We start from the raw sequence: 71,648 nt of genomic DNA, 5'->3' as shown, positions 1-71,648 counted from the left end.
CCGAGGTCGCGGAATTCGATCCACTCAAGTAAGGCAAGACGAGGTCAGGGAGGTTCCTGATATTCCATGCGGCAACAATAAAAAGAATCTTCGAAGATGGCCGAGTAGCCTAATAAGGCATCAGTAAACGAAGCTTCTCTGTTGCGCCCGCCGCCACTGGCTCGATTCCCACTCAAGGTTAGAGTATTTTAGTCGGTTTCTTTACTGCGTTAGCAGTTTAGTCTCCTTTCTCAAAAATTTCCGTGGTGCGCGCGCACGTGTGTGTGTGTGTGTGTGTGTGTGTGTGTGTGTGTGTGTGTGTGTGTGTGTGTGTGTGTGTGTGTGTGTGTGTGTGTGTGTGTGTGTGTGTGTGCGCGCGCGTGTGTGTGTGTGTGTGTGTGTGCGTGTGCGTGTGCGTGTGTGTGTGTGTGTGTGCGCGCGCGCGCGTGTGTGTGTGTGTGTGTGCGTGTGTGTGTGCGTGTGCGTGTGTGTGTGCGTGTGTGTGCGCGTGTGCGTGTGCGTGTGCGTGTGCGCGCGTGCGCTTAAGCATGTGTATGCACAGGTGTGCACAATTCGGTCGGCGCACATCCGGGCACTCACTGGCAATAAAATGACAGAGGGTTGCAATTGTCGGTACTGCGAACTTTAAGCGCAACTCATCACACGCTACCTGGCATGTGGCGTATTATGCTGCTAGCCAATCTTGGGGTCTTCCCGTGACATCCACCTTCTAGGTGGCGTTTAATTCGCTCTGCTACTTGGACAACCGGTCACGCCGGCTACGCCGACTACGACGCGGAGCGCGGGTACGGGCGCATAAGAGCTGCGGTCTAAAATGGCCCATCTACCTGCAGCCGATCTACCTGAGGTGGAATGCTGTGAATGCTGCACGTGTGCCGTCGCAAAGCGTTCCACAAAAGAACGCGAAAACGCTAGCGAATCTTGACACCGCGATGCAAAAAATGCAAAAACTTGTTTTTGAGTCTTCGCGGTGGTGAGCAGCGAGGTTGCAAGTTGGAAATTTTCGCTGTGACGGGCCGCTCAGTCGCCCATTCGCTTGCATGTGAACCAACCTTAAGCCTCTCGCCTCAGACACAAACAGCCCGAAGCGAAGGTTCTTGCACAGCTTCCGTCCTCACCGTTCGGCTAAGTTTTTTATGTGGCACTCTCGGTAAAAGAAGACGCATTACGTTCGCTACTATTGACGAGGGTGGAGCTGGGGAACACTCTCATGGTTCGGTTGCACTACACATAAGTGCCCCCGAAAGCTAAAAAGATTAGACAGTCGTCGCCGCAGCGCGGAAGTAGCGGACACCTTAAATTTCCTCACTGTGCGCTTTTCTTTAGACTACCTGTATAGCCTCTCCAGAAGGCAGACGACTCATGTACTTACAGGGTATTTGGTTCCTGTACTGTTGTATCGGCAGCCTTTTCTGGAGTTCCTTAACAGCGAATGTACATTTATTTCTTCTGCTGCAAAAACGTTCTTCTCTGAACTTCACACACTGACGTTGCCTGTCAATGCATTATTACTTCATGCTGAGGAGATGTTTGTGTCATGGATGGTAAATTTCCGCCTGCGCAATGCGCGAAAGACCATTGACCATTGTTTTATTCTGTGCAATGATGCTACGCTCTTCTGGGACATAATTACGGCGAACGTACACTTGAGAAGGACATTCAAATCACACGGATTAGTACCCATTTTTTGCCAGTGGAGAAAAACTGTGTTGTGTCGTGTGATCTATTTATGTTTCTGTGACTGTTTAGTCTCCAGAGCCGTATGATGGACCCTAGAAGAGCCGCCTTGCTGGCTCCCCTATCTAGATGCATGGGTGTGCCTCTCAAACTTCTGATGTTTAGGGAGGTGGGGAATTGCAGGGGTATGGTGGGCTCGTATTACACAGCCTGGTGTTTTGTGGCATGGACTTACTGCGATTTTCCTTTTCGGAACTGTTTCCATGCAGCAAAGAAAAAATCGTCGCCGTAGCTCAGTTGGTAGAGCACAGACGCAAAATTCGGAGGTCAAGGTTTCGGATCTTATTGGCGGCATGTTTTTTTTTCAGTTTCATCAATTATCGTTAAAAATAATTGCTCTTTAAGCTCCTATTGATGGACACCACAAATTACTTTTAAAAAATTACATCCCCTATGCTCCTTGGTTTCGGTTATTGTTGGCTTCCCTCATGAGCGGCAGAGAGAGGCAGATATAAGCCGCTCGTCAGAGAATTCAAGATACAGCAGTCTGAGAACAGCGTGACGAAGCTGCCTGCTAGCGATTGACATTTTTTTTTTATATGAGCAGAACAATTTCAATGCATCGACATAACAGAAAATCACTTCATCGCAGTAACATTTCATTTAAGTAGCACCTTTCTAGGCGTTTTTCACATCTCAGCGAGCGCATGTATTTCCGCATTGCCTCTTTGTGTAATCACTTTTTTTTTCTAAGTATCGTACCGCTGCTACATTCCCACCTTTCATTGCTTATATCCGTCGCGTGCAACAAAGAATGTTCGGATTCTTTAAAAAGAAAACTCATATGTATATTTCTTTGCTTTGTAATAGTAGTATGTGTGTTCTAACGCGTCAAAGCGGCGCGGAGACTATCGGGAACGCTGTAGGGGAGGACTCCAGATTAGCGTAGACCAGCTGGGGTTACTCAGAGTGCACTCACATCGCACAGCTCACAGGCATTTTTCCATTTCGTCGCTATCAAAATGCGACCTCGCCACCGGTATCAAACCCGCGACCTTGGCATTAGCAGCCGAGCACCACAGCCACTCAGCCATCGTGAGGGGTCTTATTCATTATCTGCTATGTGAGACAAGGAATGCCTCAGAAAGTAAATGTTGCACAACGTGATTGGGTCATTGCGCCTATGCTTCACATATTTATGGTACCTCACACAAAGAAAAGGAAACCATTCTCACTCAGTGCTTTACGAGTTAAAGCAGTGCTAACAATTCGATTAAAGCTGTACGTAAGCATGTGAAAGGGGAATACTATAAAATCAAACATTTCACGTTCATCTGGCCTAAAATACTTCAGAATTACCAAAAGCACATTGCGGAAACGCCAATTAGCTTTCTTCCTAGCTACGAGAGTTCTTTCAGTTTTGTTGTTGACATGGATGCCATTTCGACTGGATGCCATTTTCGCACTCCATAGAGTCGACAGCTTTCCCTGGGTAAATCTACGCGCTGGCATATGCCATTTGGTCTGAAAAAAAGAAAAAAAAAGTATGCCGTGTTGCACAAAATGTGCGGCTGAACCGAGTCCCGAACCGGTTCGGAACGGTTCCTTTGAATCGTTCCGGTTCGGGTTCAGTTCCAAGATGGCGAAAAAAATTTGGGTTCGGTTCGGTTCCAGTTCCGGGCAAAAATTCGGGTTCGGTTCCGGTTTCGGGTTCAGGTTCGGTTCCGGTTCGACACCCTGGTTTCACCCATCATTTTCCTTTCCGTAGCCCGCTGCGTTGTCCTTATGACCTATTGCATGTGGTTTTTGTTGGCCGCGCCTATTGTACGTACCATGAGCCCTCGGTAAATAGGGGCTGGGGGGTCTTCCTTGGAAGAGGTAAGACGCATATCACACCTCTTGGCGCTGTCGAGTCGGCACAAAACCCGGGGACTTTCTTTCCCCACACAGCGCCATAGTCGAAGTGCGCGTTGACAAGCCAGGAACCACATGAACCATTTTCATCTGAAGAGGATCAGTCTCTGAGCAATGTTTTAGATTTTATAAAGAAACGAAATTTCCTGCGAATATGCTGCTTTAATGAACGTAAGAAAAATCTGTTCATAATAAACACGGATGAAAATGAAAAATGACCGAGCGCGTGCCGATCAAGTTAATCATGGCGTCCTCGCAGAGGCTGACTATGAAGACCGAATTCACAAAGGCGGCGAATCTCAGTCAGCGGCACTGGCGGCCGGGCACTGGCCACGGATGCTCGTCCTGTGCGCACCCCTGGACACCGTTGCTCGGCAGAGCGACATGAATCCCAGGTGGCTCCGGAGCAGAAGGGCTGTTGCGCACGCGTCGGCCGCACTCAACGGCGTCCTCCGGGTGGCCGCCCAAACGCCGACAGGTCGCTGGCCGAAGGCACCTCTGGACATGGCACGCTGGCGACGGGATCCCGGGCATCGGGACGGCCCGTCTGTATGCACGGTGGGAGCAGCAGCGTCCGAGGGCCCCTTCCAGAACTGTACGCCTCATGTGCTTCGGGAACTGCAGGACAAAACCAACCGGGCAGCGTCGACGCAGTCTGCCGCTGTGCGCTGAAGAGGCGGACCCGAACGACGCTTCTTCCTCGTCCTTCGACGTAGACGCAGGCCACCCGCCACAAGACCCCATGAAGTGGAAGCTCGCCGAAGCTGATAGCGGGGTGGGCATCTTCAGCGACTGCTGCCCAACGACTGCACGCACTGAAGCGGCTGAAGAGTCAGTGTTTCGGGAGGAAATGTGCGACTCTCGGAGGTCGCTGAGGCTGCGTCGGGGCCTACCGTCTTTTGGTGTGAAGCTATGGCGCCCGTGTTCGGGTGGTCACGATGATGATGATGATGATGTCCTCGGGCTGAATGGCACATACGAGCTACGCCAGTCTCTTCATTTTCTTTCACCTCTTTTTGTTCTAAATGTTGTTATTGTTCTCAAGAAGATAATCGCGCGTACCCACTGCGGGGGATTGGCTAAGACACAGGCGGCGACTGACAGGTGCTGAAAACGTGAAAAAAAAAATGAATAAAATAATAAAAAATTAAAATGTCAATAACAAAACAACAACAATAAGTAAATAAACAAAAATAAATTCTGATTTGTTAATTTAAATAAACAAATCAAACCCTGTGAGATCGGTGATTGAAAGTGGAGCTAAACGTGCCGTGTTTAGGAAGCTTTGGTTACTGATGAACTTTGAACATGGAAAAAAGTTTAGGATGGCAGCCGTGTCAGAAACAAATACACAGCGTCAATTTGAACGGTTAATGTGCACAAAGCAAGCCTTTGTTTTCCACAATAGAACGTAAAAATATGCGTTAGGGACAGTGGGTAAAATTGAAGTTGGCCTGTTTCGATAGACTACGGCCTTCTAATGACAAATAGGGCACTGTCACTCAAAACAGCTTTTATAAACCACGCAAGACCAAGAAACGAAATTCAGGTTTCGCCATCGTCGGCCGATTTGGCAACTAAATTGCATTCGTCACCGAAGTTTTTCACGGATCCCGGAGGCTACGCTACGCGGCTGTTCATTACAAAATGGCGGCAAACCGTCCTTCTCGGTGTAGAGAGTATCTGTCCTCGCTTCGGCGAGCGCGGCTTCGGCCGCTTATCTGTTTTTTGAGCAGCGTCCGCTCCGGTGGACGCAGTTGTTGCTGCGACGCGCGTCTTTCCTTTTATCTCTCTCTTTCCTCTGCTCTTTTAACTCTCCTCTATCTGCACGTGGCAGCGGTGGTGGCTTGGCTCGAGCCAGTAGCAGGCCCGTGCAATTTCCTTTTCATCCTTCTCTCAGTCACAACGACAACAACTTCTCGGTGTACATGCTGACGTGAGAGATTCGAACTATAATAGATAGAAAATTTTTAAAGGAAAGGAAAGGCGGATAACTGGCTCCCTGGGTCAGTGTCCACCCCAATCGCGCTTTGAAGTACGATGGCTTTTTTTTTGTGTGTGCGTTGCATGCGTAGGTGTTCACAACGCTGTGGCAGAAACGGGGCACTGGAGCAATAGAACGATGGCGTTCATTGGGTTCACTGGCGTTGGCGTTGACAATGAGGAGGTTCCGTTGATTTTGAGGGAAGGAAAGGCGAATAACTGACACCCTGTCAGTGGGCTCCTCAGTCGCGCTTTGAGGTACTTAGCGGTGTTGCCCACCTGCAAAAAAAAAAAAAAAAAAAACGTTATTTCGCACAATAGCAATTTTCTCAGCGTGTGGTCGAGCTCTAATTTATTCGTTTCAGCTGAATGTAGCATTGCTCACCTTGCAGTTAGGACGGTTTTCTGCGACAGCTAGCAAACGCAGCAATAAATTTCATGAAACACTGATAGTAGCACGTCCCTTAGCGAAAATTATTACATTCGAAGTATACGTCGGGATATTTATACAGTATTTCAAAAATATTTTTTTTATTTATGAATGTGCTGAAAATACCTACAGGAAATGGGTTCGTCAAATTTCTTGCTCGGTACTCGAAATATATTGCTAAATAGTCAAAAATATCTCACCTAAAAGCATGCTTCGAGCACCTTTCAAACACGTGGAAAAAAATGAAATTCTAACGTTTGAAACCGTGTTTTGGGTAACAATCAAAACACTTCATTTCCTGTCGTCATTTCGTCTATGATAAATTATAGCAGGTAAGCTCTTTTTTAAAGCGCGACTGAATACGCTCTAGAATTCATTGAGTTTAAACGAGCTGAATGTGTGAAACCAATATTTTTGCGCAAGAATTCGAAATGGTGCCGTAATAGCCGACTAAAGAGGTGTTGGCATTCAGGATGCTCTGCAGTGCACAGAAACGGGCAAATGACGCAATCATGACGTCACGTATGGCACTACTTAGGTTGAAATGAAATGAAATGAAAATCTTTATTTGCCATCAAATACAGATGGGGGATTTATTTATTTATTTATTTATTGATACTGCAGGCCAATAAACTGTAGCATTGTAGAAAAAAAGCTGTCCTTGGACAGCTTGACGAGTCCACAATCCCTTATTTTGGCAGAGTGGCGGCAGCACATAACATATTCTTGATATGCAAACATATACATACATATTTAATATGATACAGACTTAGTACTCGTAAACGAAAACAACAGAAAACAACAAAAAGAACAGAAAACAACAGCGAAGAAGCGGTTCTTTCAAGGAAGAAAACGAATGCCGTCGTGGGTGAAGCTCACGAAGCATTGTTTGGCGGCATCGGAAGACGCATGGCAGCATGTAGACGAAGGCGGCTAACATCTGAAATTTCGACAACAATGGCGTCACCACGAGTTTTCCCACACCCCTCCAACGCAGCAAGGAGAAGCCTCAACAACGTCGCGGTTTTAATCTGTGATTACGTCGCCATGCTAGCGCAAAACTACATTGCATGCTTTACCTAGAACTTCGTAGATTCGAATTCATGAATGACTTCGAATTCTCAAAGAAACCATTACACTTTTCCTTTAAGCCGAGCTGGATTTAGTATGTTTTTAATGAGTCCAAAATATAGCAAGTGAACGAAATCTGTATTTTTATATGTATTTGTAAGAATCATTCATAGTTTTACTCCTATTACCAGGATTTTCAGCGCAACGAAAACACACCCAAGAAAGAGGACAACACGGGTGTGGGTGCGATTCAGAATGCTTAGAAACCATTCATTCTTGTATACTATAAGTATAGGGACAAAAAACACTAAATTAATATGAAGTCAATACAATATGTTCTAAATACGTTTTTAGTACATCCTTTTTTTGCTAAGGGTCTTCTCCCGTTTTCTTACTAATGGATTTTGATGCCAGCACTAACGACTTTTTTTTTTCTGGATTCCTTGCGCCATGCGCATCTACGAAATGCAAAATACTTCTATATCTCTATTCATTTCTTAAATTCTGATGTTTTAATATTATAACTTCCAACTATTTGTTAGTTTGTACGAAATTGGTTACGGCGCTCAGCTGCTGACCCGAAGGCGCGGGTTCGATCCCGGCCGCAGCGGCCGAATTTCGATGGAGGCAAAATTCTAGAGGCCCGAGTACTGTGCGATGTCAGTGCACGTTAAAGAACCCCAGATGGACGAAATCTCCGGAGCCCTTCACTACGGTGTTTTGGGACGTTAAACCCCATAAACCCAACCAAGTTTGACGAAATTTTGTATATGCACGTAAAAAATTAACGGTTGGAGTTTTTCATGGTTCAACTGACGAACCATGGTCCTTAAGGCCTGCATATGCGATTTAGGCTGAAAAATACTTGTTTCCAAGCGAATTGAAGATCTTCAACAATTCAAGACTGCCATCGAAAATCATTTTTTTTTTGTCATAACTGCCGTACTCCCCGCCTACCCCTCATGTAATACCCCTTAAATGGGGCCTTTGAGGACTTAATGAATGAATGAATGAATGAATGAATGAATGAATGAATGAATGAATGAATGAATGAATGAATGAATGAATGAATGAATGAATGAATGAATGAATGAATGAATGAATGAATTGGTGCCTTAACGGGAGTTTTTTTTTTTCACTTTACCTTGAAGTTTGAGGTGGGGACAGTAAAATTTATTGAGGGCTGAAACTCAGCCAGCGGTGTTCTATACTTCTACCACCGTGACTCATCCTTCCAACGGCGTGCTATGTCGGGGCTACTTTACTTACAACTGATCAAGATTGCGCGATGTATGAAGGCACCCTCATCAAGGTGAAATTTTTGCCGCCCTCTCAACTTTGACTCCACGTTCTTCTGCTTCAAAGCTCCCACCCACAAGATCGCGCTAAACACATTTTTTTTCCCCACGTTCTCGATTTTATTTTCCCCAAAACAGCACCATGCGTACTTCAAGAAATCCGTTAGTTGCTCACGCAACTCTCTGGATGAAAACAGCAGCGGGCATCAACAACCTTTTCAGGGCCAGTGGCCGTCATCCGTGTCTTCTCCCTGACACCGGTTCCGATGAGGGGCTCTTTTAAGTGACCCAGCAAGCGGGACAGGAGGTATACGCGCGCATCCTGCAGCAACTGGTGTAGCGATTACGCCATCGTTGTATACATTTCCCCGAAACACGAAGCCAACACAGGCGGAGGGGTTCAGTGGCCGCTCGTTATATTACGGGGTCAGTTATATTAAAGACCCACTTCTCGGAATAGCTATTATAACATCCTGGCCATGCGCAGCGGTGTTGAGCTCGGAGTCGTGCTTGTGTGCGCGCCCGCTGGGCTGTGAAACCTAACGGTGGCGACAGGTTTCGGACACGTTGGAAAGTGATTAATGGAGCCCGTGTAATTTGCAGGGCTCCAACCGTTCGGCCGGATGCTCGCAGCTGAAACGACCGTTGCAACTGACTGGGGACCTTTTTTTTTTTTCGTTCTTACCTCTTTTTTTTTGCACTACTCTATAGTGAGGTTATTCCAATGAAGTGTATCGTCACTGCATGCAGTGCAACGACATTCGATCGTATACCCCCTTTGTGGTGAGAGAATTGATATTTAGGCAGGACAACGTCTTCGGAACTGTTAGAGCATCCGATGTTTTGAAGATGCAATTTGTTTCTGTTGCCAACCGAAAGCATTCCGTATTAAGGCGAAAGCCTTTGATGCCTCATCGTTGTCGACAGAAGGTTGTCAGCAGAGGTGCCACGCTTTTCTAGTCACACCAGAAAAAAAGAATCCTTTTGCACGATGGGATTGGAATCACCATCATTTCGTTCCGCAGCCGAGCGTGCTAATGGCTACGCTACTTCCTGCCAAAGCGTATGCAGTTCTCTTTGTCTAGGACGCTGGAGAGTGTTTGCAGAAAGGCGTCGAATCAGACGGATGCCTCCCACACGCCCCCCAGTGTCTCCAGTATTTACGATTCATTAACAATTGTGTACATAATTATAAAATCTTAACCACACATCAGTGACAGAAGCAGCAACACCGCGCTTAAGGCTTCCGACTCACCGCAATTTAGGTCAACAAAGTGCCTCCCTGATTTTTTTTTTTTTAGTGATGTAAATCTATCCCACAGGTTGGACACCATACTCTGGTCATAAAAGGGAGTGCCATAGAAGACAGCTTACTCCTTTCTAGTAGGGGTGTGCGAATGTTCGAAATTTTCGAATATAATTCGAATATTATATTTTTAGTATTCGTATTCGATTCGAAATCCAAGTATTCGTGTTGTTTCGAATATTCGACACGACGCGATTATTCGTATCTAGTCGAATACTCTATTGCGAGCACCGGCGTTCATTTCGGTCCGCAAGTCCTATCGAGAGAGACATAACATGGCGGCGCCCAGAGCAATGCGTAACGTTGGGCCATGCAGTAGCTGACTGCACTGGTGAGCTTCTTTGAGGCTATACCTGCGAAGCTGGTATAGTCAGAGCTGTGCACGAAATAACTCGCCATACGAGCCAGTTCAGTGCCAATTGAGAGGGCATTTTCTGTGGCTGGAGAAGTTGTTTCAGCTAGAAGGGAACTACTTCTGCCTGACCATGTGGAGCAGCCGGTTTTCCTTCACGACAACCTTTTATGTTCATCCCAGCAACGCGCTTTTGTGCTTATGGCAACCTAGCCTTGATCAATGCTGTGTACTAGCCATCTTCTCTGATATTTCCACTCTTCTAAGGACAATGTTCGAGACTTTGATACTTTTTGTGCAGCCACACACACCTTTTGTGCTCATTTCATCACTGATAGTTGAACTGTGATGTTCTTGGGTGCTCAAATAAATGTTTTGTAGTGGTTAAATGCGTCTGTTCTTAATTATTCGATTCGACCAAGTATTCGTATTCGATTCGTATTCGAAAATTTTGATATTCGCACACCCCTACTTTCTAGTCCAGTCGTATTCAGAGCCTAATCTTGGGACGGCGGAGAACCCAATCGCTCGGGGGAGAATTCTCGAGTGATTTGGAACAAGAGCGAGTTGACGGGCTAGTTGGTTCTCCATGATGGATGCACAGCGCAAGGCAAAGACAAGGGGCAGGTGTGTGTCTTTTACCGTCCCTGTTTCTTGTCCTTGCCTTGCGCTGTACATTCATCATGATTCGGAACGCTGAGAATGCACAACGAGCCACCCCAACAAACACAAAACCTCCTCAAAATTTCCCAAAAATAACCCATTGGGATATCTGGAATCTCCCCAGGAGGTGCTCATTTTTCCCGAACACATCCAAAAAACGTTCCCACAACTAGCAATGTCCAAAAAGTTGTGCGTCCCATGGAAAGCCCCAAAAGGTTAATGCTCGATTTCTCGGCTCTGGTTCAATAAAGTTATTCCTACTTTTTCATGCAGCCTGCAGGCACCCAAGCGCACATATGTGCCGAATTTCAAGCGCATACTTACATTACAGGTGGTGTAATACACCTTTCAACTCGTGTGAATGCGTGCTGGCTCGGCGGTTCTGCACTTATCCGTTTACGTGAAATGTCCTAGCATTTTACACACAAAGAAAATATGAATTCAGAAAGTCTCCCGATCTTGCCCATATAAGAGCAAATAGCAGCGCCATACAGAAGTCATTTCAGTTTAGTAGCTGTGCCCTTAGCACGAATTGCATCCTGTCGTCCATACCGGCGCCCGCACCATACACCACCACAATCAAAATGCAGTCATGTTTCAGTCAAAGAAAAACAATACAGACGGAATTCAAAGTCCTTGCCGAAAAAAACACGTTCAACGGCGCAAATCTGAATGAATACAAACAGCAGACGCAATCGTTTGCACCATTTAATACTACACTGCATGGCACTGCATGGCACTACAGTGCCATGCATATAATGGTGGGTGCACTTTTTTCTCCAGCTCTGAGAAATCTGAAAAATGAAGCAAGTAAAACAGAATACAGGCTGAAAGTTGATGCACCTTAAACGAGTATTCTAAGGGCTACAAAAGCATATATGCACACGCAAAAGCAAACGTATGCAAAGAGCAGCTTGGCTGACAAAAGAAAAGACGAGATGGGCGTACGCTGCAGACACGCAGTTTCAGGTCACGGATTTTGTTCAAGTTGAAACCCCCCTATCGCTTAGAGACTCAGAGCAAGCTTCAGCGACGTGTTATCAAAACAGAAAAAAAAAATTAGTTCTACTAGGCGACAATTAAAAAAATGCGAAAAGGGCCTGCAGTATGCTTAAATAAATAAATAAAATAAGCCAACATACCTTGACGACGTTGCCTACGGAACGAGTATGAATTGAATGACTGATCTATTTTCGTGCACGTATAAGGAGCTTCATGGTCTGTACGAACACATTGCAACATAACTAATATCTTGAGCATTGCTACCTACCTGTGAACTCCACGAGTGCTGTAACATATCCATGAATACATACAATTTTTTGGTTTTATTTCATTTGTGATACTTCAATGTTTTCCTGGTCAGCGTGTATGTCTGCGTTTATTTCCTTTTTTTTTCGTGTTTTGCTCTGTTTGTAATATTATTTAAATATGATTGTTCTCGCTTGAAGTTACCAATGATGATTAACATTATTGTATTGTATGCTGTGCTGGTAACGGATGCTGCCGCTGTGCCAAACTGGGTGCTGCGGGCCAGTCAAGCTGTCAATGGGCAGCTTTTTCTCGCAGCTCCCCTCCATCCGGAAATTTCTAGGTGGCAAAATAAACTGATTTGATTTGAAATACTGTAGAAGGCTGCAACAGCTGAAACCATGAATTAAGCGCAGCCTTCTGTCCTGCGCCTTCTCACAGCACAGCGAAAGCTGAAACATATGCGTTACACCCTCGTAACGATGCTGGGAGTTTTATTTTCTTGTGACTAAGTGTGGGGATAAGACTGCTTGGAGCCAGGCGGGAAGGTGAACTTGTCGAGGTACGTGCGGTGACGCGCTGCATCCATGGTGCGGCAGACCGCGCATGCGGCACAGTTCAGCGTGGTAGTCGAGGTCAAGGCACAATTAATCCGGTGGGGGAGACTCAATATAACCACGCGAACACTGCACAAACTATACCGCTGCGACAGGATGGCTGGGCGGTGGCGAAGTAGGTACAGCAGGCTAATCCATGGGCACTCACAGAGAGTGGTGGGTCACCGAAGGTCCTTCCAGCCTCAGACCGTAGTAGCCGGCCACGCTGCCACCACCAACGCACTGTAGTCGTCGGAGGCGCTGCGGAATGCAGGGTGCGTGCGAGGAGTCGCCTGTTGCCACGAACTCCGCTGCCGCGAACGCCGCTTCGAACAGCGGCATCAGTAGGGCCGTGAAGCTGCGCAAAGGACTTGCGATGCGCCGCCGCTGCATCAGTTCCAAAAGGATTGGTATGGGCACGCCGAGGTGCGCGGGAAAACTGCCGTGAATCCGTAGCTACGAAGTCCATGACAGTCGCGTTGGCGCAGTGAAGAGAGCAAGAACTGCCGCGCGCTGGGGCTTGCGCTCGAACGACTGGGGCAGCGCGAATAAGCGCGCGCAAAATGGCTTCCGTCCAGCGAGGAAGCCGGGCGAGCGACGGGAGGCCGTTACTGCACTTCTGCTAGACAGCGGCGCAGCGAGGAGTGCCGATAGTCGGAGACGCCTGAAGGGACCACCACACGATGTTGAAGTTGGACGGAAGCTGGGAAAACGCTAGAAGACGGGAAAGGTGGTGACCGCTGCTGCCGGCGGCGCTATGAAAATGCAGACCGTCGTCGCCTGCCCGCAGCATGGAGCCGACGGCCCACGTGCGAGAAACGCATGCGCCGAGAGAGATGCGGGGTTAACCGTTTCCTTCGGCTGTTCGAATGAAACTGCTGTTTCATCTCTCAAAGCGACGAGTGCAAGAGGATAACCATCTCTCCCCGCAGCTTGTGGCGCGAGGGAGAGAGAAAAGAGAGCGAGCAGTCGATTTTTATTTCTTGTTGAAAACCATTGGGAAAACGTTATACCCAGTTACCATTATGGGACCAAAATGCATTAACTCGTTTTTGTTGTTTAAATAAATAGCAGCGCAAGGAGACAAGGACAAGCGCCGTCTTTGTTGTCTCTTCTTGTCCTTGTCTCCTTGCGCTGCTATTTATTTATTCAAGTCATGTACCAACACGCCCAATTTTCCGCGTTAATCAAGTTCATTTTTTGTTGTTGTTTAAAACTCTCGAAAAAAATTTGGCAGAGGCTTAGCTTGGTTAAGCCCGGTAAGTTGCAACCTCTACAGAGAGATAAGACGCCAGTTCCCGCCTCCACACCCCGACTTGAATCGAGCGCAAGCCACCTTGCTCCGCAGGTTGCAGACACACTCCATCCTTAGCCATTCTAGACTTTCACTCATCACAGACGGGGAATACGACCCCGTCTGCCAAAATTGTTACCACGGAGAAATCGCCACCCAGGCTCACATCCTCTGGGGTTGCGCGGGAAATCCGCCCCCTCGAACCTTACTGCCAGCTCCCTCCGAAGACGGATGGAACCAACTCCTCAGAAGGCCAGACAAGAACATCCAACTGGCACTCATTTCGTGGGCCCAGGAAGTCGCCCCCACCTGGGGGCCACACCAAGCCCACCTGCCCTAAATCCCGCCAGTCTATGGCAATAAAGTTGTTTCTCTCTCTCTCTCTGCGAAAGCAATAGCCCTGGATGCGCCTGGTTTGCCTGGTGGTGTGTCTTGGTAGTGCTCTTAGTAAAGCTTATTTATGAAAGTTTTGCCCATTTGTTTTACATGGCATTATACTCACCACACGAGGGCCCCCATGTGCTGGGAGATTTATGCGTGCCTCGGTCGCCAAAACGAGCGGCTGACGCTAACAGATGATTGTCTAGAAGCTTCCCTCTTCTTTCACTCCCACTTCCTCCCTTCCTGTATGGTGCGGTTCGGGGATCCACCGAGATGACAGAGAATTTCCTTTCCTCAAAAAGCGTTGCGTTCAAAGGGCAAGGCATCGCGCCGAACGGGTAGTGGCGTTCCTCCTTTCCTGTGGTTCGGGTGTCCACCGAGATGACAGAGAATTACTGCGCCATGCCTTGCCCTTTGAACGCACCGCTTTTTGAGGGAATAAAATGGCGCAGTAATTCTCTGTCATCTCTGCGCGCGGCAGGAGCGGGAGTTAGGCCGCGCTTGGTAGCTGCGGCCTCGCTACGCGACGGCGCGAGTTGGAGCCCCGCTCTTGCAGCTGTGACGTCAGACCGCTAAGCGCGCCGCTCGTGGCAGGAGCAGGAGTTAGGCCGCGCTTGGTAACTACCGGCCTCGCTACGCGACGGGCTCAAAGTGCAAGCAGTATTGCTTTCGCAATAAAAACGTTTCTAGACCTTTAGTGGTTTATGGTTTATGGGGTTTAACGTCCCAAAGCGGCTAAGGCTATGAGAGACGCCGTAGTGGAGGGCTCCGGAAATTTCGACCACCTGGGGTTCTTTAACGTGCACTGACATCGCAAAGTACACGGGCCTCTAGAATTTCTCCTCCAAAGAAATTCAACCGCCGCGGCCGAGATCGAACCCGCGTCTTTCGGGTCAGCAGCCGAGCACCATAACCACTGAGCCACCGCGGCGGCAGACCTTTAGTGAGAGCACTGCCTTTTTGCTTGTGTTTCTATGTCTTGCCTCTATGGTCTGGAAACGTTTGATAAATGCTGTACTGGGACTGGGACATTCCATCCTTTTTGGGCGCACATGGGGAGGTACGTTGCTTGCTGGGACACGGCGTGGTCCAGAAGAAAACTCCCTCTTTGCCCTACAAAACCGAGGCAGCTGGGAGGTCATTGACATCTGATTTATTGTACAGAAGTAATGCTGTCGTGGCGCTCGCTTTCAAGCACCACATAGGCTATCTTCGAACCAGAGGACATTAATGAATTTTCTCTCCAAGTCGCGTGCTACCTTTGCGCATAACCGCGCCAAATGTTTTTTTTCCTCTCCTTTTCTTTTTGTTCCATTTATTTTCTTTAGGTCTCCTTGTACGGCCCGTAGCCTTCTAGAACATCTCAACCTTCCAAGGTTGAAATAATTATTATTAAGGCATGGCGGCTAGTATTAGCGCGTCACAGAAGAACCGGCGTCGTCGTCGCTGGCCGCGAGCAAAAAATCCTCGGAAAAATTCCCAGAGAAGCAACGTAGGTGGCAATATAGGTCACCTATCCAGGTCATGTGACCTTTGGCGTCATTATAATCTGCCCACCGGATTGTGAACGAACTGCCCACAATTGGCAGGTGGCTGTTAAATTAATGATTGCACCACTGCGCCAGGAGTGGTATGAGGAACCCCAGGATTCCATGACTGCAATTATTAAGCAGAGAATGACCAATTCTGTACAGATGGGCATTAACCAGAAATTCAGGGGGGCGCTTTGTTGACCTAAAGTGCGGTGAGGCGGAAGCCTTAAGCGCAGTGTTGCTGCTTGTGTCACTGACGTGTGGTTAAGATGTTACGCTTCACCTCTAAGAGTGGAACTCGACAGCGTCTTGCAACGCTGCCAGGGAGACCACAGAACGCCATCGCCCGTTCGGCCCTACGCCTTGCTCGACGGGAAATTGGTTTTTGAGGAAAGGAAATGTATCTCTCTCGCATATCTCGGTGGACACCCGAGCCTTGCCGTTAGGGAAGGGAGGAAGATGTGAGTGAACGAAGACGCCGTACTAGTTAGACGCGCCTTTGTTCATTCCAAACCATGCGGAGTGGTTAGCGTGCTCGTCTCGCACTGCGGAGACCCTCGTTCGAATCCCCAACTCGACCAATTTCCTACTCGGTTTTATTTATTTATGTGGTCTGACTAGAAAGGTTAATTAGGCTAATTGGTTTTTATCATTGTTTTAATGCCATGCATCATGCCCTGTCACTCACCTGTCATGTGGTGGTGGTGGTGAAAAACTTTAATCAAAGAAAGCTTGAGGGTAAAAAAAAAAATGACCCCTGCTGCATGGTCGGTATCCTTAGTCCGGGACACCGCATGACGAGGCCCCGTCTCGCGCCCGCTTGACCAGAGCCCTTTGGGACTCCAGTGTGGAGCAGCTGAGGAGGGCAGTCTCCCATGCCTCTCTCTCTAGAATGTTCGACACAATGTCTATGAAACGTCTAGAAACGTCTATTAATGATGGTTAATGATAATTAAGCATCACTTGGACATTTCGTGCTACTAGCTAATGTATGGTTAGTGATAATTAACGTGACCTTAACTAGTACACTGATTAATTTGTGTTAGTTAAGGTACAGGCGCAGTGCACAGTCCCACATGCCACTTAACTACTACAAATTACCAATTAGTCATTAAGTACAAAGATATAATCATGAAATTTCTTTATATCATGTTCCGATGTCTTTCGATTGCACCCGATTAAGTATTGATGGGCTATTGATTGGCATATGCCCATATAAGGCATGCATCCGAAACGCGGGCATATCGCGTCATACCCTCAATGTGGAGCTCAAGTGGTTGGTTTGGTTTGGTTTTTGAGGAAAGGAAATGGCGCAGTATCTGTCTCGCATATTTAGGCGGACACCTAAACCGCGCCGTAAGGGAAGGGAGGTAGGTAGGAGTGAAAGAAGAAAGAGAGAAAGAGGTGCCGTAGTGGAGGTCCCCGGAATCATTTCGACCACCTGGGTGTCCCCTCCCGCTTTTCTATCCAAACAGGGTGTATACTACGTTGACGTGGCAGGGCCGTCGCCCAATGGATTCTACACGGCCGCAGTAGTTCACCAGGATCAATGCGTTAACGGGCTGTCCTTTCGAGCTCGAAATTCAGCACAGGCTGAGGAAGTAGCCATTGCGCTTGCCGCCTCGGACTTCAATTCGAAGGTAATCGTGACAGATTCGCGTCGAGCCTGTCAACACTACCTGGCTGGCGAGATTTCACCTTTGGCCTACAGTATATTAAAGCGCGCAGTGAGGGAATCGGACCCTTCGCCCAAACGCATAGTTTGGACTCCAGGCCATCAGGGCGTTAGAGGTAATGAGGCTGCGGACGCGGCTGCCCGAGCGCTTACCTACCGGGCACCTCACCCAGGCTCTTCCGGCTCGGAGATTGTGCAACCGCTTCTGCGGTTCAGAGAAATTCTGGACGACTATTGCGAACGCCAAACATGTCACATGAAGACCATAATGGTCGGCGCCTGGCACGAGCGGAAGCGCTAGCCCGATATTATGGCAACAAAACAGGTGTATACTACGTGGACGCCTCCGGCCCTCACCACGGGGGATGGTACACGGCCGCGGTAGTTCACAACAGCAACACAGTTAACGGCCTAACTTTCAGAGCCCGCAGTGCAACACAAGCAGAAGAGGTCGCGATTGCTCTCGCGGCCTCACATTCCAATTCAAAATACATAATCACCGACTCGCGAGGGGCCTGTCGGAACGTCGAACAAGGGTGCACTCCCTTCCTAGCCTATCGAATAGTATACCAAAATTGCATACGGGATACGGACCCCGCACACCGTTACCTCATATGGGCCCCTGCTCATCAGGGGTTGGCAGGAAACGAGGCAGCAGACGCAGCCGCCCGCGCGCTCTCTCACCGGGCTGTTTTCTCCTCCCCGTCCGATCAGGAACCCGATTTTAATCCGGTCTATACATTCAAAGATATTACAACATATTATCAAAATTGTCATCGCCTTTACCCTAGCCCATGTAAAGGCCTTAAGAAGGCGGATGAGCGGCTCCTTCTCCGCCTTCTCACCAATACATTGCTTTGCCCGGCAGCGCTAAAACATTTTGACCCCTCCTTTAGCGGCAGCTGCCCACACTGTAGTGCAGTGTCTTCTGACACTTATCACATGGTGTGGGCCTGCCCCTCCAACCCCGCTATTCCCCCCATCCCCAACCCAACCCGGGAGGACTGGGAGGCGACCCTGCTCGGCTGCCACGACTTACAGGCCCAACAAGCCTTAGTCGGGCGCGCCCGGGCGGCGGCAACCGCCACTGGGGTCCCATACTAGGGACCTCCACCTAGTGTTTGTAAGGATCGGTCCCTTATGGCCGAGTCACACTGAGGAAACAGTCCGCCAACCCGTCCGACAAAACAGTGTTTTCGTCGGGTTGGCGATCCTGTCACACCGCGTCAACACGAACAGAGGGTAAACATGTCGCTGTCTCCCGCCAGCCTGTGTTGGCCACATGTGCGCCGCTTGTTCACAAACTCTCTGTCACACCGGAAAAACCACCTCAATCGCGTTCCCCGGCGCTTCTCTGCCTTTGCTCGCGCGCTCTCCTCCGTGCGTGTGCACAACCGCGGAAACTGGAGACACCTTGCGCTGTCGTAGCTACTGGCGGTTTTGCAGAATATCGGACGAACTATGATCGTGCGCGGCGGCTGAGGTGCAGCCTTGCTCGATTCTGACTCGGACGACCAGCTGCCACCGCAGAGAAACCGCGCTGGATGATCGACTGGCTGAGAAGGGCGCCTGAGAAAGGCGTTTTCGAAAACTTCATGCGAAAGAATTAAACACGGACTACATGCGTCTACTTTCTGTGCCCTGTGTATACTTCTACACATTTTGTGTTTTGCGCTGCTGTTCCACAATGCATTATCAACCCGGCCGGTCACTACAAATCACGCCACAATTTCGGCAGATTCATCGAGTTTGTTCCAGGCTCTGAGAGTACTAAAAAAAAGATATAATTGTACGCATCATTCTTGCAATCAAATGGGAACCCAGTAAAGTTATTCTGATTGCTATCTCAAAGAAAAAAATGCAGCACTGCTTTCTTCTTCATCTCAAGTTCAAAAATAGCAGGACAGGTAACTGGTAACTCGCGCTCACCTGTGAAATACAGTCCCAACTAGCAATCTCTTGAAACACAGATTCCTTCAGATCACACCGTTGATATTTTGGGTCTGTTATATCCCATGGAAAACGCCTCTCTTCAATCATCCCGATCAGGTCACTTTCCTGGCGGCACGAGTACGACGGCAGCATGTTCACGCGAGCAACTGGCACGCTCGTATGCCGGCTCCTGCTCGGGTGGTTCTAGCGCACAAACCCGTCAAGAAACTTCTGGAACCCGCAGCCGAGGCAGTCCCTGGAACAGGACATTCCTTTTGGCTCCCTACAGAACCGCGTTCGTCAGAAGTGTACGCTTGCTCACAAGAATGCGACGGGGAGAGAACGTGCTTCTCCACGGCGGCCGCACCTGCCAGCCGACGGTGGCCAGGGCAGCCTTTCCGTCTGTATGCACCCGCCTGCAAGACGCCGTACCGCAGCAGACAGCATTCCAACGAAAGGAAGCGCTCTTTTTTTGCACTTTGCAAACGAAGTTTCCAAGCACGAAAGGCACAAAAGCGGTGAATCACCGCAAAGGGCTTGGTTTGTTCGTGCGGTGTCGCCAGGAAATTCGCCCGGCCGGCGAACAGCGCGAACCGTGTCCACGAACGCTGTTTGTTTGTTGTTCCGGTTCCCGGAAGCTGTCATACCGAGGGAACACCCCAGAAACCTGTCTCGTTTCCCTGCCGTTCGTGCAGTGTGACAAGAAGTTGTGGGACAAGTTGGTTGGGCGACTTGTTGACGGCTCGCTTGCGAACATGTTTGGTTCATGTCGCTGTTGTGTTCCCGCAGTGTGACTCGGGCTTTACGGGCTGATCCAAACATACCTCCTGCTCATTCGTAATAAATGTTTCCACCACCACCACCACCACCCGGTCCCTGCTAAGGGCCTGAGTAAAGCTGATGAGCGAACTCTGAGGCGCTTGCAGACCAACACTCTGTTGTGTCCTGAAATAGTGAAACATTTCGACCCCAAAATTGATGGGCGCTGCCCTCACTGTGGGGAAGTATCCGATACCTTCCACATGGTTTGGGCCTGTCAAAAGAATCCTTCCCTTCCCCCCAATCCTTCCCCTTCCCGAGAGGCATGGGAGGCAGCCCTGCTCAACTGCTCGGGGCTGGAGTCTCAAAGGGCTCTAGTCCAACGGGCGCGAGTAGCGGCCTCGTCCAGTGGGCTCCCGGACTACGGACTCCACCTATGTAAAGGGCCATTTTTGGTCTGCAAACTCTCCTGTTGTTTATTAAAAAGTTTTCACCACCACCACCACCCGCTTTTCTGAGGATCTCTGACTGCACAACGGCAACAAGAGCAACGACCCGCAGAGGTGAGCATCAGTGTTTGTTCTGCACAGGGTACTATAACGACGTCCCTTGGTGCGAATGCTTCGTCAGGTTTTCACTTCATATACAAAACTAAATGAAACTCGATTCCAAGGCGGCTTATGGAAATTTCTTAATTTGTATTTCTGTTTGGTTTGTACCGTTAAGATATTTTTTTCCTCTCTCTTGCGCATCTTTTTGCTTAGTTAGTAGCTTTTTCTCAAGTTCGAGACTAGCTAAGCTTTTCGGCGAGGCCTTTTCTAAAGCAACATGCTGTAAACTGCGCCCATGGATGCCGGACAAGACGAAGAATGCCTCTCCGCACTCTTCTTGTCTAACGGTTACGGAGTAGAACACTTCGCTTACGTTAACCGCTGTCTACGCTCCTCGCGATTGCCGGAGTTGCGTCACGAGCAGACGACGTGCGGAGCGCCGCGATAGCAGCGGCTAACGCTGAAAATAAAAAAAATTATACATCTTTAAATAAAAACATTGCTTTATTATGAGAAAAGGTTTTGGCTTATTATATTATAATTTTGTTTTTGACTTTTTACAATTTATTATTAGATGTACAGTTTGTGGCGCCCTCTACAAAAACTCCGAAAAGACGTGCGTTCTAGTACATTCTATGAGTTAACAAAACGGAATGCTCGTGACCCATTGAGACTGGTTGAGGCGGCACAAAAGATCTCGAACTTTCTGCATATCAAACTCTGGTGAAAATGCCCAAAATTAACGAGGTAAGCTGCTTCTATCACTCTCCTTAATCTTTCACGGCTGCGACCGTTAGCTTACTGGCCAAGACTGGTTCTTGCGATGGCGAAAGCGTAGTGAAGAGCAGGTAGTAAACACGAGCGCGTGTGAAAGCGCGCCCGGCGCAACGTTATAGCGAGTTTGCCTCGAAGTTTACGCGTTATCTCCTAACATCCGTTCACGCAATAATGTCGTTGAAAACCGGCTGTGGTTTAGCGTTCGAGTATAGCTCGAGAGATTGCGCATGGAAATGTATTGTGATATTGTGGGTCATGGCGAATTGGCGGGCGGTTCTTGATTTGAAGATGAGCCATGCTTTAAGGTTCTGCAGCGCTTCGTGGCCGATTAGTTCTCGTGTCCTGGTCCATCAACGCCTACGTAGTGCGTTAATTGACTCAGACGCATGCAATGTGTGCGAGTCGAAAAATAGTGATGCAATTGCTGAGTTTCCCCCCCTTAATTTTTTCCTTTATGACGTAATGGCCCGCGTTGATCAGTCCGCGCGAACCTTGTCAAAAGCCTTGCTCGGCTGGCGCTCGAAAATATTTTTTTTTTTTTGCCAGAATATTTGGTATTGATTATTGTTTGTCCGAGTTCCGCTTCGGGTAACACGCTTTGTGATGTCTTGTCGATCCGGACGGATCACTTCACGTTACAGCGCTGGACCTTCGCAGCATAAAGTGCTGCCTTTTACCAAGATAATACATTATACTTATTGCTATTCACCTTGTGGTATTCCTTGAATTTCATAGTTTGGAAGCGTTCCCGAACAGAACGGGCCGCTTTGCAGCGCAGTTGTGTCGCCTCTTTGTCTTCCTTTGGCGGGAGTAACTGGTACTGCTATTGTTTCCAGTTCCCATTTTATCGTGTGTGCCATCTGCTGCAAAAGGCTGGGATAAAAAAAAAAAAGGCCCTTTGGTTGCACTAAGTATGTAGTTCACTTAGCCGCACCTGTTTTATGCTAGTCCGCACGAACTATACTTTTTACTTTCCTGTCTCACCTGTTGACATCCCCCGTAGAGAATGTGGAAAGCTGCGACATTGAGGACTTCGCATAGTTTCAGGTAATGTGTGCCAGCCTAATTGGGTTCTACCATAACTTAGTTTAGTTCGTAAAGAAACGACTCCACCCCTTGCCCAGGACGTGTGGCCTGTAATTTTTTTAGGCAAGCCTTGCCTGAAAACATGGCTGTTTTGGTGCTTGGTGGTCACTTGGGTCACTCGCTAACCTGTCACGAGTAGCCATGTTCTGAAAGGATAAGCTTTGTGGCCAAATAGCTGATTGGCCTGACTGACAGCTCAAAGTTTTCTCTTGTGCTGTTCGACTTGCTGCTGACAGTGCATATGGGCAGGGAATCCGACACCTGCTCCTACTTGGTTAAAGGGACACCGAGGACACCTGCTGAGAAACTGCCGAGAAAATTGGATTTCAAATTTTTCCCGCCACTCTATTCAAGCTCGTGATGTCAAGGAAAGGACTCAGTTGCCGTATGGAAGTGAACGGCAGTGTATCCTAGCCTCGGGGATCCAGGGATCCGTGTTGACTGAGCACAATTTGCTTGTAAAGACGGCCAGTGGTGGCTACAGCTTATTTCATTTTATGACCTTTTCCTAGCTTGTGAAAGCTCTGTGTTCGGGAAAGTAGTGCCATTTTTCCTTTGAATGCGGTAATATTTATTTATTTATTTATTTGAAATACTGCCAGTCTCTGGTTGAGACGTTAGCAGGTGGGCATTACATGTATAATACAGGGTAAAGGATAACATTTCTAAAAGCGGCTGTGCTAAGGACAACAATAATCTAGACAATTCATAGCTAACCTAGACATTATAATCTAGACAGAATAATCTAGACAGTAATGATATTCATAGTTTCTGCCTGTCTTAAATTGGTAAATTGGCATAGCAGCCGCCATGTTTTGGACCAGAAAGCCCCAGTAGAAACCTGAGGCTTTTGTTCATCCACTTATTGCCAACTGGCTCTTGCAATACAGTTTGGATCAGAGACATTGTTGTCAAGGAATGTTTCCTCTAGAGCTAGTTGTCTTTGCTTTGGACTTGGCAGATCCGTGATACCGGTGTAGTTCCATTTTATTGATATTGCCTTATGTGCTGCTTCATATTTTACTCCGTAAGCCGTGTGTTCTGCCTAGCAGCAATGTTGATTCACGGCTTGCTTTTATAGGCTCATTTCATTTGTAATGGAATGAAGTATAATGTAGCGGCCTGTCTTCAATCAGATTGCGTGCCCCCTCTCCTCTCTCCCCTAATTTGTGCACTAACCATCCATGAAAGCATTGCAATGCCCATTTGAATGAGTAACTTGTGGGTTCATGTCCAGAAAGCATCCACAAAGGGGTGTGGCTTAAACTGGGCACATTTTCTTGATCCAAAAATTCGCATACAGTACCTCCACCTTTTTCGAGTTGCGCTAGTTGCAGACATTCCTGTTTTTTGCTTTTAAATGCTTTGACATAGATTTCTAAGCATTTACAGCACAATTAATGTGATATTTACTTTTGCACTGCAGTTATCGCTGCATTGGCAAGTGCAGCCATGATAACAAAGGCAGGTTGGCTGTTCTCAGTGCTGCCGTCTCCTCCACATTTTTGGGCTCCAACCATTTGATGTGAACTGAAATGACCATGTCCATATAAACAACCGCTTCCAGAATATGGGCACTGCACAGCATACTCTTCTCAGTGGAAGGAATGAGGGTGGAAGGTGGTGTTTGGGAATGATGCTGAAGTGCCTTTCACGCATCTGCAGTTGGAGCAGGACCTGGCGGAGCTGCGTGCTCTTGCGGCAGGCGCACAGCGCAGTCGCATCCAGCAGATCCTCTCCATCGAGGTCCGCAAGCTAGAGACAGAGCTGGTCCGAGAACGGGAGCGCCTGAGTGCAGCAGCTGCGACGCCCGGTGCGGAAGGCGCCCAGGCCGCTCCACAGCAACCGCGGAACACCCTGTTCACCACCAAGATCACCGACTATGGTCAGTGCTCGCCCACCTGATGTTGCTTGGCCTCAGGGTGCGGACTTTGAGAGCATAAGCTAAGACGTCTTCGCAGTGGTAGTGTGTGTGTGTGGTACTGCTTATGCAGAAGGGAAAGCAGCAAAGCAATTTCTGCAGTATGGGTGCAGCCACCACATTATTTTTGCAAAGTTTAGCTCGTCACCTTGTGATTCAACTTTCTCTTGGTGTGGTGCATCAGTAACTGTGGCTGAGCGACTGTTATTGGCACATAGTGTCTGAGTGCTGCTCTTCATAATAACCTATTGCAGCCCGGTCAGGTGGTTTATTTTAGTGTCACTTCAGCGAGTGCACTTCAGTTTGCAGTTTCATAGGGTATTGTGGCTTGACGTAACAAAATGTTGCCGTTTTGTGTGTCCAAGAACTGATAGCATTGACAACAGGAATAGAAAAAATGCACTGTCATCGTGACGACGAGCCTTCTACCCACCTGTTGTAGAGAATCTCGACTCCAACTTCAGTTTTAATAGACCACTAACTTTGTATTTTCTGACTTTCTTTGTAGGTGACTGAAACTATTCGTCTCAAAATCGGGTGGCATAACAGTCTGTTGCTCATGTCGCATGGTCATTTTGAATGTCCTTGAACCGATAGTCTATCGACTCAAAGGCTAATTCACCGCTGCTACACTGGTGGTTCTAATGGCCTTTGAGTGACGCTGTATGCACTGTCGGATGCAAAGTACTTGCACCAACACAGTGGGGAATACAATTGGAGAAGTATCATCTGTGCAAAATATGGAACTTGAAAATGTACAGATTACTTTGCAGATAAAAGGATGGGCCGGGCTACAAAACAGTGCAGCAGGCATGATACTGTTGTTGCCAGCGATGCAAGAACAGCCAACACCAGCCTACTTAAAAAAGTTTGTGTATGCTGCACAACTTGTCCAAAAAGAAATTAATTTCGATAGGGATTAATATGAACATTTTCCTTCTAACCTTCTCAGGTTAAACTTAAAAGCTGATTGCTTGCCTGCCTGCAACATTCTTGGCAGTGTTGGTGATGCCACAAGACTTTGGTGAAACGGTAGAATCTCTCAACAGCGATCGAGTTTGCCGTGTAGCATCAGTGCAACTCATTCAAGTTCAGTAGCGATTGAGAATCTCGGACGCTGTCGACTCAGTAGCCTTTGAAAGTGCCCGTGTGACAAGGGTATGATAGCCTTGCTGGAGCAGTCACGGTATGAATGCACAGTGGTGATCCAAGCAGCAACCTGTTTTTATCATGGTGCATATGGATGTCTTGTGTGTCACAGCACTTCATCCAGCAGAGATTAGTTGTGCGTAATATAGCATGATGCAATAAGATTTTCTTCTACCTTTATTTTTCTCACACCTTTGCACTGCATGAAAGAAAATATTTCTGCCAGTACAGCAGGCATCTGTAGCGTGACCCAGTGGTGACCCGCGATGCATGGAATGTTTTAACCTGTGAAGCGACGTTTCCTTGTGTGCAAGATAGAGGTGGTAAAGGTTAACTGAGGCAGGTTATTAGCGAGCATGCCCTAATGGTGATGTGTTGCTCTGCTTGTCTTGTGCCACACACTGCAGCCTGGGACCAGTCGGACAAGTTTGTCAAGCTGTACATAACACTGCCTGGTGTGCATGAGCTGCCTGTGGAGAATGTCAAGTCAGTCTTCGGCCCACGGTGAGTGTTTGCCCAAAACACGCTTACAAGGTAGTACAAACAGGGTGGTGAATGATGGGCACCTGGGAACAGAAAATTCATCTATACATAATGAAAACAGCATCAGAAAATGAGACAAACGAAGAAAGACACAACACAAGCACTCACTCGCAACTGATCTTTATTCGAAAAAACGTTCTTTAAATGCTTTCCTAACGAGGAAAACACCTAAAGTAAAGGAAGACAACCAAAACTACTGATCCATACATAACGGTGACAAGACACACAAAAAAATCATTGCCAGTCAGGATTCGATGGCTGATGCTGCAGCTAGCATCATCTTTTCCCTCCATTTTTATTAATAAATAGCCACTAATAACAACAACACTGCCATTCTCATCTGCTTTTTCTTCAGTTTCGTATTTTGCCCCTGCACATTTATAGAATGCCGTCACTGCGCATGGTATTCTTTGTCACCGAAATTTCGTCAACTTCTGCGTCGTAAAATAGGCCAACCGCATCCGTATTTGCTGCATTAGCAGTGTGAGTGATGCCATTTATCAAGCAATGCAGTAAAAGCAACTTAAAGGTGCACTGAAGAGGAATCTGAACTTGTCATTTTGCCGCGGGAACTCTATCTACACGTTCCGAGCTTTCTTAGAAACTGCGATTTACTGCCCTGTGTGGCCGATTTCCCCAATTAAATCGAATTAACGTCCGGCTCCCGCCTTTATTTTTTTAATTCTGCCTCGTACGGTGGGCGGAGTCGACCAACGCGTGGAGCGCCTTTCACCCAGTCCCGTGGAGGCTTGCCGCTCTGCCATCGGCGGAGTAATACGTAGTAGTCCGTAGTAGCAAATAGTCCGCGCGTATTTTTATTTCTTCGGGCTTATTTTGCGGCTATATTATCTGCGAATGAAACTATTTATTCATGGAAACCTAAAAAACAAAATAAAGCGAAAGCAAAGCCTTTACGGGACTGGGTGAAAGGCGCTCCACGCGTTGGTCGACTCCGCCCACCGTACGAGGCAGAATTAAAAAAAAAAAAAAAGGCGGGAGCCGGACGTTAATTCGTTTTAATTATGGAAATCGGCCACACAGGGCAATAAGTCACTGTTTCTAAGATTGCTAGGAACGTGTGGATCGAGTTCCCGCGGCAAAAAGACATGTTCAGAATCCTCTTCAGTGCACCTTTAAAGAGATTTCAAACGCACATTTTTAACGCTCGATATTTCAGACCACAATGCTGATTCTAAAAAATTTACAAACTGGGCTCACTTTTGGTATTAACATCCTGAGATATCTCAGTATGATCTTGCGCCCAGAAAAAAATTTTCAAGTTGGTTAAATTTTTAAAACTGTCTATTTATTGAGGTTTGTTGCAATAATATCTGCATTGCTGTACAATCCATCTGTACAGACCTCACGGACATGTCTCTATTATTTTTTTTAATAAAAGCTGTAAGGAGCAGGGGGTAGAAGAGGAAAATTTAAAAGAATCACCTGGTATTAATTTCTTGTGTAATAATATTGTTTTCTCCCCCTTGGCCAGTGCTTTTTTGGGCCGTGTGAAATATTTTGAATAAATGAGTCTGTTCAAGTGGCTAAGTGGGTTCTGACCTAATAGTTATGAGTGGTAAACCTGGCTCGGTGCTTTCTTTCTCTAAATGTTCAATTTAAGTGGGCTTTCGAATTATCAGAAAACTGTTAGTACAGTGTGAGCTCGTAAGGCCTCGTCACCACGTCATTGCCAGCGACCATAACTTCAGTCAGGTTGGCTTCAACACCTGCAGAACATAGTAATGCATCTTCAAGTAACCCTGTTCCTGGCAAAGGTGTCGCAAAGTCATTTGGACATTCTCATTCTCGGCATGCTCAAGAGCAGAGTGGCAGCCAAGGTCGGATACAGGGGGTCAGCAATGCCGAAGGGCTTGCATTAGGAGCACCTGTTGATTGAAAAGAAGTGGTCAGAACAGAGTGCGTAAGGTGTACGCGGGAAGTGTCGAATTGGTGATGCGTATTTTATATTGAGTTCGGTGCAGCGGTGCGCGATATGTATGTAATAGAAACTGTTCTCAGTACCTGCGACGGTGTCGGCTGAAGGTGGCAGACGCAGCCAAACAAATTGCCAATCCGGTGTTGGTGCAGATGTCGCGATGGGTGTCGCGATGTGACTGTGCGGCTCATATTTCGAGCTCACACGCCGTTATGAGTGGTGCAGCGCTGCATTATTGGTAGAACTCGGGCATTTCTCAGTTTGTGGCACACACTGCCACACCCACATGGCACTCCGGTCTTCTGATTAGCTGAGCCAGTGCGAGCTGCTTACCCGAGTTATCTGGTAATGTTTATGGGAGCACAGAAATTTCACAAATATCCGGGATTTCGGACTAAGAGAGATGCAGTCGTAAGGTTGTAGTGTAATGCGTGCGCTCTACCTCTCTGCGGCTTGGGTGCTGGGATACACGCTTACAAAGTCTCTTCTGGTGTTGTGTTTCTACTGCACTGTGCTAGCTCTTCTCTGCCCCCAGTGATGTCGTCTTACTTTGCCTTGTTGCGAGTGTTGCTGCAACGTGGCGCTCATGTGGTGCATGTATGTGCAGGCGGTTGGAGCTGGAGGTGAGTGCATTGGCCGGCCGCAACCACCAGCTACTCATCACGACCCTCATGAACGACATCCAGCCAGAATCCAGCTACCACAAGGTACGTGACACGTGGAATTCTTCGGCACCTTTTGAAAGCCATTGAAAGTCCGTCAAGGCTTAAGGGGGGACCCTGGTCTTGAAAAAAAAATTTTTATTAATGAAGTCACAGCTATAAAATATTCAGGCGACATGTATTTTTGTGCGCTGATTCTAGATATGTCATTTAATTTCGTGTAAAGCAATTTCTTGAGCACTGGTGCAATTTTTATGCTGGTATTTTGGGAAAAGTTTTGCAGAAAATTTGCTACAGGAAACTCGCTCTAATGCATGTCGTTGGGTTCTCTTGACACCAAGGAATGCAATAAGGGTAAAATTATCATCCTGGCTGTCATAGAACTTGAGTTATAGAGTTTTGAAGTTGTCGCTTCAGAAATGAGAAGAAAAGTGTGTATTCCTGTTTCTGAAGTGGCAGCTTCAGTACCCTATTACTCAAGTTCTATGATAGCCAGGATGATAATTTTACCCCTATTGCATTCCTTGGTGTCGAGAACCCAGTGGCATGTGTTTCAGCGAGTTTCCTGCAGCAAATTTTCTGCAAGACTTTTCCCACAAGACTGGAATAAAAAATGCACAAGTGCTCAAGGAATTGTTTTACATGAAAATAAATGACATATTCGGAATCAGCACACAAAAATACATGTGGCCTGAAAATTTCATTACTATGTCTAAATTAATAAAATTTTTTTTGAAGACCAGGGTCCCCCCTTAACTCTTTCGTTACCACGCCACTGTGCTTCGATCACCGGTGATCGAAAAATTTGAAGCGCTACGGCAGCGCGACCGGGGCCGCTACGGACTTGCTGAGTCATTCGGTTTGTTGTTCACACATTAAACTTCAACTTCCTGTTTAGTTTATATTTTTGCCAAAAAGCGGCAATTTTTGAGACGCGCTTGAAGTTGGGTGTGCGGCGTCGGGCGCTCCGAACAAGCCGTCATCATCGGGAATGGCGCTCGCTCGAAAAAACCCCGTTCCACTCAATTCCGCTGCGTTTGCACCACATATTTTTGATGTATCGATTAGCACGGACCCTGACGACGATGCTGTATCGTCAGGTATTGTTTCGAAGCCCAAACTGGGCAACGAGAGCCCAAAACGCTCGCCTGTGCGTTCAGATTCCTCGTTCCGGTCTGTTTGTGCGAACCGAAGCTCCTCATTGTAGCCGTTACGGTGATGTGGCGCCATCTAAGTTGTTCTCCAGAGACTACAGTTTCGGTTTATGCGTAGAGAGCAATTTTCCCACGACGCGTGAATTTTTGAAACGCCCTTGAAGCGGAGGGTACGGCGCGGACGCTCCGTGCATGGCGTCGGGCGCATAGACGGCGCGCGCTCGGAAAAACCTTGCTGCGCGCAATTCTACTGCGTTGACTGCAATTATTATCTATGCTACGAGTAGTAGAGTCTCTGGTGACGATGTTGCATTGTCGGATTTTGGTTCAGACGCTGTAACTGCGCAAACCGATCCTGGAACGTTGGCCTGATAGTTTCGCTTTCTTTTTCCTGTCCGCTTGTGCGGGCGCATCTGGTTTGTTGTTCAGACGGTTAGTTCCATTTTCGGCCTAGTTCGTAATTTCCCCGCCAGTCATGCATTTTTGAAGTGCCCTTGGAGCATAGGCTTATTGCGACATAATACGCGGTGAAGATGGCGTCGCGTCGAGGTCGGGCGCTTCGCGCGCTCGGAAGAGTCCCGCTGCACGTGATTCTCCAGCCTCTGCAGCTGATTTTCAAGTTCCTCCGAGCAGCAGTGACTCGGACGAAGATGTTGTAACGTCGGATTTCGATTCTGCAGCTACATCGCAGCTATACTTATCGCATACTATATATCGCAATATCACACCTATACTTGTTTTTTTTTTTTTTATTACAGTACCCACAGCGCCGTGAGGCATTACAGTGGGGGGGAAGACGACTCAAACACAGTCGAAAAAGCAGGAAATGCAGATAAAAAGAAGATAGGCAAGCAACTGAATTTACAATCAAACAAGCAGACAGGTAACACTTTCACAATCATTGAAGAAACAATGGCTCAATTACAATGCATATTTCGCAGTGAGGAAAAAAAAACATCAGTGGAGGTAATGGTAGCAATATCATGGGGGAGTTTATTCCATTCTCGAATTGTTTGGGGGAAGAAGGATATTTTTTTTTTAATTTTTGACGTAAATTAAATAAGTTTTGATTTGTATTTTTTAAACCACGCTTACCAAGCTTTCGTTTGGCGCATAACATTACACTTCCAATTTTTTTTTGTTGGACTGTCAAAATCATATAAAGGGCACTCTCAAACGAGCCTTTTCAAGAGGCATGAAGAAAAAAAATTCTAGCTCGAAAACTATTCAAGTTATAATTTTCAAACTTTAATGCCACGTTTTAGAAAGAATTTGAATTGTTTTGTATATTCTAGAATTTTTTTAGTACAAGTGTTTGGAAAGTTATTGTCATATAAACGTAAAACTTTTCTTCTTTTTTACTTTTTGTTGTGTTTACTGATTTTTTTTCACAGCATTTCAAGCAGAATATGTGTTCAAATAAATTTCATTATAAAGCGCATTCTATCTGAATTATTGTTATGCATTTTATATAATTTTATCTATCCCAACTTTTCTAAAAAAAATTTTGTCTGAGACATGTGAAAAATGGTCGTTTTTCCCGTGGTAAGGAAAGAGTTAAAAAAAAAAAAAACATTAAGAGCCCCTGACCTAGAAAGCACTATGCATGTTCTCTCTGTCTTAGTGGTTAACATCCCTGCTTTTCCCCTCTCTCTCTGTCTATCTCTCTGTCAGTTGTAGTGCAACCTTAGCAACTCAGTGTGTTGAAATACACAAAGCTTTCAAGTTAGGTGGGTTTTCAAATCGTCTGAAATAGAAAGAAAACAGAAAAACCGAGTGCGAAGTGTTGTTCAACCATGTGAGGCTGTTTTTAGTGCAGCAGCAGTCAGTGTCCAATGATTCGCTGTTGTTACCTATTGAACAGGAACTAGCGAAATGCACTGTAACGCCATGCTGCCGTTCATGTGACAAGAGCGCGAAGTGTTTGTAAAGGTTGATGAAGGATGCGCAGCTCTTTGAGTGGTGCCTTCTCAAACACATGCGCAGCTTAGGTTCCTAGTTAATCCCAGCATGAGGTCAGCCCTTAGGCAGAGAGCGAAAGCTGTGGTTACATTTTTTTGTCACGCACAGCTGTGTACATGAGTGAGAGGTCATGGGTACATGAGTTGTCATGGTGCAGCATGCTGCAAAAAGGGAAGCTAGGTGAAGAAGGCCACCAAACACTGGCGAATCAATGAGGCACGCAAGTACCGTATTTACTCGCATAATAGGCGCACTCCCAGTTCGGTCGCGAAAAATCAGATTTTTTTATTTCCGCGCATAATAGGCGCACCCCGAACTTGGCACTGTGATCAGTACTGTATTTACATGATTGCATGCGGATGCCCCCCCCCTTAGTCTTTATTTTAACAAAGTTCTTGCTGAACTTACTACTAGTCCTCACTAGTGCTTCTGCCGTCGCAGATGCTGCGGACCCACAGCACGTACAACGACATCGCGTGGAACAGCCGCACACAGTTTTCAGGGATGCTCACTTGAAATGTCTGTTTGGAATCTAACTCCCAGCCGTGTAGCTATTAGGGCGCTTGTCCGTCGTGCTAAAATAGCAACGCTCGGCAACAGCGCAAGAAAGCCACAATTACGAAGAACTAACACGCTACCGCACACTACGACAGAAACCAGCCCTTTGACAGCCATAAAAAAACTGGAGCTGGTGATGCTGATGTCGATGTAGATAGCGAAAGCTCGCGGCAGACGAAAAAGTTGATGATGATGATAAGCTTGACCTTGGGCGCTTTCCGTGGGCGGCGCCTGGAAGCTGCGTGCACGTGTGTGGCCTCCGCGACCAAGCGTGCGTTGCTCGCAGCCGGAGCCGATCGTGGAGGCCACGGCACGTGCATTTTGATGGCTATTCCGGCGTGGATCGTGGAAAATTTGGGTGCGGCCCTTACTTGGATATTTTTTTTTAATTATTTCCTTCGGGAAAGCAAGATGTGGCCCATACACGGGTGCGTTTATGCGGTATGTTCAATTTTGAGAGTCGAAAAATTTCCGGAAATTTTACCCTGCGTAATAGGCGCACCCCGAACTTTGAGCCGGATTTTCTGGAAAAAAAGCGCGCCTATTATGCGAGTAAATACGGTATTAGTGAACCGAGTGCTAAACAAGACAACATCAATCGCAGTTGCAAATGTGTACAGAGTGTTACTATGAACTGGGTACTGGTGCTGTACTCACCAATATCGGGAGTCTCCGCGGCTGCAACAAACGTGTGCAGATTATATGGCGGGTGGTTCACTGGCTGGTCAGACTGTCCGGTAAAATTTGTGCGGTAAACTTTGGGACCGCTGGGAAATCTTCAAACCAACTGACCTCCCGAATGAAGCTTTTTCGAATCGTTGCAGTGCCACTGGCTGTGTTCACTTGATTGCTGTATTGGTGGTTGCCCTGTGCAAGGTTAGGCCGCAGAGAGAACTTTTTCCCCCTGGCAGGTGAAGACTGACATGGTTGCCCTGTTCCTGCGCAAGACGTCTGCGTCCACCTGGTCGCACGTGACTGAGCTGGAGAAGAAAGCCAAGGAGCCCAAGTGAGTGCGGTGGTGGATGCCTAGTTGCCGCTTTTGGACAGTTGGTAGAGACCTCACACGTGCAATAGCGAGCACTTCTTCCGTAATGACAATGCCAGCAGCCAGCTCAGCTGCACAGGTGGATTGAACATACCATGAGGTCATGCAATAGTGTCAAAAAGTGAGGTTGTCCAGTGGGCAGAGACAGGGTGCTGAATTAGCACCTAGACTTATACCCCTGTCAGACGAGCAAATTTAGTGTCATTTTCAACGAGTGTCATTCGCATCGTGTCACACGATGAACTTCAATGACACTCGCTGCAGAACGCGCTCGGCAAGAAGTGAGTTTGGGGAACTCACTTCACTTTTCCCGACGGGCGAAGTGTATAGCCTCGGTAGCAGCGTTTCGAAATTGGAATACAACGTCGGAAATGAAAATGGCGTTTTATTGAACGCAGCTATTTTTTTTTTGCCCTCTTGTTTGTGTAAACTTATTTGCATTGCTGTTAAATATATATACTGCACATATTCCAACATTCTTGTTTTCAGCTGCAATAATTTTTTAGGCAGCCGCAGCGGGTTGCCGTGATGCTTCAAAAAGTGAAGTACTGCTCCTGACTTGTCTCGTCTTGCGAAGCCTTTTTTGCAATCGCCAATATTGCACAAAGCTCCTTGATAATCATAAATAATTGCTTGCACTTTGGAATCTACTGTACATTAACTGTACATCAAAGCTTTGAAGCGCGAAAAGTAATATTTTTTGTGCCTTACTTGAAAAGCCATCGTCACCACCATCAATTCCGAATGACACTTTATTTTTCCGTGTAGCAGCACGCCCCGAAAGTGTCACTCGTTCTGGAGAAGTGCACTTCGTAAAAGTGTCACTAAACTTGCCCGTGTGACAGGGGTATAAGTCACGTGTGTTCCTTGTTTCGCATGTTTGTGCACCCCCTGCATTTGCCTTACAAAAAAAAGTATGACAGTCTATAGACTGTCTCTAGACAAATCCTAGAGAGCAGTCCATATAGGCAATACCAATGCCATAGACAGTCTATAGACAATCTATAGATTTATGGCCATACACTTTTAGTAGACTTTTCTCTATAGACTATGAATAGACAAAAAGCAACATCTATAGGAAGTCAATAGAATCAATAAGAAGTCTATAGACTCTCTATAGACCATTCTTAAGGGTTGGCCAAGGTATTCAGGAGTAAATGTATTGCAGTGGTTGAAAGGATTTGCCTAGTTGTCAGGGAAAACACGGTCACTTAATTGTCTAGCAGCAATATGCTTTTTCTTATGTTTTCCTCTGCCTTTGCAGGGTGGCCGAAACCAGTGAGGTAATGATGAATTAACTATGGAATGTGCTCACTACAGTCGCCGACCAATTTTTCGGACTCCAATAGTTCAGACTTGCGAGATGTTTCAAACTTCGCTGAGGAACCATTGCGCACCTCGTAGGAACGTGTACATTTTCAATATTTTGGAAAGTGGCAACGCCATGGGCAACACCAGATGCACCTGTGGCTGTCAGACTTTGCGAGAAAAATCTGCATATCTGTGAAAAATTCTTCGCTGCCGCACTGCATTCACCCATATGCTCATTCATATGCCTTTACACTCATAACCATCCTGTGATTTTTTCCCTTTTCATTTCGGTTCTGCATTCGCGTTTAACTTCTTGAATTTTGATATATCCAGGTTTAACTGTTACAAGCTTGATACTCAAGGACTCGCACTCAGACAAGCTTTGTTATAGTACAGAGTGAAACTATCTCGGTGCATTGTGGAGAAACCCTAAGGTATTTTCAGCTTTTTCTACATCACTCTCAGATCATGAATGGCAGTTTACCAATAACCCTCAAGAGAAAAGTATACAACAGCTGTATCTTACCGATACTCACCTGTGGGGCAGAAACGTGGAGGATAACATAGAGGTTTCAGCTTAAGTTAAGGAAAACACAGCGAGCTATGGGAAGAAAAATGATAGGTGTAATGTTAAGAGATCGGAAGCGGGCGGAGTGGGTGAGAGAAAAAACGCGGGTTAATGACATCCTAGTCGAAATCAAGAGGAAGAAGTGGGCTTGGGCAGGGCATGTAATGTGAAGGCAAGAGAACTGCTGGTCCTTAACGGTAACGGAGTGGATTCCAGGAGAAGGGGAGCGTAGTAGGGGTGGCAGAAAGTTAGGTGGGCGGATGAGGTTAAGAAATTTGCGGGGATACGGTGGCCGCAACTGGCGAAGGTCAAGGTTAATTGGAGAGACATGGGAGAGGCCTTTGGCCTGCAGTGGGCGTAGGCAGGCTGATGATGATGATGAATATAATATAATCCACCAGTGCAGACTGCTTTGATTGATTCAGGTCGTGACTGGAATCTGTCGGTGCAGGACCCCAAGGCCAGACGTGGAAGGCGGCGACCCGGGTTCTTCGCTGATGAACATGATGAAGCAGCTGTACGACGAGGGAGATGACGAGATGAAGCGCACCATTGCAAAGGCCTGGACAGAAGCACGAGAGAAGCAGCAGGCTAACGGAGAGGACCTCTGAGGTGTGGCCGAGGACTGCCGGGCAGGGCTCTGACTAGGGCACACAGTGCTCTAGTGCCAAGTCAGTCCCCTTTGGCAAACGGACGATGCTCTCCTGGAGTGACCAAACTGGCTACACGGAAGAGGATCAATCTCCCAAATGGGACCGACTTGTACCGCAGGCCCCTTACCGAGTGACGACTGCATCTGCAGCAAAGACTCTCCATTTTCCATTCACTTTTGCAGCTTCACCGTACCGGAGGTTGCACCTACCACAGACTGCCTACAAAGCTTTAGGCAGTTCAACAGGGGGAGTGAAATCAATGCCCCACTTTGTGCTTCCTTGTTAGTGGCGAATGCCGTTAAGCTGTACAACGGCCTGTGAGGTTGGGTGAAGTGGGCATCTGGCTCGACCAAAGGCATTGCTTTATTTTTTTTTTGGTAGTTGTTTGGATATACCGTCTTTGCCAGAAGTAAACAGGCAATTAGATTTGCTTCTCAGCCATACAGTGGCGCCCTTACAGCACCTCTAGAGACAAAACGGTCTCTAAAAGTGATCACGAGGGTTCTGTGATCACAAGGTGATCACAGAACTTCTGTGGTGATCACAGAAGGTGATCACAGAAATCTGTGATCACAAGGTGATCACAGATTTCGAGCTCATGCGCTGCCGTAAGTGCTCTGCTGCACAGCTAAGAAACGAACCCCATTGCTTGGTTGCTTTTGGCTAAGACTGTATGTGTGCGGTCAAGGAGACTGTTTCCTATGAGCGAGTTATTCCGGTCTGCGTGTATGCAGGACAAACGGCAACAATAAATGTACATCAAACACCGGTGCTTGTTTTTGTTGTAGCCTGGAAGGAGTTTTTCCTTCTTTCATTAACATCGACCATTTCTCAGTGTTAGGTGGCAGCTTCGCGAGTGCCCCTTGCAAAAAAAGGATACTGTAGACTTAGTTTTTGAGTTTTTCACAAATCGCATGGACACCACGACAGATTGGTCCCACGAATAATCAGGGCAAAACGAGCACCAAGGGGCCTATGACTTCTGCTTCGTGAAATTTAGTACTTGCGAAATGTATCAAAGTTATGACTTCACCAGGTTCCGAAATATATTGAACTCTAAAAAAAAATGTCATGCGCAGTCTGCCTAGCCATTTTTTTTATTCTTTTCAGTAAGTTCAGTTTATTACCTTAAAAGTTACCCAAAGGGGCATTACATAAGGGGTGAATTTACCAAGAAAAGCATCTCGTAAGTAATCGCTAAACAAAATGGTCAATGAAAAGCTGTAAAAACAAAGATGGGGACGTGGTAGCAGGGATGCTGGGAGGAAAGGTCTTCCAGTGTGGCGGTTTGAGCTCATGGGCGTGCATCTTGAAACAGATGTCTGGTGCAGTGGGATATGCAGGACGCTGCTGTGATGCATGATGCTAGATTAAGGGAACAAAAGAATTTGTGATACAAGGACAGGCTAGCAAAGTGGCGTCGACTAGAGAATGTTGACAAGCCAGATTCCGACTTTAGAGATGAAATGGTGACTTCGTACGAATATATGGAGTGAATGAATCTAGTAGCGCTATTTTCAAGATTCTAATGAGCCTGAGAGATATTTTATTTATTTATTTATTTATTACAATACCTTCAGGGCCCCAGTGGGGCATTACAGAAGGGAGTGGATAAAAAAGTAAACGGAAAATGTAATGTAATACAGCAAGGAATAAAAAAACGTAAGCTTGAACAAATGATTGATGTGTGCTCAAAATGGGCAAGGCGTGTTCAAGTTTCAGCCAAGTGTCTTGTATGTGAGTAGGTAAACACATGGCAAGGAGTTTCGCAGTTGACATTTCAAAGTGCGTAAGGTTTTATTAGATGATAATGGTAACGTGTGTGCGCCAAGACAAGTCATGAGAAATACACCTAGGTACTTATAAGATTGGACTAGCTCTAGTGGCATGTTAGTGGCATTGTAAAGAAGTAGAAAAAGGCTATGACGGCGGCTGGAGGACATGTTTACATTTAGTGATGTTTAGGGTCATTATCAAATTGCTGCACTATTCTAGAACACTGTTCAGATCTGAATGCAGAGCAGCTTTGCAAGACACATTACAGATATAGTTTGGTTGATGACGCAGTCGCCTGCAAACATGCGGATATTAGAGGAGACACTGAGAGGTAAGTCGTTTATATATGTGTGTGTGCGTGTGTGTGTGTGACATTGCCTTGCTAAGTCACTCAGAACATGAACTGCACAGCATGATCAATGAACTAGACAGGCAGAGCAGAACGGTAGGGCTAAAAATGAACATGCAGAAAACCAAAGTAATATTCAACAGCCTAGCAAGGGAACAGCAGTTCGTAATTAATGGCGCGGGGCTGGAAGCAGTAAGAGAATATGTCTATTTAGGGCAGGTAGTGACAGCTGATCCGGATCATGAGAGGGAAATAACTAGAAGAATAAGAATGGGGTGGAGGGCATATGGCAGGTTCTCTTAGATCATGATTGGTAGCTTACCAATATCCCTCAAGAGAAAAGTATACAACAGCTGTATCTTTCTGGTACTCACCTATGGGGCAGAAACGTGGAGGCTAACAAAGAGGGTTCAGCTTAAGTTCAGGACAACGCAGCGAGCTATGGAAAGGAAAATGATAGGTGTAACGTTAAGAGATCGGAAGAGGGCGGAGTGGGTGAGGGAACAAACGCGGGTTAATGACATCTTAGTTGAAATCAAGAGGAAGAAATGGGCTTGGGCAGGGCATGTAATGCGAAGGCAAGATAACCGCTGGTCCTTAAGGGTAATGGAGTGGATTCCAAGAGAAGGCAAATGTAGCAGGGGGCGGCAGAAAGTTAGGTGGGCAAATGAGATTAAGAAATTTATGGGGATATGGTGGTTGCAACTGGCAAAGGACAGGGTTAATTGGAGAGACAAGGGAGAGGCCTTTGTCCTGCAGTGGGCATAGTCAGGCTGATGATGATGATATATTAAAAGTTGCGAGAGCACTGGAGAAATGAGAAAGCACTGCGGTTGTCTACTGCACCTTTTCCACAATTTCTGGTCACAACAAACTGCGACACTTGGTTAATCTAATTTTTGACACCAACCTTGCAACTCAATAATATGAAAATTGTTTTTTTCGGAAAAAAAAAAAGGGTGCAGTAACCCCCATCTGGGTGGACACCTCAACAGCCCTTAAGGCAAAAGGTAGTCTAAGAAAGCATGCAATTGAAGGTGCACATGTCGTCGGTCTAAACCCGTCGCAAGCTAGCCTCCAACTTAACTGAAACATGTACGCTATATGCAAAAAGAAATGTTATGTAGGACAAATGGCTGCACAAAATTTTGGTGCGTACGTTGTGGGAATACTGCCACCACACTGAAGTCAACCACTGATGCCATCACTGGGATGTCACCTACACGTGTGATATCTGTTGCTGGCATTCCTTTAATTGCAGCATCTGACTGACATAAGTCACGTGAGAGAGGTACCACTTCCTGTGAACACAGTTTGCAGACAGGGCTGCAGTTTTCGTTTCATAAGCCATACAATGCTTTCGCATTAAAACAACAGTGTACCAAGGACGAATGAACCGTTGAAGGAGGATAGAAGCTACCAATCCAGGTTGAAATGTTAGGGCCCGGATTTAGCAGTTGAAGTTCTAATAGTAGGCGATGTTGAGATACTTCATTGAAAGCTTTAGCAAAAAAGTTCAGGGGGACACTTTGTTGACCTAAAGTGCGGTGAGGTGAACGCCTTAAGTGCAGTGTTGCTGCTTGTGTCACTGATGTGTGGTTAAGATGTTAAGCTTCGCCTCTAAGAGTGGAACGCAACAGCGTCTCGCAACGCTGCCAGGGAGTCCACAGAACGCCATCGCCCGTTCGGCTCCACGACGCTGCCAGGGAGTTGAGGAAAGGAGATGTATCTGTCTGGCATATCTCGGTGGACACCTGAACCTCACTGTAAGGGAAGGGAGGAAGATGGGAGTGAACAAAGACACCATATTCACTGGACGTGTCTTTGTTCATTCCAAAAGATCGAGCTGGCATAGCGGAGTGGTTAGTGTGCTCGTCTCGCACTCCGGAGACCCTGGTTCGATTCCCCAACTCGACTAATTTGCTACTCGGTTTTATTTATCTTTCTGGTCTGACTGGAAAGGTTAATTAGGCTAATTGTTTAATTGACTAAACTCAGTCCCACTTACTTGGAGCATCACTATACCATCCCGTTTATGGGTTGCAGGGTTACTAGCCAAAGTACAATTGGCCCTGTTTGAAATTCGCGCACTGTGACGCCACGACCATTTTGCCCAATTGAAAAGAGTGACATTTCTGTCGACAACTCCTGCTTACAACAATGAGGCATTAAAGGCTTCCACCTTAAAACCTAGAAGATCGCGTCAGTTTCTATGTTCCAGTCAAGACTGACATGCAAGTAGTGAATGAAAAAATTCAGGTGGGCACTTTGTTGACCTAAAGTGCGGTGAGGCGAAAGCCTTTAGCGCGGTGTTGCTGCTTGTGTCACTGATGTGTGGTTAAGATGTTGATTAAGCACACAACTGTTGGTGAATCTTAAATGCTGGAGACAGTGGAGGGTGTTTGGGAGGCATCCGTCTGATTTGACAGCTTTCTGCAAACACTCTCCAGCGTCCTAGACAAGGAGTACTGCATACGCTTTGGCAGGAAGTAGCGTAGCCATTAGCACGCTCGGCTGCGGAACGGAAGGGTGGTGGTTCGAATCCCATCATGCAAAAAGATTTTTTTTTTTCTCTGGTCTGACTAGAAAAGCGTGACACCTCTGTTGACAACCTTCTGTCGACAACGATGAGCGACTAAAGGCTTTCGTCTTGAAAGTGCGAGCTGTGTTTTGAAAGGGAAACTTTTCCAGAAACCATGTTTAGGGGGGGGGGGGGGGGGGGGGGAAAGGGACGAGTCTAGGAAAGTCATGATTTCAGACTAGGAGACATGATCGATGATCTTGTGTGGTATGCTTGTTAATGAGATAGGGCGGTAATTTAGTGACTAACCCTATCATCTGACTTGTAGACTAGAACGACCTTTCACATTTTCCGATCATACCGCACGGTTCCTGAAGTGGCTGGGAGAAGAGTAGAGACATATGTGCTGCAGTCATGTGCCCTGTGTTTTTTAGTATTTTAGAGTTTCATATCATCAAGGCCAGCTGGTGATGATAGCTTAATTTTCTCGATTATGGATGAAATTCCACCTGAAAAAAATGTGATACCTGGCACGGTACTTTCAATGATGGTTATCGGCAAAGAAAAAGGCATGTAAAGTTCTTTTGCGAAAACTATCGAAAATGCGGAGTTAACCGTTTCGTGTTGGCACATTTGTTATCAGTAATTGTTTCATGTGACTCATTGGTTAGGGCAATAGAGCGATCGGGATGGGGGTTTATTACCTGCCAAAACTGTCCTGGGTTAGTGGATAGCAAATTTCACAGTTTAGAACCATAGAAAGAACACTATGCGTTGTGCATCACAGTTTGGCTTCATAAAATGTTTCCCAATGATGTGAGCCCCCATTATTTTTAGCAGCTCATTAATGACTCTTTTTCTTATTTTTCAGTATTTTTAGGTTGTTGGTAAACTACAGCTTTGGTTACTGGCGCGAAGATTGGTTGTTGGGATGAATTTATTACTTAAGTCAGTAAGATTTTTCTTGAACCTCGACCAGCTGTCATGAATTGAGCGATCCTGGAACGTTCGAATGTGGGAAAAAAAGGTACTAAGGTCATGGCTTATCACGTCGTAGTTGCCTTTCTTGCAGAGCCTTATTGTTTTTGTGTGCGTCTTGTTTGGTGTTAGGACAAAAGAGAAGATAGCGTGAACGACATCACGGTAACTAATTCTTCAAAGGTATGTAACTGATGTCCAAGTATCAGGGTTATTGGATAGGATTAGATCCAAAGTGCTTGCAGATTCTGGTGTGATGTGCATCTGCTCTGAGATAACGGGTTAAAGTTCAAGCAGATGTCAATGAAATTTCTTGTCTCTGCTCGGCCTGCTATTGAAGAAGACTATAGGTTACACCAGTCTGTTGTTAGGAAAGTTAAAATCCCCGAAAAGAATAGCAGCATTTGGGTGGGTTGCTGTAAGCTGTATAAGATTGTTATTCAGCTCGTGACAGAATTCTGGAGTGGCATGTGGGAGGCTGTAACAGATGCCTAGGAGTATTGCTACCGGTGATGCATGGCATAATATCCACAGAATTCTGAGCTTTGATTTAATGTTAACAAAAGAGTATGAAATCTGCCTACGAACTGCTATAAAAACGCCGCTCCCTCTTGAGTGTTTACAGTCATTTTGATAAATATGGAAGTTGGAAGTTACTCTGCGACTCATTACTCCTACCTCCCATCAGAACATCGCGTCACCTCTTCAATTCCCTGAGTGTTCAGCGTTTACATGGTTCTACAATCGCCTTCAATAAATCACAGCAATAGAAAATTGGAACCAGTTACCAGACCACATTGTAAACAAGCGTGACGCTAGTAAATTTTGAGACGCACTAATCGAACATTACAGCAAATGAAAAAACAACCGCATGCTTTGATTTTTACCCTTTACTTTTCTTGTTACTATTCCTTCCTTTAGCCTATCCGCCACCATGTATTGATTAGAACTGCATCTTAACATTTCCTAGTGTACTCCAGTTCTTTTTGTTTTTCTTTTTTATTCTTGCATTGTATTGTGTTGTATTTTACTGTATTAACATTGTTATTCTCTTTACTTTGCATTTCAACTGTTCCCCCCCCTCCCCCCCCCCCTTATGTAATGCCTGAAAAGGGCCTTTAAGGGTACAATAAATGAATGAATAAATGAATGATAGTTCTCCCAGAACTTCAGTATCAGAAACATCACTGTTTAGCCATGTTTCTGTTAAAATGAGTAAGGTGCTCCCAGTTGGTATGATGTTAGATTCGAGATCACGTTTTGGAAGAAAACTGTGTATATTAGTGAAGATTACGGAAAACGAAAGGTCACTTTTGGTGGGTGGCTGTGGTTGATGCTTGCTTTGCAGACATGGGATGTTTGCAACAAGATTTCTTTTATGGAATTTTATGTGTCAAGAACATATCGGTTTGGGCACTTGAGAGGGGTTTTGTAATCTAAAGCATGTGGGCTTGGTAGAGATTCAGCGAAGGAAAGTGAATGCTTTCATGCTTTCTGAACTCTGCGACAGAAATCGTCACCAATACTGTATTCTGTGTCTTTTGGCCTTGTGACAGAACGGCTTCGTTCGTCTTCCAATGCACAAATTTCACGATTACTGGTCGGTTAGTACATTGTGAGAGTCAACTCAAGCAACAAACCTGTGGTCGGCCCATGCTCGGCAAATGACAATCTGGCTGACCAAAACTCATCGGACCGACCCCGGCGCCTAGCTCGGCCCGAGCTTGGGGATTGACAATGGCCTTAGAACGGCCGATCGTCGACCTCGGGCAGTAGAGAATCATTATGATCATAGCAAATTTATTTGGTGGATAACTTAGCAATAATAAGTCATCAAGGGGCCACTAAAAAGGTGAGAAAAGCCTTTCGGTTTTTATTAAATTCGGTTAAGAAATTTGCAATCATCATCTGTTTTTGAGACAAACACTGCATGGCTACAATGATTTTTTGCAGTTATATTGAATCCTTTAGTGCATGGACACTGTCGGGACTAGAACTGCTCCAAAATGGTAAAGACTGTTGCGGCCTCTTTCACGGTGCAACATAGTAGTGACGAAGTCTGCACACGAGTGGCAGCAAGACGCGCCACTACGTCACATGCATTCTTATGACACTCTTCCTGTGCGAGGACCAAGCATACAGTTTATTTTAAATCACAAAATCTGCACTTTCATAGAACCGGTTTGAGAAACAAGCCTAGTAGTTTGCCGAAAAAAAGCAAAGACTTCATGAAAAAAACTGCACAACTCTATGTGCCCAATGCAAAAGCGAACCTCAAAACATCACATGTGCACTTAAAACGAAAGTGTATTCACGAAGAAAATGGGTGACACATGAAAGAGGGCTCTACGTAAGTCATTAAAGGTGCACTGAAGAGGAATCTGAACTCGCCTTTTTGCCGCGGGAACTTGACCTACACGTTCCGAGCATTCTTAGAAACTTCGACTTATTGCCCTGTGTGGCCGATTTCTCTAATTAAATCGAATTAACGTCCTGCTCCCACCTTTATTTTTGAATTCTCCCTCATACGGTGGGCGGAGTCGACCAACGCGTGGAGTGCCTTTCAGCCAGCTCCGTGGAGGCTTTGCTTTCGCTTTATGTTCTTTTTTAGGTTTCCGTGAATAAATAGTTTCATTCACAGATAATATAGCCGCAAAATAAGCCCGCAGAAATAAAAATACGTGCAAACTATTTGCTTCTGCGGGTTACTACGTATTACTCCGCCGATGGCAGAGCGGCAAGCCACCACGGGACTGGGTGAAAGGCGCTCCACGCGTTGGTCGACTCCGCCCACCGTACGAGAGAGAATTAAAAAAGAAAGGCGGGAGCCGGACATCAATTCGATTTAATTAGGGAAATCGGCCACACAGGGCAGTAAGTCACTGTTTCTAAGAATGCTCAGAACGTGTAGATTGAGTTCCCGCGGCAAAAAGACGAGTTCAGATTCCTTTTCAGTGCACCTTTAAGACTTGTTCTGGAAATGGTGTACCCCATTCATCACAAAACTCGCGCAGAATCTCTATTCCTTTCAGTCACGGATTACTGTTCAGTGGAAGCAACTTTCAAAATGTACCAATTTCCAGGTTCTTCAAAAAAGACATGCCGAGACTGCGCAGAAAATAATTCCACCCCACTTGGTGATTAATTTTGCAACTTCTGTCAGGTTCTCGTACAATGGACTCGACACTTCATTCGGAATCAAAATTTGTGCTTCTTTATACTCATTTTCATCAGAAGAAGCGATCGTGTAAACAGTTCAGGTCCTACATGAGGCCCTTTAAAGCACTGATGCATTGAAATAAGCAGAAGGAAATACACTGTCCTCATAGCCAAATCAGTGCTTCGTAAAACCAGGAAGGATCCAACTTTAAAGTACTTCTGCTTTAATTTCACATGCCAGGGCTGAGGCAGTTCCTGTATGCTTTCTGTATGTGTCATGTGTCTCGTAAAATTATAGGAAGCAGTTTGGAATAGCATTTGAGCTGGCATAAGCTATGCCAATACTCCCATGAGTCCCTTCTGTCTAGGACTAAGCAGCTCATGACTCCCCCTGGAGGAATGGAGTGCTTTTGAGCAACTCTGACTTAACAATGCTTTCTTAGCTTGTTTTCCTAACGAGCAGCTTCATTCAAGCTTATGATTTTTTACACCCCTCAAAGGAAATAAAAAGAAGATGCAGTAGCGTGTGCTCCTAATTAACTTAAATTGTTCTCGCAAACATGCTTCTGTTGTAAAATTAAATTATGGGGTTTAAAGCCACAAAGCAACACATGGGCTGCACTAGATAATTCACAGTTGTCTTTCACCTTAGCCAGAAGGCAGGCACGAGTAAATGCGCCCAAGGTGGCACTTAGGAGCAGTGACACCTTCTAACTGCGAAGGTCAGATGACACCGGGTAAGGCTGCTATCGGAATGGCAAAATTTCTTCTCTCCATATTCAAGCACGCGGCTTGTTGGCAGCACCAGGTGTGCATGTAGTGCTGTGGCCACTGCCTGTGTGCTGTAAGTAATATTGAGTACAACTGTACACATATGGAGACACTGTGACCAAAGGAGCTACAGCATGTTTGTTGTTTTTGTGCATGTAATGTTATTACCTGTAAATACATTCTTCCGGAAGTGATTTGACACCTGCCACTAAGGAGTTTGCAAGCCAACCGTGCACCGGGTCGCCGCTGTCTGTGTGCCCACCATGCACTGGGTCTTCACTGTCTGCGTTCCAGAAATGAGATCGAAATAATCCATTCTGAGTGTCTGAGTGGACGCCGTGACCTTCTTGCGAAGCCAGTGCTTGACTGTCATAGTCCGGTCATAGCTCCTACAATTCGCACAAACGGTCCCCTCAACCACGGCAGTCTGAGTGCCAGCCTCAGTCTTCCGGGTACCGCAGTTGCGTCCGCACGTTAGGGCCTGCAAGGAAGTCAAACTGAGTTCAGCTCCTTCCATTCAGTTGTGCCTTCGCAATGCATTCTGACACAAGCACATGCAGTATACAAAGGACTGCCAGTGGCTTCCAAAGAAAAAAAGGAGACTTAGAAAACGCTGCTCCACAAGCCACATAAGAAGAGATCAGAGGAGATCAGCCCATGCAGAAAAATAGCAAGACAATTCATTACACGTACATCTGCCAGCACACGTGACACAAAAGTTACAAATGAAACTCACTCGTTGGGACACTTCAGATGAACATGATGCTGGCGGCACAGCCGCTTTGTTCTGCGATCCCTGTGCTTGAGGCTGCATGAATAAAAAAACACCAAGCATGCACTACCCATCTTCCTAATGCAACGCCAACATATTGGTATCCTCATTAGTCCAAAATGACCAGATTTTAAGTTCTAACGTGACAGCGTTAAGGGCCCCGTGTCGCAGAAAAGCCCCTGCATGTTTCTAAGCATCATGGGAAGGGGGGAGGAGCTATACAAGCATGCAGCCAAACAAACTAGACACACTGCTGCTTCAACCAGTTGCTTTCACACACTCGCACCCCTGCCCCATGATGCAAAGCACGCGTGGGTGCCCCAGCCATGTTTTAATTTCTACTTCCACTGCTCATCCGCACCCTCGCGCCCGAAGGCTAGCACTTCACGCTCGCGTGTGATGCCTCACAACCCGCATATCCGTTACTCTGGGTTAAGGTTAAAAAAAAAACAAATGACATGACGGTCAACGTCAACGCGTGTCAACACGATATTGAGCGACAGCTGTTAATGCGGTATGTTGTGGTTAAGAATATGAGTGCGACCTCTTGACTGTCTAGTTCTATGGCGCTCTTTTCAGTATCTCACACATAGTCGTTTACGCACCAGGGTATGCAATCATTCGGTCGAAAAGCCGTCGGCATCGTAGTTGTAGCTGCTGGCGCCGCCACGGTGGCTCAGCGGTTATGGTGCTCGGCTGCTGACCCAAAAGACGCGGGTTCGATCCCGGCCGCGGCGGCTAGAATTTCTTTGGAGGAGCAATTCTAGAGGCCTGTGTACTGTGCGATGTCAGTGCACGTTAAAGAACCCCAGGTGGTCGAAATTTCCGGAGCCCTCCACTATGGCGTCTCTCAGAGCCTTAGTCGCTTTGGGACGTTAAACCCCATAAACCAAACGTAGCTGCTGGCACCGCGTGTCAGAAAAAAGTCTATCATGCCAAATGTTTGCCGCAGAATGTTCCAGATCGTGTAATACGATTCAGCCTTTCGAGCAGCATAAACTCAGAGAGCTTGCAGCAGGAATTCGAACCAGCAACCTATAATCAGGGCTGCGGGTGTCTACTAGATGTGTGAGACAGTTAATGCAACTTCCTTTCCTCAAATCCAATTTTTGTTTCCTTCATTAGGCACCTCTTTCTCTCTCTCCTACCTACCTTTTCTTACCACGAGTTCAGGTGTTCGAGCAAGATGTGAGACAATTACCATTTCCTCTCCTCAAAAATGTGTTGCGTTCAAAGCCGTTTCCAACAGGCTGAACGTGCGATGGTGTTCCCAGAACTCCCTGGCAGCGCTGCAATACGCGGTCGCATTCCACTCTTAAAGGCGAAGCATAAGCATCTTCCAAATTTTTTTCATGTGTCTCCAGCCAGCTACATTTTTTGCTGCAGGGTGTCATATCTTCCCAACATACCCAAGATGGCCCCAAACTATAGGATCCAGTGCTGTGGAGTCAGGTCCCCAGATATGGAAGCCCATATCAAGCACCACGGTACGCCCTTTGCCTCAGCAATGAGACAGAAAGTCGTTTCCACCAAATACTGCTAGCATGCACTTTGCAGTCGTGTGCATGCCCAGTCAAAAAAAAAACCATTGGAACCAATTGGACATTCCAGTTGGAACTAAATGGACATTCCCATTGCTTCCAATTGGATTTCCCAACTGAAACCAATTGGTTCCAGTTGTGTTTTTAGCCCCCGACCAACTGGATCCAACTGGACTAGCCAATTGGACCCATTAGGCCAGGCAGTTATTTGACCCAGAAAATATTCACAAAATATGTTACGTTCATTGAGAAAGGTAGCTAAATGTTTGAATAATATGCTCTAGGATCTTGGATGAATATTTCTACAACTTAACACATTGTAATGTGCAAAAGGAAAACTGATTTATGAGGACTTCAGGGAGACACTCTGCCTAGTGCCAATCAACATTTTTCTACAGAATTGAAATTAGCATGCTTTTATGGAAATCAAAGCCAACAGACACACATGCATCACACACAAGCAACACTGCACATTCAGGCACTAGTAGCATACATTAGCTCAATATGTACATCCAGAGAACACACTTCTGCTCCAACTTATATACCCAGTTGATTAGGCTCTCATGCTGGGGCCGGTGGCGCTTGCCCACTGAGCGCAGATATTTAATTTAATTTCAGCTCCAGTGGGGGTTGTTACGTTTCGCCTTCGTCGCTAGAAGAAAATTGGCGCGGTTGCAGCGGAATGCCGATGAGTCACGAAAGGCATGCGGGGTAAACGCCTGAATTAGCCACGGAAGCGGCGTCAGTCATCCACCCCGCATCTGGCCAGCCAGCTCTGCAGTACAGAAAGAAGTTAGCTGCCACGTTCCGCAGTACTAGACATTCCAAGGGGCACATCAAGTTGACAGCAGCAACCGTCTTCCAGGGAGAAGTGGTCAACGACCGCTTCCCCTACCCCGAGCACGTGCGACCACATGAAAGGCGCAAAAACGCTGTTCGAGAGCCTTCCAGAATCTGCGCGACGCAGAGTGCATCCTTCTCTCCCAACACGTGACGGGGACGTGTTCCCTATTGAGTGTGTGTGTGTGTGGGTGCCACATTGAACTTTCAGGACCCTCCTTTCCCGACAAGCCCGCCCCCATCTAGGGAGCCCAGGGAAAAGGAAGGATATAAAACTCGGCGCCTTGGACGGCCGAGTAGCTCCTGACCATCTGAGCTCATCGTCATGTAGCTCTGCTCCTTGTTTTGAGACTCTCTTACTGAGACGTTCTCTCAGTTGCTGTTTGTATATATGTAAATTCCCTTGTATAAAGTTCTTCTTGCCTTTCCCTTAAACCTCGTCTACGACCTTCCTCAACCCCTCTCCGGCACGACCATGCTACCTGATCTTTAATAGGGTGTAGGTGATGAGTACAATTTATTAGGCTAAGCTGCTGATAGCTCTTATTGCAAGTACTGTATTAGTTCTACTTTTTCGTCAAACATCCAAAAATTCATTGGATAAATTGGGTGCAGTTCGGCGGACCAATTGGATGCAATGGGTAAGACCAATTGGGCTCACCAATTGGAAACCCAAATAGTCTAATTGGATAGTCCATTTGGACCATCCAATTGGAACACCATTCCAATCGGAAACCCAAATGGTCCAATTGGATAGTCCACTTGGACCATCCAATTGGAACACCATTCCAATTGGAAACTGAACTCGTCCAACTGGAACCAATTGGAACCCATTGGAAATCCAATTGGTTCCAATGGTTTTTTTTTACTGGGTGCCCTCCACATCGCATGACTGCTTTGTATGCTTTAAGTTTTTTGCAAACATTTGCCTCCGCAAGAGAATTTATGGCACTTATATATGGTGCTTTTACACAGTGCTTTAATGCAGGCAACCAGAATGGCCATCATTAAAACATTAATTCTGGCTACTATGGCAGTGTTTGTGTTGCAGTGGAAAAAGCAGACGCTGCCAGGTCAAAAAGCTTCTGCTTACTACTGCGTGATGAACCGGCTCTCAGTCAGTGCAACTTCTTCCAAGCCTAATTCAACACAGCCTTCGCTTTTCTTATGTATGGTAGGGAACCTGAGATTGTTTTGTTGCATGATCTTCATGAGTGAAAGTATGAGACGGTGCCATGCAATTTCCATGTTAAATACACCGTCTGGATGTGCTGGAACAATTCAGCTGCATGAATGGTGGAAGCTAGCGCAGGTCTCCACAGAGATTGATGTATAACCCGCCAAAGGGCTGCAGGTATTTGCATGTGATGGCCCAAAGCCACGAGTCGGTTCTCTGATGAGTGAATTTTTATGGTGCAACGGCATCTGCGGCCAAAGAGCGCCATGGCACAAGGTATTTTCGTTTGCTCAAGGTGGGGTCAAAGACCCATTGCACAAGCATTTGACTCTGATTAAGCCGAGCACCAGGCCAGGGGAAGCTTGTACCCATTGCATCACCGGTGCGTGCCTGGCAGCACTGAAGATTGATCCCCCAATCCTCCCGCAAGCGAGGCGGATGCTCAAACGAGTTTGTTCTCTGAAGTGCGTGGCAGACTTCACACTAACTTCATTGATAATCACATTGTACATTCCAGAATGCATAGCAGAATGTCGTCAACCTTCTGTCCCAAAGTGCGCCGTCCCTCTTGAGGCTAAGCTTGGACACTGCGGTTACTCCACTGAGTGCCACCGCTGCCTTTCCAGTTGTTGCACAGGCTACATACTTAGGCATTTACATTGTCTGAGACAGCAGGCTTACAATGCCTGTTGTAGACGTCCATGAAGAGGCACAGTACAAACGCCTTGCCGCATCCAGCCACATCCGTGTAGAAGATTTGCAGTGGCGAAGAGTCCGGGGTAGTAAATTGGTGCAAGACCTCTTCGATGATCTTGTACTGCTCTTCATTCATCCTCCACATGGTGTCCACGTACTGATCTCTGCTCATGACAACGAGGAACGTGCTCATGGTAGTGCACTGCCATGCACGAGCAGTGCTCTGATCTCCTACATGGCTTTGCAGTCGAGTTCGTTAATGGACTCGACTGCATGTTAACGGGACTTGACTGCACCGCCGTCTAGGAGATCAGAGCCGTCATTCTCCATGGACGGTAGATGCTGTCTCACATCGTGTCCTCCTTGAGCAAACACCAGGCAGCCTCCTGTGCGGACAGCTCGATTGCATTGAGCGTATTCACACACAGATATCTCAATGCCTGCATGTAATGCATCACCCCATTCTCTTTGACAGTTTCTTACACTGCTCCGTTCAGGTTGGACATCCTTTGGCCTTATTTACAAGCTCCACCATGGAGGAAGCATACAATTATGTGTCAAGCATGATTAGAAATCCATGTTTGAATCTAGGATGGCTGCCACCCAGGTGTTAAAGTAATTAACCCACTTGTACTGCACGGTACAGGGTAGCATGACGGTGGGATGAGGGGTATGCACTTGGAGAACAGAAATGCACTCTGCCTCATCGGTGATGCTGTGATGTTCCCAGAGATGCTCCACTGAATGTTTTGGGTAATTCGATTACTTTTTTCTGTGATTGCTTACAGGCTGCTTTTCCAAGAACAAGTTCTGAGCAATGGTGCAGCTTTGAGAACCTCAGCCTGATGGCCATCACTACTGCTGGTGGGGATGTTTTCTTCATAACAAAGCGAAAATCGATCGGCTGCAGAGAAGCACCGTGCGCGATGATACGCGGGCCACAATTGGGTCACTGCTGACTTCTACAGCAGTTATTGCCCAGAGAATATCACGCGAGCGCTCTGTACAGACCCACCGTCCTGTCAGATGGTGCTGCAACTTACCTCCCACTAAAGTCACTTGACCTCCCACTACACCGAACTCGGCAGCTCCCGCACAAGGCACGAAAACAGGGATATAGCTCAAGAAGGCGTGTAAAGCAAGCAGACTGTTGAAAGCAGCATGACAGGTAGAGTGTTCTAGCAAGGCGTCAACGGGCAAGGCGTCGCGCCGAATGGGCGATGGAGTTCCGTGGACTCCCTGGCAGCGCTGGAGCAAGCTGTCGCGTTCCACTCCTAAAGGCGAAGCTTAAGCCTCTTTCAATTTTTCTCCCATTTTCTATAAGCACTTTGTTAATTTTACCTTCTAAAGGATCAGTTACTCCATCCTCCTCATCCAGTGTACTCCGTATATCCCACAAACCCTCTTGAATAACACAGTCATAGGCTAAAATTGGTAAATTGGTTTTTGAGATAAGGAAATGGCACAGTATCTGTCTCACATATATCGGCGGACACCTCAACAGCGCTGTAGGGGCAGGGAGGAAGGTGGGAGTGAAAGAGCAAAGAGAGAAAGAGGGGCCGTAGTGGAGGTCTCCGGAATAATTTCGACCACCTGGGCATCTTTAACGTGCACTGACATCGCACAGCACACGGGCGCCTCTTTCGTTTCGCCTCCATCGAAACGCGGCCGCCGCGGTCGGGTTCGAACCCGGGTACTCCGGCTCGGTAGACGAGCGCCTTACCACTGAGCCACCGCGGGGGTCCCTTAATTGATATCCACAAATGCTAGCCATAGGGGCCAGTGTTCCTCTTCAGCAATCTCGATACACTGCGCGTCGGTGAAAACATACTGTCCTCTAACCTCCTTCGTTTAAAGTTTTTTACCGCCTTCTCCACCCCTTCCCTGTCCTTGATTCCTTGGTGGGTGTGGAACAAAATCACCTTGACCCCGCGGTCTTTTTCCGGCCTGTGTTCGTCCACTTACCGGTCCATTCGGAACGAAGAGCGTCGGTAGCGACCCTGACTTCAGCCGCGGCTGAAGAGGGCTGTTCATTGCCTGCAGCAGCCTTGGATCATGGACGTAGTCATCCGGAGCAAAGTGTCTTCCGCAAACCACCACATTCTTGACCTTTGTGTTTGAACGACCGATGCGTTGGAGCCAGACACGACTCACCTCATAATCTCCTGGCAATCTGTGCCAGATCGCGGTCCGACTCCAGTCGCTCCGTGGGCATCCAACAACGAAACAGCGTCGTCGCATTTTCTCCACAAACTGAACGATCGAGAGACGCGTTCAGCTCGACCACCTCAATGTGTCAGTTAGCGCGTCCTGTCATATAGCTGTTTGTTTCCAGCAGTGTCTCTCAAACACAGTAGAATGGCAACAGAGATCAACTCGACCGCCTCAAAACGTCAGCGAGCGCGACAACAGGCAATGCAGCTGAGGCAGGCTCCGCAATACCATATTACTCCGCCTTGTGTGCCTCTCGCAGCCACTGGTGTTGATTTGGACAAAAACAGAGTGGTATAAAACGAAGAGCTAGCACTGAAATTTACGGTCAAAGCTGTGAGGCGTTTAGTGTTCGGGCTCTCTGGCTGTTATTTTATTGTGTGTGCGGTACTTTTTAGACACAGACGCAGTAAGAGCGATTCCCCCACCAGCCGTGTATCATACCGTCACATGTCATTCTTACTACTCAGAGTCTCGAAAAGTCGCAAGACGAAAAATGTGGTAAGAGGTAAAAATGAAGTGCAGGAGGTTCTCAGCCAAGGTAGTTGAGATTTGTCGAAACGAAATATGCTTGTTTTCACTTTCGTTGCATGGCGAACTATTTTTTGGACGCGGTCTTAGCCTGCGTGAACAGGGGCGCTAGCTTTGGCGGCATGTTTGATATGTGGTACGAGCCCGACCGCGGCGGCTGCGTTTCGATGGAGGCGAAGCGTAAAGGCAGCCCTGTACTTTGCGATGTCAGTGCACGTTAAAGATCCCCAGGTGGTCGAAATTATTCCAGAGCCCTTCACTACGGCACCTCTTTCTTCTTTACTCCCCCTTTTATCACTTCTCTTACGGCGTGGTTCAGGTGTCCACCGAGATATATGCGAGACAGTTACTGCCATGTTTCCTTTTTCCGCCAAAACTCCCATCAACATAACGCGGCGCGCTACATTGAAGAGTGCTACAATAAGAGTGTTTTCTACTTGTTCCTGAACCACTGTTGTGTAACAATGCTTTTTTATTTTGTTTCCACTAGAAGCCTTGCTCAAGCCTATTTTTCTAGTCCTTACAAGGAAATAAAAAGTTAGAAGATGCGGTAGTGCATGCTGCTACCAAATTAATTGCAAATGTTCCTGTGAACATGCTTCAGCTGTAAAATTAATTGTGGGGTTTAAAGTCCCGAAGCAACACATGGGCTACAGTTTGTAATCCAACGGAGCTTTTTTGGTGGGCTAGTTGGTCCATGAAGTCAAGTGAAGGATCCTTTCACGTCTTTGCCTTATGCACTGTTTCCTTCATTTGACTGCAGTTGGTAATTCACAGTTATGTCTTTATTTTAGCCAGAAAGCAGGCATGAGCAAAAGTGCCCATGCTGGCACTTAAGAGCAATGATGCCTTTTGACTGCGAAGGTCAGGTGACACTGGGTAAGGCTGCTATCAGAATGGCAACATCCCCTCTATTCATTTTCAAGCACGCTGCCTGTTGGAAGCACCATGTGTCCGTGCAGCGCTGTGGCCACCACCTGCGCACTGCAAGTAATACTGAGCGTGATTGTACACATACGGTGGCACTGTGACCAAAGAGACTACAGTACGCTTTTTTTTTGTTGTTCATAGTGTGTATCCACATATACGTTCCACCGTTTGTGAGCCAGCCGTACACCGGGTTGTCGCTGTCTGCGTGCCCACCATGCACCGGGTCGTTGCTGTCTGCGTGCCCACCATGCATATTATTGGCATTGTCTGAGTGGACGCCGCGCCCTTGTTGGGAAGGCAGTGCTTAACCACCATAGTCCGGGCACAGCCCAAACACTTCACACGGACACTCAGCTCAACGACGGCAGTCTGAGTGCCAGCCACATTCTTCACAGATAGCCAGTCTTTTGTCTGAGTGCCAACCATAGTCTTCCGGGTACTGCAGTTGCATCCACACGTTAGAACCTGCAAGGAAGTCAAACTGAGTTCAGCTCCTTCCATTCAGTTGTGCCTTCGCAATGCATTCTGACACAAGAACATGCAGTATACAAAGGACTGCCAGTGGCTTCCAAAGAAAAAAAGGCAATTTAGAAAGGGCTGCTCCACAAGCCACATAAGGATTGACGTCAGAGGAGATCAGCCCATGCAGAAAAAAAGCAAGACAATATATCACACGACGATCTGCCAGCACATGCAACATATAAGTTAGAAATGAAACTCACTCGTTGCGACGCTTCAGATGAACGTGACGTTAGAGATACAGCCGCATTGTTCTGTGATCGCTGTGCTTGTGGCTGCATGAATAAAAATACATAAAGCATAAATTACCCATCTTCCTAGAGCAAAGTCAACATATCGGTATCCTCATTAGTTCAAAAGGACCAGATTTATGTTTTCTTTTTTTGTGTCCCACACCAGCCAGCTACATTTTTTGCTGAAGGGTGTCCTATCCCCACAACATACCCGAGATGGCCACAAACTATGGGATTCAGTGCTGTGGAGTCAGGTCCCCAGATATGGAAGCCCATATCAAGCACCACGATATGTCCTTTGCCTCAGCAATGAGACAAAGTCGTTTCCACCAAATACTGCTAGCATGTCCCTTGCAGTCGTATACATGCCCTTCACATTGCATGACTGCATTGTACGCTTTAAGTTTTTTGCAAATATTTGCCTCCACAAGTGATTTTATGGCGCTTATATGCGGCGCTCTTCCACAGCACTTTAATGCACACAACCAGAATGGTCATCATTAAAACAATATCCTCGGCCACTATGGCCATGCTTGTGTTGTAGTGGAACAAGCAGATGCCACTGGGACAAGAAGCTTTTGCTGACTGCTGTGTGACGAACCAACTCTTGACTAGTGCGATTTCCTTGGGGCCTAATTCAACACAGCCTCCACTCTTCTTAAGTATAGTACAGAAACTGAGATCGCTTTGCTTTATGATCTTCATGAGTACGAGAGAATGGTCCCATGCAAACTCGATATTAAACACACTGTCCATCTTGGCGTGCTTGGACTACTTGACTGCACAAACGGGGGGAACATAGCACAGGTCTCCACAGAGATTGATGTATAACCCGCCAAAGGGCTGCAGGTATTTGCAAGGGATGGCACATAGTTGCTAACTTCATTGATAGTCATGCATTTGACATTCCCGAATGCACAGCAGAAAGTATTCAACTCGTTGTCCTGGAGTCCGCCGTCCCTCTTAGGCTGAGCACATGGAAGGGCATTGCTTAAATCGGACATTGGGCTCGACTGCTACGATATCTAGGAGATCAGAGCCATCGTTCTTCATTGCAGGCAAGTGCAGTATCACATCGGAAAGCTCAGAAGTCATGACCCTTCCTCCTTCTCCTTATTGGGCCGAAATAGGAAATTGCAAACCTTGCAGAGTTTGTCAATGTTTAGATCACTCCGGTAGCATGCTTTGTGCTCTCAAATGGCGTTTTATGTCTTCCTCCTAAAGCCGGACAGTTTTGATCGAAGATGTCTACCTCCTTATGAAACGGATAGAAGAGCCTGCCATGTTCCCACTTGAAGTTAACAGGATCATTGATGGAGCAACCGCAGTAGTGGAGTATCACTCACTGAGTTTTCTCCTTGCATGTGTAGAAGCTGTAGTCTGTAGCGAACTCTGCCAGAGTGACAGCTTCCAATTCAGGGGCACGGTCTTCGTAGTGCTCGATCATAATCCCTTTTCAAACGTCCGTGCTAGATTTGTCCAAGCCTTCCTCCGTCGTTTGAACGTTACTCTTCCAGATGTGCGTCCTCTCCTCAGGCAAAGCAGTGTTTAGAGACAATTTTGTGACTTGCCTCTGACGCGCCCTTCTTCAGGAAACATCAGGCGGCCTCCTGTGCGGACTGCTCGATCGCACTGAGCGTCTTTGCACCAAGATGTCTTAGTGGGTGCATGCAATCAATGCCCCCTTCTCTTTGACAATTTCTTGCACTGCTCAGTTCAGGTTGGACATGCCTCGTTTTTTTTTTTAATTTCATTTTATTTATGCATATACCTACATCGCCCAGGGGCAATTATTGCAGGGGGATTACGAATGTTGTCTATCATCTGAAAATAAAAAGTCGACAATATAGGAGACACTAAATACAATGCGAAAAACTTATGTAACTAACAAACAAATGAATGCACTAAGAACAGACCTCAAGCAAGGCTGAGAAGAACATGGAGGGTGGAACAATTATTACTGTTTCGTCCAAATGATTTCATCCACCAATAGAAAAAGGAAAGAAAGAATGAGCAAAAAATTCGTGTGACACGACACGCAACCTCTCATACTTTTTTTGAGTTCATGTAGATACTTTTGTCTGTACCAGTGTTGCCATGATATACATTATGAAAGAATTTCAACCTCAAGAATTTTCTCCTTTGGCACAGGGGTTGCCACCCAAGCTCGGTTTTGGTTTGTTATGCTGGAGCTGAAGTTGTAATTGTTAGTGACGAAAGGCTTTATTTACATGCTCCACCACGTGGGCGACACGCGTGTGTCAAAATGATCTGAAGATGCATGTCTGAATCGAGGCTGGACACCACCCATGGGTTAAATTAACCCGCTTTTGCTTAACTCTTTCGCTACCGCGGAAAAAGGCACGATTTGGAGCGTACTGAAAGAAAATTTTTTTTCTCAAGAACTAATACACCCAGCACATATTGCAATGCATGAAATTGTAGCTTATTAGTTACACTTCTGAATGAAATAAATGCCAGAGTTGTGTGTGCAAAAGTAAATGAACATTTATTTGTGAAATTTGCTAAAAACACAAAAAATGTATATAGCAAAAACAGAAATTACCGGCTGCACTAAGCCCGAACTTGATTAGAGGAAAACTGGAATATACAAACTGTTGCACATGTTTATAGCTGTCATTATTCACAGTTTCAGCTATGAGAAAAATTTACTGCACTTTCCATGGCTTGTCAAATCAGGGGTCATGACTGTGGTGCCACTGTGAAGAGCAATCAGAGGTGAAGATGTGAAGCAGAGGTAGACTGACAGGTGCTTCACATAAGGTTTTATCTTTGTTCCTCCCTTGTTCTCTGATAGCCGAGCTTGTAGTTTTTTCTTTTTTTCATTATTTTCGGTTGGTGTTGAATGGATTCTATGAGAGGATTGGGGGTGTGGACTTCTTTTCCCTCATCATACCTGAAGATTTCTTGAATGAGCTGCTCCCTGAAAGCCAGCTGATAAAATTTGGCATTTTAGGCAAGCTCTAAAACATCAGGATTGAATAATTAAGTTTTATCGATGTGGTTCAAAAGCCAGGACACTTTTCAAGTATTGCCAATAGAGGCTGCCGCCACCGAATCATCCGGGTCCGTTACGTGCAAAAAAAAACAAAAACAAAAAAAGCGAAAAACCAATTTTGAGAAATTATTTTTTATGGCAGAGGGCCAGAATAGATTATTCTGGTATTTCAGTAGAGATACAGTCGTGGCAGGTCAACAATTCCAATGTATATGATGATTCCAATGAACATCAGAATCTCCAACCGATTCACGGCTTCCCATGAGCCGTCACGCTGAATTTGCTGAAAATCTTCATCCATGCATACTTATTAGTGTTTCCGCACACGATCTTCATCATTTCCGCCATGAAGAGGATCAAAAAAAAAGTCGAGAAGTCGAGCGAATCTCCGAGCGCCGCTCCGCAGCGATGTGCCGATATGGACACCTAGCTGTCGTCTTGGTTGAAAAACGCGACGCGACCTTGAGCATTTGGCGAACTGTCTTCGCCATACGTTGTCAAGACCCTGAAGCACAAAAATAAACCACTTTCATCAATTACAAACCGTATGCACCGCAGAAAACACACAGCGAACGAAAACAGAGCTTACATGCAAGTACGCGCTGACGTTCCAGGCTCCCGAGGCGAAGTCTCGCTGCCGAAACCGAAATCCAACGTTTGTACATTGTTGCCCGACTAATAACCGCTGCTTTCGTCGCAAAAAAAGAAACCGAAACCGGCCGACGTGCTCGGTGTCAGCTTTCGCTTCCGAGGAGCGCTCGGCGACGCGGACGCCATTTTCTCCGGCTGACGGTGCTGCGGCCGTTCAAAGTTTTATTTTTCACGGCGCCCCCTTATGTCAAAACACTGAAACCAAGGCTGCAATCGAAAGAGCAGTTGTTGAGCTCGCTAACTAGATGGCGGAGCACGTCCACAAGGCTCCAAAATTAGCTTTTTTGCGCGGGCGATTTGAATCGATCATATGCGAACGATCGCCTATGGCGCGGTAGCGAAAGAGTTAATGGTGTGCGAGGAGCCAGCAGTGCGACGAAGAGTACCCGCTTGGAGAACAGAAATGTACTCTGCTTTGTCTGTGATGTGATGTTCCCAGAACTTCCACACTGAATCATGGTTGGTTGTCTCCAGGGCGTGGTGCATGGCTTGACGCTTGTTTCGGGGACTCTCGATGTGTTTCTTCTGCGCCTCACTCTCCACACTGGGAAAAGGCACTACGGCCATGCATCCAACAATGGGCATGAAGGCGGGGGTAAGGGGCACTTGGTCCTGTTGCGCTTGTGTTGTTGGTGTCGGTGCACCTGTGTCCGTTCCCACTGAGCACCCAGTGTCGACAGAAAGCGAATGGCGGCCATCTCCAGAGTTCGCGGCATGTGTATGGAGAGCTCCTCGTTGGGGGCAATGACAAGCCAGAGGAGAATGAGTGCATGTGCTGATCCATGGTACTGAAATTCAAAGTGCTTTAAGTAGTCTACCACTATGTAAGGCCTGAAGAGGGTCTCCGGGTCTTGCGGAGGATGTTGAAAATGACGTGCACGAGCTGGTCAAGTAGGTGGTGCAGACTATGGGATCGTTATCCAACAGCTGAGCCCGATAAATGCTATTCATTTCCTCTACACCTTATCCGGTTTCACAGGGTTTTAAGCAGAGGCTCTGAAACAACTGTAACAGGTCAAGCCAGTGCATATCTGAGGCAGACAGAGTGAGGAATGTGGTAGGCTTAACAAACTGGCGGATCATAGCAAAGAGGTCTTTGTTCCATTTTGTCCAGTACAGCACGGTTTAGGGCAAGCTATGCACAAAGGCCACGCTGTGCTTGACTGCTTCCTGCACAGTCCTTGTAGAGCAACTGCTGCTTCGTTAGCGTTTCCACTGCATTCATGTTGCATGGCCACAGGCATGTCACTGGGTACTCGGTGTCTGAAAAGTTTCATCGTCATGTGCAGTACGTGGTGCGAGTGGTACCTCGGCAGTCCAACCTGCAGATCTCGCTCATTGCATGCTCACGTGAAGGCGGTTGGTTTGGCACTGGCATGCATTTGGCGCAGCTCTCCTTGGTAAATCCGCAGGAATAAGAGCTCCTCCGCATGTTCATTGTAAAGGATGCTCAGGAGCTTTCCTCACCACATGCAATCGCAAGAACCTTGTCTTCATCCCATATCAGGATGTGCTCAGCCAGGGTGATGGCTGTGGCCACCTGGATGGGGTCGTTCAGGATCGTGCAGTCTGGGAGCAACCCGATTTCGTCATGCTCATCCACATTTGTGACATCACCCAAAGGCGCCAAATCGCACTTGATGTGCTAATGCTTGCACAGAGTGCTATCACAAAGCACCTTGAGCCATGGCAGCAGTTCACATTTTCTCACTTCCCTGCCAAGTATGTCGTCTTCGCTAGCATATGCCGCTTCAGTTGCATATTGAGGGCACAGTGTTGTTTGATGGCACGCGGAAACAATGTCACTATCTCATCAACATCGCTGCACACGCTCACATCGGGTCTTTTAATGCTGTATTGGCCTCCGCCATGCATCAGCCATCGCACTGGCATAAACGGGATTCGTGGAGATACACAAATCTTGCCGAGTGCATTCGATTGCGGCAGGTGCACTGGCTTCACCGATACTTGTACCGTTGGTTGTGGAAAGATGAGGAATGTCACCCTTCTGCACAGACTGCATGTTAAACCAGAGTTGCAATTGATTAATTTTGCAAATAATTAATTACTTTTTTTGAAACGGTAACGTTTTGGGTAAGTCAATTGCTTTTTCCTGTAATTGCTTACTGGTAATCAGCTTCTCTTTTTCTAAGGACATGCTCTAACCAACGGTACAGCTTTGTGATCAAGAACCCGAAGGCCAACTCTACTGCTAGCAGGGATGGTTTTCCATGACACAGCGGCAATTGACCGACCACGGAGAAGCATCATGCGCGATAATGTGCGGACCACAACCGAGGCAGCACCGACGTTTACGGCAGTACTCGTACCAAGAAATACCTTGTGACCACTCTGTATGGACTCCCCCATCCTGGAAGCGCCTCACAATGAAACCAAGAAATCAGAAGCATGGAAATGGCTGACCACCAAACAAGCATATGTCTGCCTACAGAGTGAACTTGAGCGGCGATCAAAGTTGCAAGGAAGAAAAATGTTGGTCTGCTTTTGCAGTGCATCTACTTTTCTTGCCCAGTACCAATAAATATGCGGAAAAAACACCAGTGGTAGTAATTTAAGAATATCTTCAAAAACTAGTAAGGCATGGGGTACTCATGGTGGTGCCTGCCTATGGAGTGAGGCAACATTATTACATTTTAACTGCCACTGAGTGGGGGTTGGCCTAAGACCCTTTTGCCAAGCAGTTCATCCCATAAGAGCCGAGAACTATGCTGGGGGAACCCTTGTACCGATGAGAAAATCGGTGGGTCTCTGGCTGTCGAACCCAGCAGCTCCGGAATGCGAGGTGGATACTCTGGTTACTAGCCTACTGCTTCGGCACTCCAGTGACTCAGATACCCACTGGGTTCTTTAAATAGATACAAGCCGTGGCCCGACCTGGTGCTTAGTTACCCTGGGAGCTCAGCTTGGGAAAGTAGCCAAAGCTTTCAAATCCCGCCACTGTGAGCAACCTTCAAGCAAGCGTCGTGCCCGATAGATGTTTCACTTATTGGCTCGCTGTCTGCTTCTCAGGATATCCTGTTAAGCCGCCGGTTGGGCATGACAGCCTGAGGAAACTTGTGAAAAAGGTTCGCATTACTGCAGGGGCGCTTGGCTTGTAGAGCGAAACTCGGCAGCAAAAAAAATTGCGTTCAAGGAGACTACCTTAAGAATAACACAAGCTTCCACCATGTTCGGAGCACACTGGCTGCCACCCATAGCATTAAAACAAGTGAAGCACGCACCCACAATCTACCACAATCAACCAAGCCCAGGGAAACAGGCACAAATGAACATTAGCAGGCCGCGTCATGATTATGTCGGATATGCTACAGTGCCAGTGGCAGCAGTAGCAGTTAAGCGAGCGTTCAAAACCACTAAAGAACATAAAAGCCGGCACACTAGTGCAGGTTCTTGTGAGCAGATCACTCTCTCTTATGGTACAAGCTACTGGGCATGCAAGCCAGCCCTCACATGTGTGTGCAACAAGCTGACGTGCAAGGAGTTCAAAAGTTATTCTACCACCCTTCCCAGTGCAAACATTGAGGGAGTGTTCAGTGTAGCTGCAGATATCTTCACAAGGAAACGTGGAAAAATCAGCAACGACAACTTTGAGAAACAACTTGTCTTAAAAATTAACCTGCAACAAAAAATCTCAGTAAACTTGGAAGACACTTGATGCAAAAGTAATTCATTGTTTCTGTAATTGCTCAGTTACTTTTCTGTGGCTGTAATTGACTAAGTAATCAGCTACACTTCAGATGGAGTATTTGTAATTGTAATCGGATACTTATTTTCAAAATGTACAAAACTATGTCGAAAAATCTGATTTGGCACAGGTTTGAGTCCGGGGCGGTTTATAAGGGAGAGGGGCGTCGCCCTCTCAATGAGTAATTTTACAAAGGAAGCCCCAGCCGACGCCATTATTTCAGCCAAAAAAAAGTCGAACACAGGACTCAGATGGGACTCCCCCATCAAGAATGACCTATAAATCTGCCCCAGGTCCGGTAGCGGTTTCAGGTCGTTTTGGAACCACAGCCCATCACACACTACCAAACGGATTCTCTTCAAACTGCACCCACGTTCTTAGCGAGCCTTGCTTTGCGTCTCGCTTCTGCCTCGGCCGCGCGAACAGCAGGGTCTGCTCGGCGGCGGCGCTTAGCCTTTGCTTCGGCTGCGCGAACTGCTGGGTCTTCTCGACGGCGAAGGCGATAAGCTTCTGCTTCGGCGGCGCGCAGTCCCGGGTCTTCTCGGCGACGGCGTTTAGCTTCTGCTTCAGCGGCGCGCACCTCCGGATTCTGGCGTCGGCGGCGCTGAGCCTCTGCTCGGGCAGCTCGTTTAGCAGCAGCGGCAGACGAAGCACTTTCACTGGTTGCGTCGCTCATTGTTCAGAAAGAACTGCCTTGCTTAAGAAGAAAACACTGTGGGTGGTGTGGCTCGTGCGGCACATTTCACACCTGCCGCCGCGAACGAAGCGGAGCCGGGGCCCGGATTGGCCCCGGGAGGGGCCGCAGGAGGCCGGTCTCCGGAGCCTCCGGAGGAGACGCGAAGAGTGGCGCGCACCACGTGACCTTCATAGTCGGAGTCATGGAGGCATGCATCGAGGAAAGAAAGTTTCGGTTTTGTTTTTATGTCCGAAAGCGACTCGGACTATGAGGGACGCCGTAGTGAAGGGCTCCGGAAATTTCGACCACCTGGGGTTCTTTAACGTGCACTGACATCGCACAGTACACGGGCCTCTAGAATTTCGCCTCCAAAGAAATTTGACCGCCGCGGCCGGGATCGAACCCGCGTCTTTCGGGTCAGCAGCCGAGTCCCTAGCAAAAATTCTGATAGGATAAACTGTTAAGAATCCTATCAGTTCTGTCTATTGCATTATGAAACGATACAACTAATACACTGATAAAATTCCTTTTAGTTCTATTCTGGATGTATCAGCGTTATTCTGCGTATATAAGTCTATCAGTGTATTAGAGTATTCGTATTAGTGTACCAGATCTATGGCGCCTATCAGTACCTACATGTGTTGTATAGGTGTAGTATGTGCATCGAGGAGAAACAAGCTTTCTCGACAGCCAAGAAAATAAGTAAAAAACAATCTTTCTGTATTATCACAAAAGGCAGTACATATAATTCAAATGATGAAGCAAACAATTTGTGAAGGAATGCATAATAAAAATCTACACAACAAAATTAATGTACCAAGCAGTTCAAAAACGACTAATAAATTGATCACGTTTAAAACAGCAAAGGTTTTTACATTGAATAACAATGAAACCCACATCATATTCACACCTGCCTTGTCCTGCAGGAAACAAAAAAAAATGCTCTGTAGAAAGTATTAACCCAATAAAAATCAACCACACCAACAGGAGGAGTGACAGAAAGTATTTCAAAACACTGCATATCCTGCAAGTTGTAAACCATAAAACAAACGAAAGGAGCCACTGACTAGAAATTATGAACACATACCTTCTCGTCAAGAACACAACAGGAATAGCAGAAGGGTGATCACATTTAAAACAGGAATAATATTTTCCCATTAAACAGTAAAAGCTTGAGCCCAGAGTAGCAGGCAATAAAAGAAAACTGCTATAAGCAAACTACAAAAAGCAATCAACATCAACCACAGAACAAGTGGAGAAAAAAAAAAGCAAAATATCTCTGCACTCCTGAAAGACACGAAACTGAAGCAAACTTTGACGAGGAATTTACACCAGCGCTTTTCCAATTCGTGAAACATGTACCAACCAGCCCGTATTTGCCCTCTTCTGTAATATTCTATGGGGCTTTATTAGTGTGTCAGTTGGCATTCTATATGTTGTATGAGGATCTCTGTTTTCTGTAAAAGACTGATACATCATCCTATCAGGTCTTGTACATGGCACAGTGAGATCTATCTGCTCCCTACCAGTCTGGTACAGAGTTCTATAGGTCAGGTAGGAATATAAATCAGACTAATAGAAGGACCTGTACGACCTATACATACTTTTAAGAGACTTGTAGAAATTTCTATCAGTTTTTTTGCTAGGGGTGCCATAACCACTGAGCCACCGTGGCGGACTGGAAGGAAAGTTTCCCTTCCTCCATGGTTCCATGGCCGGTGTCGTGTTGTGTGTTTTTACTCTGTGCATGGCCTTCCTCCATGACTCTGTGCCTTCTCTCGCAAAGGCTCGTCATGGCTGATGATCCGCTCATCGACGCGAATTCATGTAGTACGTATTCCTTGCCGGTCCGTCAACAACACGGACTCGCTCCCGCTGCTTTTTCGAGTGGTTACCACTAGCGAGGTAAGCATCCATGCGCAGTTTTGTATCCGGGAAGGGCCGAACACTACATAAAGCCCTCGAAAAGTCCCGCGTCTCGCCATCGGCCATACGATGGAATATACAAAAGTTCCATAGCATCTCTGCGACATTTATATGGCAGTCCAGTTGGGAGAGAACCTCCCGAATGAATCTTTTTCGGCAAGTCGCCGAGGATGGGGGGGGGGGCTGCCCCTCTCTCACTTTCTAAGTGGTCCTACGCTTCATGTTTCTTCGCGAGCAAATAAATCCTTTCCTCCATTGTTTTGTTCATTTTATGCCGCCAAATGCGCTCCCAGACTTTCTAATTTCATCTGCCGGAGGTGGTCGCTACAGTGTGTCCCGTTACCTCCGCGAGGTTGTCGCATATCTTATCGATTCCGATTATCGATTATCGAAGAGGGTAAGAAGAATGTGGGTGACGCTTGCAGCAAAAACTTCTTTCAGCCGCATACCTTACCGGTTAAAAGCATACCTTTTAACCTTACTGGTTAAAAGCTGGTTGCACGAAAGAAACACGTCCCGTGGGGGACACACTGCTTTCTCCGTTGGAAGGAGCAAATAATGCAATCTTCTTTTGGGATGTATTGCAGCGAGATTTGCTGTTCACACCACACCACACGGCATTAGGCTTCTGCCTGTTGAAGACGGTGCAGCCCCATATGGTACCAGTTTTCTGCTTGGCTTGCATGCGGTGTGGCGTAGTGCAATACCATATCGCCATTGCGATCCTGGAGCCAGATCTGCGTATCAATATTTTGCTCAGAGTGTTTTAAAAATTTACGATGTGTTAAAGGACCGTGCCTTTGACGAAGAAACCGTATCCCTTTCCCGGAATCTATCCCAGCTGAAGTAATTAACTTCAGTTAACTTCTTCAGCTACCATTGGAATGATCGCTGGCAGCTGTAGTGCTGTAGTCATGTAAATAATCAGGTACATTGTAATGCACTGTATTCCCACGCCTTTGAAGGCAGTGAAGAAAAAAAATACCATGCTGTACCACAATGCAAGGTACTGACCACAGTACGATCACGGCTACCTAGCTGGGCAAAGTGAGAGTGGATGCTGGTTTGATTGTGTATGACGAGTTGCGTGACGCGACCTGATTAAGTCGGACATGCAGCCTGTCAGTGTGCTGGTATTTCCATGCAATAAAGAAAAAAAAATACCATGCTGTATACGCCGGTTACCGTCCGAACACCGCAGCTAAGCAGCATCATGCCATCGCCTTTGTTTTTTTTCTCTTATACACAGAGGGGAGAAATCTCCAACCTGTAACGACAACGATGAGCCATTCAAGGCTTTCGTCGGCGGCGGCTTTCGGAACCGGCGGCTTTCGGAAGCATCAACAGCTTCCACTGCTATCGCACTGACATCACGCAAGTTAATTAGGTTGTGGCAACAGGCTGAGGTTGCGGCCGCGTCCGGTGACACCGTTAGCCTGGCGTGTTCTATTATGCGTACGGTTGCCATCGTCTCTTCCGTGTCTCGGCTTCTTATCTCGGCACCTGTTGAACATCCATACTGCTTCACCTGCCTTTGCACAGCTTCTGTCCGAGTTCCCAAGCTTGCGGTTCCTGCTGAGAAACATGCTGACTCGATGCTTACTGCTGTGCTCACCTCTGAGCCCACCACGGACCACGCTCCTGCTGACGCCACTGTGCACTCGAGAAACGCGCAGATAGCCTCCCTCACCGACTATGTGGCGCACAGAGGCACGAGATGCATAGCGGCCACATGTGTTGTATACAGTGAGCACGGCTATGCAATAATAGTGCGTTGCAAGTCCCACAGACCCACTGCCATGCATCGAGGCGATTGACGCGTTCTGGAGGGCGAAAGCTACATTGTAGCGAAAGCTACATTGGTCACGAGCTTTCGATTTCACTGTGGCGGTGCTCCGAGGAGGCCCAGAGACCGGCCTTGAGCCGTCGCCTAGCAACCGCCGCATCTGGAATGACGTCCCAACGCGCGCCTCACCGCGGAGCCGCCGCCGCCGTTTGGTATGACGTCACACCGCTTGCCTCGTCGTTGCACTCGCCTTCGCTTTCGCTATGTACAGCATTGTGCGTTTTTATCGTGAAGACTTTCAAAAATTTTCCTGCCTCAACCGCTCGCTCGTTTGCGGTGAAACTGCACACAGAGCTTGCGCAGTATGGTAACTTTTGTTTCGTAGCAAGTTTTACAACGGTACTTACTTAGTTGAGCCGTGAATGATGCAAAAGCGTAATCGTCTGCGACGAGATCGGCGTGCCGAAACCCAAAACACCGAGTTTTTGCTGAAGGGCGGCAGTAGCGCCATCTGTCTTCTGCGGTGGAAAGCGTCGCGACAGGGCGCCGTGGCGAGCGTTGCAAGGAGCGCGGGCAATTTGAGGGTGCGTTCCAATTCTCTAGACGTCCGACAAGACGTCTAGTGTGACGTCTAGGAAGCCGTCTACATGTCTACATATTGGAACGTGTCTACTTCACGCGCCACCTTGCGGCATATAAACTGAACTAACATTTGGGAATAGTTGCACTCCTATGTTCTTAAAAATTCTTAATAAAACAAGTTAAAACCGCGCTGTTAGTAGTTTGCTAGTTCATATTTTATTTTATTTTTTCTGCAATAATGGTGCGTTCATCGCTACCGCTTCAGCATACGATCTCACCTGCATAGCAGACGATCTCACCCGCACGATTTCCTCTCGCTCGATTCACAAATATAATCGTAGGTCCACAAAGACGGCTTTATTTGCCACCAGTTCCTATAAAAATCAAATTAACGGAATGACTGACACTTGAAAGATGGTGCGTCTCCGGGCTCCAGTGCCCGCCAAGAGCACGGCTCACTCAGCTCTGACTGCACCAGACTGCACCAACTGCTCCGCCATCTTTAGACAGGAAGTTAGCCTGCATCGATGTGGACTTCGGCGAAGCAGTCTTGTTGGACGGCTTCGTGAAAATTGGAACGAGCCTCAAAATGGCCGCTGTCCGGCAAGACGTCTAAGTAGACGTCTACTTGGGAGTATTGGAACGCACCCTGAAACCGCCGTTCCGGCGTTTTCGTCTGCTTCAACTGAAGCGCTTCGAACATTTTCGGCCAACTAAGCGGAAAAAATGCCAGAAAGAACTATTTTAACGAGGCTGTGCCAATAAACGAATATTGTTTGACGTCTTTTTTTCGTCCAATGATTTTATTCAATTCAGCTTATTTCGTCTGCTTTCGTGGCTCTCCTAAAGCGTCGGAGGACGACGTCGCGAAGTCCTGAGCTGTGTTTTTCTTGTTTCATTTCGTTGTGTGGTGCAAACTTTTCATTCTTCGTTGCTGTCTTGACTTCTTTGTGTCACTGTGCTGTGGTGTGTTGAGGTGCGGTATGCCGACTTACAGTGCAAAAGAGAAAGCGGCGGCAGTGGTGTGGCTTATTGAAACAAACTCAATTCGCTATGTCCGAAAACAATTCTCAATGAGGTTTCGGCGGCGGCCACCGTCTCAAGCAGCCGTTTTTAAATGGCGACAGAAGTTTGAAGAAACCGGCTCGGTGACAAGGCAAGTGAGAAAAGATCAATCGAAGACACACCACGGAATCGGTGATGCGCTTGAGGGCGTGTTTGAAAACAACCCTCGCATGTCCTGCACCCGTGCTGGGCTTATGTTCGGCGTAGCCCCATCAACTGTGAGCCGAGCACTCAAAAGCAGAGGGTGGCGCCCGTATAAGGTGCGGGTACACCAAAATTTAAGCCCTGCAGACAAAGCCCAGCGGGTTTCATTCTGCCGCTCTGAGCAGCAGAGGGTGGCAGCAGACCCTGCACACCTCGATTTTCTGCTCTTTAGTGATGAGGCTGTCTTCCACCTAGACGGTCAAGTGAACAGACAATGCACGCGTGTCTGGGCTAAAAACAACCCTCATTTCATTCAAACGAGGGCAGTGAACTCGCCACGCACAGTTGTCTGGTGCGCAATATGTCGAGAGGGAGTGGTCGGCCCGTTCTTCTTTGAGGACACCGTGACAGCCGACTCCTATCTGCGCCTATTGAAGGAGGAATTTCTGCCGGAGCTGGTGCAGTACCATATGCAGCAGCAGGTATGCATCTTTCAACAAGATGGTGCCCCTGCACACTATGCAGCCAAAGTGAGGAAATGGTTAAATGAGCAATTTCCGGGCCGGTGGATGGGGCGTGGGTCGGCCAATATGCCTTGGCCACCGCGCTCGCCAGATCTGACACCATGCGATTTTTTCGTGTGGGGATATGTCAAATCGCGCGTATACAGGACTGGGAATCTTCGCACTCTTGAACAACTTCAGGAGCGCATCAAAGAAGAGTTTACCACCATAAGTGACGACATGAGAGCTGCAGTCTTCAAGGAATACACGCACAGGCTGCAGCGATGCATAGACGCTGCAGGCGGCCACTTTGAGGATTGATTGTTGTTGTTGTTGTTGTTGTTGTCCGCAGAATGTCTCAAAATGTAAATGTATTAGCACTACATCATCTTACTTAATAACAAAGAGGAACTTTTCTAGACGGACACGTGTAAATTTTGCTGCGTCTAGGGTTTGCATCTTATTTCGGGTCGTATTACTATTGTTTGGTGGCCTAGCCTTCGATTCTGGTTTGAACTCTTCGCTGCAGTGCGTTTTTTACCCTGTTGACCGGCTGCTTTTTGTGCTGTGTTTTGCCTTTTTTGACACTGCTTTCGCTACGATGATTATTTTTTACGCTTTGACACATGCCTTTGGTTGTTTGTTTTGGTTTTGACACTGCTTTGCTACGATTTCTTTTATTGTTCCTCATTTTTCACCTCATTCTTCTTTTCTTCTTGATAGCAGTGCTGGGAGTTGTTGGAACTTTTGATGTTTGGTTTGGTTTGGTTTGGTTTATGGGGTTTAACGTCCCAAAGCGACTAGGGCTATGAGAGACGCCGTAATGGAGGGCTCCGGAAATTTCGACCACCTGGGGTTCTTTAACGTGCACTGACGTCGCACAGTACACGGGCCTCGAATTTCTCCTCCAAAGAAATTCAACCGCCGCGGCCGGGATCGAACCCGCGTCTTTCGGGCCAGCAGCCGAGCACCATAGCAACTGAGCCACCGCGCGGCCTCATTATGGAGAGTAGCGCTGCACTGGCTTGCGGCTTCTCATGCTTCTTCGCAACTGAGGCGTGCTGCACGCTGACTTGGGAGAGTTCATAGCAGTCTCTTCTGTACCACCAGTCACGTTCACAGTTGTCTCTTCTGTGCCACTAGTAGCACTCACGGTGAGGTCAGAGTCCACAGAAACAGCCAAACTGGTGTCACACTCAGTCGATGGGTGGCTGGAAACGCCCTGTGTTCCAGTAGTTCCAGGCCTCCATAGTTCAGTGGTTGGCTCAACGATTTCTTCGACTTGAGGACGTAGGTGGTCTCCGTGCCTATGCCAGAGAGTACCGTCACTGAGACAGACTGTAGCTGCTGACTGACCTGTGGTGCTCGTGACACGTGCGGGTACCCACGGTGGCCCTCGACGAAAGTTCTTTGCGAGTACGTTGTCTCCAACATTCGGCGAGAAGAACGACACCCTTTATCGGCCTGTAGTTTCTGCTTCAACTGTCTCAGCAGCACTGAAGTGTGTAGATTTGGGCGAAGAACATCCAAAGGTGTCTTGAACATCCTTCCCATGAGCATTTCACACGGTGCTCTGCCTGTGACTTCATGTGGCGTGGTTCTGTAATGAAATAAGAACCGCGAAATCTGGGTTTGGAAAGATCCAGATTCAGTCTTCTTGATCTTGTTCTTGACAGTCTGTACGACGCGCTCTGCCGCACCATTCGAAGCTGGATGGTAGGGAGGCACAAGCATGCGACGTATTCCATTACGTGCCAAGAATTCCAAGTACTGTTCACTTGCAAAGGCAGGCCCATTGTCGGAAACTATGAGATCCGGCAGTCCATGCTGCGCAAATGTTCGCAAAGCATTGATAACAGCATCCGCTGATGTTGATGTTACTGGAAAAACTTCGACCCACTTTGAATAGGCGTCAACAATGACCAGGAATGTATGATCCATGAATGGGCCCCCAAAGCCAACGTGAAGCCTTGACCAGGGCCTCTGTGGAAACGGCCATGGCGTGTGCTGAATGCGTTGCGGTGCACGCAGGTAAGCTTGGCAGGTTTCACAGCTCTTTACACTCTTAGCGATGTCTCCATCAATTCCCGGCCACCAGATGTGGCTTCTGACAATTGTCTTGCTTTCCTCAACGCCAGGATGCCCTGCATGAAGTATAATTAGGATTTTGGCTTGCAAAGATTTTGGGATAACAACTCTGGAACCCCACAGCAAGCAACCTTCGTGGAGGCTGAGTTCGCTGCTCCTTGCTGTGAATGGATTTCCTTCTGGTCCTGCTGGAAGTTTTTCCCCTCGCAGGACAGCAAGAGCTACATGGCTCAGGAATGGATCCTTTTTTGTAGCTGGTGCCACAATGGCAGGTGACAACAGACCTGGGTATGCTTGTTCAAGCATGAACATTTCAGCAGGTGCAGGTAGATCCACGTTGTTTGCAGGCAACGGCAACCTACTGAGAGCATCCGCATGACCTAAGCCCAGACCAGGCTTGTACACAAGCTTGTACTTGTATGCAGAAAGTTTCAATGCCCATCTGACTAGTCGTGGTGATGCTTGCACTGGAATGGGTTTGTCATCATTCAGTAATCCTAGTAGAGGCTTG

The 71,648-nt window shown here is 47.0% G+C and overlaps 2 protein-coding genes across 2 annotated transcripts; one reads left to right on the top strand and one right to left on the bottom strand.

Moving 5' to 3' along the window:
- The first annotated feature begins 21,270 nt into the window (after window positions 1–21,270).
- On the top strand, window positions 21,271–36,755 carry LOC149360230 (calcyclin-binding protein). The gene is made up of 6 exons (XM_089572220.1): window positions 21,271–21,409; window positions 24,191–24,410; window positions 26,003–26,099; window positions 28,682–28,781; window positions 33,322–33,416; window positions 35,786–36,755. Exons 1-6 carry the CDS (start codon window positions 21,392–21,394, stop codon window positions 35,943–35,945), a joined length of 690 nt encoding a protein of 229 aa, XP_089428346.1. The 5' UTR covers window positions 21,271–21,391; the 3' UTR covers window positions 35,946–36,755.
- A 7,954-nt stretch (window positions 36,756–44,709) lies between these two features.
- LOC149360229 (uncharacterized) lies at window positions 44,710–53,133 on the bottom strand. The gene is made up of 3 exons (XM_089572219.1): window positions 52,533–53,133; window positions 46,278–46,349; window positions 44,710–46,022 (listed from the first exon to the last, which is right to left on the bottom strand). The coding sequence occupies exons 1-3, from the start codon at window positions 52,806–52,808 to the stop codon at window positions 45,750–45,752; spliced, it is 621 nt and encodes a 206-aa protein (XP_089428345.1). The 5' UTR covers window positions 52,809–53,133; the 3' UTR covers window positions 44,710–45,749.
- Between the last annotated feature and the right edge of the window lie 18,515 nt (window positions 53,134–71,648).

The sequence above is a fragment of the Amblyomma mixtum genome, chromosome 2 (assembly GCF_055824585.1).
Source record: "Amblyomma mixtum isolate Tamu chromosome 2, ASM5582458v1, whole genome shotgun sequence".
Lineage (NCBI taxonomy): Eukaryota > Metazoa > Arthropoda > Arachnida > Ixodida > Ixodidae > Amblyomma > Amblyomma mixtum.
Note: the sequence above shows the minus strand (reverse complement) of the source record. Positions and strands in the feature narration are given on the sequence as shown.

What these genes read in the sequence shown, in the direction of transcription:
- LOC149360230 (XM_089572220.1), top strand. An exon ending in CAGAATCCAGCTACCACAAG is followed by an intron (nt 28,782 to 33,321) that starts GTACGTGACACG and finishes TCCCCCTGGCAG; the next exon opens with GTGAAGACTGACATGGTTGC. An exon ending in AAGAAAGCCAAGGAGCCCAA is followed by an intron (nt 33,417 to 35,785) that starts GTGAGTGCGGTG and finishes CTGTCGGTGCAG; the next exon opens with GACCCCAAGGCCAGACGTGG.
- LOC149360229 (XM_089572219.1), bottom strand. Translation starts at nt 52,808, where the DNA reads ATGCGACGACGCTGTTTCGTTGTTGGATGCCCACGGAGCGACTGGAGT. An exon ending in TCTTCGTTCCGAATGGACCG is followed by an intron (nt 46,350 to 52,532) that starts GTAAGTGGACGA and finishes TTATTCATGCAG; the next exon opens with CCTCAAGCACAGGGATCGCA. An exon ending in CATCTGAAGTGTCCCAACGA is followed by an intron (nt 46,023 to 46,277) that starts GTGAGTTTCATT and finishes ACTTCCTTGCAG; the next exon opens with GCCCTAACGTGCGGACGCAA.